Consider the following 72089-nt stretch of genomic DNA (forward strand, 5'->3'; position numbering starts at 1 on the left):
ATGCTATGGATATTTTGGAAGAAACACGGTTGTTGAATGCTAAACTACTTGATACTCTTATGGATTCAAGTGTCAAACTACTAACCAATAAGGGGGACCCTCTATCTAATCCCGGAAGGTATAGGAGATTGGTTGGAAAGTCGAATTATCTCATAATCACCCATCCAGACATCTCTTTTGTAGTTAGTGTGGTAAGCCAATTCTTAAATTCTCCTTGCCAGGAACACATGGATGTTGTTGTCCGGATTCTAAGATACATCAAGTGTGCTCCAGGAAAAGGTCTTGTGTATGAAGACAAAGGACATACTCAGATAATTGGATAATCTGATGCTGATTGAGCAGGGTCACACATTGATATGCTCAAGCTTGAGGGGGAGTATTGATATTTGTATATAGAATAAGAATATTTTCCAGAATATTCCTCAGTATATTCCTTAGTATATTCTAGAATAGGATAGAATCAGTATGTAATTAATACTATTGATTTCTATTTTTCTCTAAATATATCATTTTTCCGCTGTGCTATTCAACACAGTTTATTCAAATGCTTCTTAGTCTTTTGTATCTTGACATGGTATTAGAGCATCATTTAAGATCCGGTAAGACACCTATTATGGTTTCCGCTATCGGGACACCCACCATTTATTTTTCATGCTCCAATTGTCTATTTCTGGACGTGAGGGAGTGTGTTAAGAATCTCATATCGTACTATATATGATCTAAACATGTGTTTATAAGTGAAGATAATCCTTACCCTATAAGCCGGTTTTATAGGGTTGAGTTAGACTCAGCTACATTTCTTAACATATACTATAACTATATAAATATATACAGTATGTTGTATGCTCTAGACATAAATATATTTGTTTTTCGTTAATTAATATTAAAAATGTAATATTTTAGTAGACTAAATAATTAATTCATTTTTATTTTATTTATTAATAATTTTTTAAATTTTCTTAATAAGATATTATTTATTTAGTTTTAATTTCTTTGAAAAGATTCAATTTAATTTCTATGTTAGACCTCTCGGTAGGGGTGTTTACAATGTGGTTTGAGTGGTTTTTACGTTAAAAGTCACCTGAACAGCGAGAGAAAAAACTTGAGGTTTGATTTCATTCAGTTGGCTTTTAAAAATAAAAGGGTTAAATATACTAAACCCCACTATAATATACACTTTTCCCCTGTAATTTTTTTTCCAATCACCCCATTGAAATATAAAAATACTATGTCTTTTTCCAATCACCCCATTGCATGCTTAGGGGGTAATTGAAACAAAAAAAAAATATTACTGGGGAAATTAAATATATATATATATATATATATATATATATATATATATATATATATATATATATATATATATATATATATATATATATATATATATATATATATATATATATATATATATATATATATATATATATATAATGAGGGGGGTAAAGCGAATTTCGCCTAAATTACAGAGGTGAAAAGTGATATTAACCCAAAATAAAAATGAATTAAAATAATGTGATTTGAAATGGTCCGGTTAGTTCAACTTTTTTTACAAAATTTTTTATTGAACCAACAATATAAGGACAAAATAATTTAGTGTTTCGTCATTCATCTATTATTATAAAATAAGTTTATAATTTGATATATTGTATCTTACAATTTTATCATATGTCTAAAGGATAATATACATAAAATTATGAGTAAGTGCGATTGTACTATTCTAATAAAATTATGATTTTTTTTTTAGTTATCAATATTTTATATAAAAGATATAAAAGTAATATAAATTAAACTGTTTTTTTAAATCTTATCTTTACAACGTCAATAAATTAAAAATAAAAACAAAAGTAAATATATAGCAATTCTATTTTAAATAAAAATAATACTAGTATTTATAAATAAATAATATTTTTTAATATATAAAATAATTAAATATCATTCAAAGAATACAATAAAATATATAAAAATACTTGTTAATTTCTCTAATAATTAAAAATATATAATAATTTCTTAAATTTTGTAATTTAATGCATTTTGGTTTGGTTCAATTTAGTTTGCGAAATACAAATCGCAAACTAAAATGAACCGCGTGATTTTATTAAAAAAATGACCGAAACACATTCAAATAAATATTGTTTTTTGCAATTTTCAATTTGATTCGGTTCGATTAAGGGTCTTTTATTGAGTCCGTTCGGTTTTGAATAGCTCTGCCTATCTATAAGTATTCACCTGAGCTTCTCTATATTTTTGCTTTTCCTTTCTCACTTTTTGTTTAGGGAATCTTGAAATGTTTGTCGTGTTGTTTAGTGAACGTGGATGGTGGTGACTTTGTTTATGTGATAATTTGGGAAAGATAAAGATTTGAATTCAATGAAAGTGTTGTCTGATTGGTTCAGACAAAAGAGAGTGTACTATAAAATAGGATTCGGATCCTCTCATGTTCTTTTGGTCATGCCCTCTCTCCTTTTCCAATCTAATGGTTAGATGTTACACAAAGAAAAATTTATGGTACAAATAAGAGAGAGAAAAAGATGAATCAATGGATGAGATTGAAGCATGATAGTACTATAAATTACTAGTATAAATTATGCATGATGATACATCTCATTTATATCTCTGTCTCGTTTTTACTTTTAATAGTAATATTTAACTTTGATACTTCTTTTCTTACTAAAGTGTGTAAGGTCATAGAAGTCACATGTTTAATGCATTTTAGTCTTACTGTTTTACCTAATCTTAGACTATTATTTTCAATAATCATTAATTTTACTTTCTATCATTGCTAAGAAACAAGAGCTTGTAAGTTGTAATAGAAAGAGTTGATATTATTTAAAACATTAACATAAAAGAAGATTATCTTACACACACAAGGCACATAAAACAAAGCTTATGGCACAAAAAAAGTACCTAGCTATCACTTCTTTATTTCAACTAATGTAACCCTCAAAACACTTACATAGAACTAACCACACCCCCCTCAAATGATTCTGTAGAGGTCTCAGCAGTAATATCCAACTCAGATGATTTCTTCTTACTATTAACAAAATTGCATTGTTTTCTAATTTCACCTTTCTTTCCAGTAAGCACACCAATATTTCCCATTCTAATCATCGAATTCGCAAAATTCTGAAAGAAAGCATTTTGGTTATTGGCAAAATTGTTGACAATGCCAATAGTATCAGCACCTGGTGTTGAGAACAATTCTTGATCACTTTGAAGCAAACCCTTCTTAACTTGAAGATTGTTGTAGTAGTTTTTGTCTAATGTATCAGGAGTCGTTGGATCGAAATTGACACGGTTATCTCCAGGTCCGTTCTGAGGACATTGTTTCTGCAATACTTTTAAGTATGCTGGATCAAGAGTTGGATCAGGTTTTCCAGTATTGTTGAAGTTGAATAATCGGTCAGAGAATAAAAAGCAACGTGATCTTCCAAATGAATGAGCACCTGAAATTATTATCAAAGTATATATATTATAAAAGTGTTTAATTTTCACGATTTCAGTAAGTACAAATGTTGTAATTTATCATAAAACAGTTAATAACGGTATCTGTATCGACATACCCGAGAGTGATACTAGATCAAGTGTGGTGAGACCTTGAAGAGCAAAAGCAGATTTCAGTTCAGTTAGACTGGAAGAAGGGCCTGGAAGATTCTGATTAGCAAGGTCTTGATTTGCGGTTAAACTATCTCTTCTTCCTAATGGAACCAACCAACCTGGACCTCCGGTCTGTGAACATAAATTAGTTAATAAAAATGTTATGATTTTTTTTGTGAAAACTTGTTTCTTGAAACTAAAAATTTATATTTACCACAACGGAAGATACTTCAGCAGAAAGTGTAACAATATCAGCACAAGAAACAGTGTTGGGACAAGCTTTTTCTATGGCTGTTTTAATCTGATTTATAACATCTAAACCTCTTAAGGAATTGATATTTGGTCCGGCTTCTTGTTCGGTCACAATAGTAGAAGTTTTGTTCAACAAAACGGATGCATCACAACCCTGTATCAATCAGAAATAACTTATATATAAAAGCACTTATGAGGAAAACCACAGCACAAATATGTGTATGTATACATACTTGAACAAAGCAATCATGAAAGAAGAGCCGGATAAGACTAGCAGGCATTCGGGGATCTTTTTTAGCAACTTTGGATAAGACTTGGGTTACTATAGACTGCAACTTGGGGCAAGTTTTAGCATAAAAATTTGGGTCAAGTTGTGCATCTGAGGAGAAAGTTAATCCTCCAAACACAATTGCAACACAGCACAGAGCTGTGGCTAAGAGACGAAGGGAGTTCATTTTTTTCCCTTACTGATATTAGAGCTATATGTGTTTGAAGTTGGTGCTTGGTTAGACAGAAAATGTGGCTTTATTTATAGGGTCATGACTTGACTATGGGCTTGTGGTTGGCATGTGAATAATACTACTAATGTTATATTGCATCAATAATTAAGACACACTTGTATATTAGTAATCACTTTTTCTAAAATCTATAATCAACTATTCATAATATAATAAATAAGTTACTGCTTTCTAGACTTGTCAACTTTTTTATTAAAACTTTAAATTAAAATAACTTTGGAAGGTGAGTGGGATTTCAAAGCATATGTTGTTTAAGTCTAGTGCGTGTCTCTATTTAGTTAAAAGAAGCAATTAAACAAAAATAACATCTACAAGGTAGCAAAAATGAAAGGCAAAATAAACTTATAACGTATATGGATAATTGATATTGATAGTACATTACACTTGTCTCTTGATAAATTTATAATGATGAGTAATTTATCCTTTTTTTTTTTCAAGGTAACCTAATAATTTTGATCTCTCTATTATTTATTTTTTTTGGATTTTGATCCTCTATTTTAAAATCCGTAATTTTAGTCTCTTTATTATAGTTCTTTTTGAGGATTTTGATCCCCTTGCAAATGTGAAGGTAATTTTTAATCAAATAAAACTCACATTGATAACATGTTCAACAAAAATCTTAAATAAAATTAGTTTTTTAACATTTCACTGTTGAACTGGCACTGACACATCATCAATGTGAGGGTCATATCATTTAAAATTGCCTTCAATTTGTAGGGGGACCAAAATCCTCAAAAAACTAAAATATAGAGACTAAAATTCCAAATTTTAAAATAGGGGAACCAAAACCCAAAAAAAAAATAGGGGGACCAAAATTATAATTAAATCTAAAAAGAAAAATACTGCTAAATTGCAATTTTTCCATCAAGAGAATGGAGTATTGCGGGGAATTCAACACCATTAAGAAGCCCAGTGAGAGGCGAGGCATTAGAGTTCAAAATAATTTCATCGAAATGAATGAATTTGGAGAATTCATATTTGAGATAAATTTAATTGAACTTTTAGCAATGGAGAACAAGTTTACATGGTACGATTCCGCAAGAACCTTTATGCATAGGCTCGGACGCTTTCTAATTTATGACAGCTTAATAAGTAAATGGAGTCTAAAAGGGCAAGTAGTCATAAGTAGAGAACTTCCAGACCATTGTTATATTCTCATCAAAGTCAATCATGTGGAATGGGGTTCCCGAATCCTTCAAATTATTTTTTGCTTGGTTAAAGCATCCATACCTTCTATTGGTGGTTAAGGAGATTTGGAGTTCTTCAAATATTCAAGGAAAAAAGATGTTTATTTTCAAAGAAAAACTCAAGCTTTTGAAATCCATATTAAAATTATGGAACGCATGGGCCTTTGGGAAGATAGACTTAGAGGCTATTGATGCGATTAAAGATTTAAACACGTTGGACATGATGGTAGCTAATGAGGATGCATTGTTAGGGCAGGATCAATATGTAATTATAGTAGAAGCCCGAAAGTTGGTTTGGCAAAAGCTGAAACTTCGGGAATCTCTTATTAGGCAGAAGTCTAGATGTTCTTGGCTAAAAGAGGGTGACCAAAACTCCAAGTTTTTCCATCCAGCAATGAAAGCAAGATTTAGGTGTAATGCTATTGTAGCTTTGAGATCAAGAGACTCGTTGATCTGGAAGATTTTTCCCGAAGAAACATGAAAGAATTATTTGTTTTTAAAGTGTACTTTGAGAAAACCTTTAATTTTGTTTCTTGGAATTAGGGTTGTGTTACTGGGATTAAAGCTTCCTTCTGGTTTAGGTTTCAACTTCCACAAAGCAAAATCTTGGGCTTTAACATTAAGACAAATTTCTTATTGGGTGCATCTAATTTTATATCTTGTGCGATTAGTTCATTCCCTTTTAATTTCTTAGGAATTCCCATAGGGTGTAATCATCGTAGATGAGTATCATGGGATCCAATTCTGTCTAAACTCAGGTCTATACTCTCTACGTGGAAGAGCAAGTTTATTTCTTTGAGAGGTCGAGTGGCACTTTCAAATTTTATTTTGATAATTATTCCACTCTTCTTTTTATCCTTCTAGAAAGTGCCAAAAATAGTAGTCCAGGAAATCACCAAAATTCAGCGTGCTTTCTTGTGGAATGGGGTTGAAAATCAGAGGGGAGTTAATTGGGTCTCGCGGTCTACAATTTACATACCAAAGCTTGAAGGTGGATTGGCTGTTAAAGATTGTGAATCCTTCAATCGGACCCTCTTGAGTAAATGGGAGTGGAAAATCCTCTCGAATAAAGATACATCATGGCTTTCTCTTCTACCATTCAACTATGGTGACATAAAGGGCTTAATTCTTGATCACCGTGGTCAGTAAATTTCAGGAAATCTTCAATCTGGTGGAAGGACTTGCGTATTTCTCTAGGTAGTTGGGGGGAAGATCCTAAGTTCCTAACTAGTTTGGAAATAACATCTGTTGTAAACTTCGTAACAGTCCAAACATCAACTTCTGGAGGAATAACTGGCTTTGGTCTTGAATTTCTAAAGCTTCAATTTCCTAGTATGTGTAGTTTTGTGCAGGTCGATCGAATTAAATTTTGTGAGTTGGGACAATGGTGCAACCATATTGGACCTGGAATTCTGAATTCTTCTCTGACAGGCCTCCAAATTCAGTAGTAAGTGACTGAGAAGCTTTACATAATATACTTATAAATGTCAATATCATCCCTGTTGTTAACGATTCTTTTGTATGGTGGTTCGATGCGGGGGGGATTTTTGTTCGAATCCACATACTCCAAGTTGGACTCTCTAACTCACGCAAGTTCTCTCATTAGTACTAACTTATCTTCTATTTTAAGATGTATGTGGAAATCAAGCTTTCCTTCCAACATCCAAATTTTTCCATTGAGAGTACTGCTCAATAGGCTTCAAACTAGAGATGAATTGGTGAAATATGATATTCTTAGTGGTCCTCACAACGTGGTGTGTCCCCTTTGTTTAGGCCCTTGAGAAAGTCATGCCCATCTCTTTCTTTTGTGTCTCGTGACGTTTAAAGTGTGGCATCAAGTCTTCGACTGGATTGATTTTGGCAAAAGGTTGGACGCTGGTAACATCCTTCATCAGCTCATGGTTATGAATTCCTTTTGAAAGGTATGATCAAGAAAAGTTTAAGGCTTATATTATGGTTTGTTACTGTTTGGTCGATTTGGTTAATCATAAATGATACATTCTTCAACAGTTAGTGCAAAGGTGTATCTGAAATAGTTTTGCTCGTGAAATCTCTCTCTTAGGAATGATTTTGGGCTAGATCTAAGGGGTCTGTAGACTGTGATAGGACTCTAGTATTTCTTGATTCCTTAATTTGTATTCGCTGATTTAATATTGATTTCTTACTTTTAATTGTTTTCATTGTATTAAAGTAGAGTACCTCTTTTAGTCACATTAATACAAATCTTTTACTTATAAAAAAATATCGTAAGAAACTTTGAAGGGTAATTTTTTTTAAGTACTATGTGTTTGACATATATTTTTTAATTATATCATTAAATTGATTAATTAATAAATGAGGACAAAGAATATGCATTGACAGTGTAAAATATTTTTACACTTTCAACCAATCACAGAGTGTATTCTATCAAATCACACTTTTAATTTTAAATTACTAACATAACATGGATGAATGTCTATTAGATGATAGTGTAAATTTAATCTACACTTATTTACATTACACTTCACTACATCAATATATTTTATATTTATAAAATTACTTGGTTTAACGGATATGTACTATCAGTTATTTCCATTAAATTTTTAATATTACAATAGAATTATTCGGAAAATTTTAAATATGAATCCCGAATAAAACAATTATCCACCATCTAGTACAATTAGTCTCACACATAGAAAATCCAAAGACGAGCTAAAAAAATGAATTTTAAGAAAATCCTTACCGACAAGAATTGAAGAACCAAACCATGTGTGAGCTACGCAAAATTAAATCTACTTTATGTCTTATAAAATACCTTACGTAATGTTTAAAGGCAGTAATAATGATTCTACCATAACAAAACACGTTGAACTAGTAATAATGAAACAATATTGAAAATGTGTGATTCCTTTTAAAAGACTACATTTGGAAAATGTTAAAAATATGTCAGAAAAAGGAAAATGAAAATGAAAGCCCTTTACAGATCAACACAAGTTGGGTTCAGAAAATGGAAAGCTGATGGCTGAAAGTGACCATTGAAAAAAAATGAAAACACTTGTTTCCTAAAATAGTTTTCAAAAATTAAATTACCTAATCATTTTTAAATTTTTTTCTCTAAAAACTGTTTTGTAAAATAGATTTACAAAACAGATTTTAAAAACAAAAACTCAAAAATTTCGGTCTTGTGTGGAGTGTGGACCCTATGAAAGCCAACAACTATTGCTGATATTTACATTCACATCTAAAGCAATTCGGTCACAATCACATATTTTAATTATTTAAATTATTTAAATATAATTATTTTCATTTTCTGTAACATTTTTAAAAATTTCTGTAATATATAATTAACAATATTATTAATTTATTATTTAAATATTATTATTTTCTTTTTCTATAACATTTTAAAAAGATTTCTGTACTATATAATTAAAAATATTATTAATAATTAATATAATTTTAAATTTCAAACTTTGTCTACAAATGCAACAAATAGAAAGCAAGTACGTGGGGAAATAGTAGGATTATACTGAAGACTAAATGGTCAATAATATCTTGCCAAATCCCCACTAGGATTTGTTGTTGATAACATCGCGTATAGTCTTAATTTACCCGACATTTATGTTGTTACCTGCCTTTTCATTTTATGGTGGGAATATTTTATATAGTGGTTTACTTTGACAAAGAATCACATGGAGTTTGCTATTATTAATGTCATTGGAATACTATTAATAAATTTTAAATCAAATAATTAATTGTTATACTACAAATGGTACGTCTTGCATTATACTATAGAGAAATATGTGGCTTCCAACTTGGCTTAATCCATATATAGATAATTTTTCTACTTATAAAATTTTGTTTGTTAGCTATTTTCTCTTGGTGATTTCTATTTATTATTAATTTATTCAAGTGGCCTTACTTTTTAGTACAGCCTCCTAACAAGACTCTAGGTATTCCTTTTATCTTTGTACTGTTTGGGCACTCCTAGTGCCATATTTTAATATAATCCTATTGTTTATCGAAAAAAAAAAAAAGACTCTAGGTATTGAAGAATATTGATCCCTTTTATTTTTCTAATCAATTTATTTCTCATAAAAATTGATGAAGAATGAAGCAACAACTAGTGAAATTTAAATAGTAAAAATTGAAAATAAATGGTCTAAAATCTCTTTGGTGCAATTATTTTATTTTTTTAAGCAAGGATGTTGGATTAAAAGAGTATTAGGAGTACTTTTTATCATTACTACAAAAAAAAATTTAGAGAAAATTTGAAAAAAAAATTTTAAATCCTTACCAAACTCATAAAAATTACAATTGAAGAAATCTATATATATCCTACTATTTTTACTATTTTACAATATATTTAATTTTAGTTTGGCTTAATTACAACTTTGGTCTTCCTATTTAGCATTTTTCTTCCTCTCATTTTAAAAACTATTATTTTAATCCTTTTTTAAGTTTTTTTTTTTTTGAATTTTGGTCCTCCTTCAAATTTGGAAATATTTTTTAATGAGGTGACGCTACTTTTGCTTATGTGTGATTATCAACTCAATATTTAATTTTTTTTAATTACTTATCATTTTTAGAAAGAATTAAACTTAATATGAAAAACTTTTGTACGTTGTGTTTTTTGTGATGATTTTGGCGATCTTCTATCCATTCTCTTCTTCTTTGTCGTATGGCGGATGAAGTGTGGAGGGATATTGCTACATGGATTGAATTGTTGGAATATAAAGCGGAGGATTTTAAAGAGAGTTTTTGGAAATGGCACTCGTTTTGCAATAGGAAGAAAGTTAAAAGAGGTAAGTTAGGGTGTGTCTGGTTGGCAACTCTTTGGGCGTTGTGGTTGTATAGGAATAAAATTATTTTCAAGAATTTTGGTTGGAATTCTCAGGATGTCGGTTGGGATTTTAAAGTGTTGGTCTGGAGATAGGCTTTTATTGGAAATATTGCTCATGCCAATTATAACTTTTATGAGTTTGATAAAAACTCTTTTTTTCCTTAAGTTAATTGGTGGATAATTTTTCCCGCGGTTTCGACCGTCTCTTTATAATCTTATTGTGAACTTTCATTTTATTAATATATCTTGATAAAAAATAAAAAATAGAAAAAATGGATATTTTTACCTTAACTAAAAAAGAAAAATTATTTACAGGAATTTAAAACAGACTTAAACTTAAGAAAAATGCTATTTGTACACCAAAGTGTACTCCTATACTGTATGTACGGACTGTACTATTCACCGTCCGTATATGAACAGTGCAATATTATATTAATATTTTTTTTTACGTTTTTTTTTATTTTTTTTAAATGTTATTTTTTTTTATGTTTTTTAAAAATATATTTGACAATACTTGCGAATTTACCTACGAATTTGACAATACCTGCGGATTTACTTACGAATTTAGGCAAATCCGCAGGTAATGTCAAATGCAGGTAAATCCGGAAGTAAATCTGCAGGTATTGTCAAATATTTTTTTTAAAAACATAAAAAAAATATTTAAATAAAAATTAAAAAGAATTAAAAAAAAACGTAAAAAAAAATATATATATATATATATATATATATATTAATATAATATTGCATTGTTCGTGTACGGACGGTGAATAGTACTGTCCGTACATACAGTGTAAAATACGGTGTAAATACTTGGGGTGTAAGAATAGCATTGCTCTAAACTTAAATATCCTATAGTAATTTATATAGGATACTACGGATATTCCTAGGCATTAGAATAGGGTTTGAAGTTTGTATTCCACTACCTTATCTTGTTCTCACTAAGATCAGCATGCTGCATTCATACATACATCATAATTTTTATCCATGACGCACTATCTACACTTAATCAAACCTTTGAAAATTTTAATTGGCTAAGCAAGAAGACAAAAATAAATAGTTATAAGAGTTGTTAAACTGCTATGACATATAGTATAATAGAACTTAATTTAATAATTTCCCGCTCAAATAGCTCGTTCTCTTTTCCTTTCAAGATCTCATCGCAAATAGCCCGTTCTCTTGTCCTTTATAGATCCCATCTATTGTATCTCTTTTAAAGTTTGTATGGTGTTGAGAAAAGTTAGAAAAGAGAGAATGAAATGAGAAAGAAGTTGATAAGAGAGAAATACATGAGAAATATGATGGATTTGTAGTATTGTTTGTAACCAGATAAATAAATGAGAAATATGAAAGAGAGAAGTAGAATGATTGAATTAATTGACAAGAATGTCCGTTCATGGGTAATAAATTTACTTGGTTTAATTTGGATGGGAGTGTTTGTAGTAGGTTGGATCGTTTTTTTATTTCCGATTCTTTACTTGATCTTTGTAAAGTTATGGGAATTATGGTGGATAAGAGGTCGTTGTTGGATCATTGTCCTATTTGGTTAGCCGGTAATTTTGTGGATTAGAACCTGAAACCGTTTAGGTTGTTTAAGTGTTGGTTCGACAATGAGGAGTTTCTTTCTTTTGTGGAGAAGGAGTGGAACAGGGGCGGAGCCAAGGCCCAGCTAGCCCGGGCAGGCGCCTAGGCTGAACCCCTATTTTCATTGTACTTCCCCCAATTTAATAGTCGATTTTTAAACAAAATCAGGGGCAAACTTAAGGACAAAATTAGTAAAAATAGGGTGTGAAAATTAAAATAGGTGAATAATCAATGGTGTAAAGTTTTTGCCGAGGCTGCATAAAATTCCTGGCTCCGCCACTGGAGTGGAAGGAGTGGAAGGCGTTGTATATTCGTGACAAACCGGAATTTATTCTCAAGGAGAAGCTTCAAATTCTTAAAGCTAAGTTGAAGTTGTGAAATAGGGAGGTTTTTGGTGTGCTTGATTTGAATGTTGATAAAGCCGTGAGTACTCTTAATGAACTGAATTTGTTTGTGGCTAATGCGGGGAGGAGGGATGCTTGGTGTGACAATTTGTGTTCTAATAGAATGAAGGCTTCGAAGGATGTGTGGGTGGCAATGTTAAGTAGAGAAAGTATTTTACACCAAAAATTAAGAAGTCGGTGGGTTCAACTTGGGGATGCTAATTCTAAATATTTTCATTCGTTTATGAGGAACAATATTGTAAGCTTAAATTCAGAAGTTGGTATTTTATCGGATGTTGAAGCTATATCAAAGGTGAGATGTTTTGTCATTTTAAAAATAGGTTTTCCGAGCCTTGTTTGCTTAGACCAGTTTTGTTTTTAATGAGTTATCCGTTGAGGAAAGTCATCTTCTTGAGGTGCCTTTTTCATTGGAGGAAATCAAGATAGTGATTGTGATAAAAGCCCGGGTCCTGACGGTTTTCTTTTGGGGTTTTTTAAGAAATCGTGGTGCTTTGTCAAAGATGAGTTGTTAAGGTTTGTGCAAGAGTTTTATGATCGTACTCTTCACTACGCCAAAAAGGACCTAAGAAAGCGCTTTTTTGGGCCTTTAAAAGCGCTGTCGTAGGTGGCGCTGCTATAGATTTTAGCAGCGCTTTTGTTTAGGCAAAAGCGCTGCCTTAGGTACCTTAGCCAATGCTTTTTCCTAAAAAGCGCTTTCTAAAGTAGGCCTTTAGCAGCGCTTTTTACTAAAAAGCGCTTTCTAAAGTAAGCCTTTAGCAACGCTTTTTTCTAGAAAAGTGCTTTCTAAATAATGTTTTTTATGCTTTCTGTAGGCAGCATTTTTTCAAAGAAAAGCGTTGCTAAAGGCCTACTTTAGAAAGCATTTTTTAGGGAAAAGCGTTGCCTTATGTATACTTTAGGCAACGCATTTCCAGAAAAAGCGCTTTCTAAAGTGTCTACAGGCAGCATTTTTGGGTCTATATTTTGGTTTAAACCTGGAATAATAGCTCGGTCAATAAATAACCTGTAAACCTGAAATATTCAATTGTAATCCCATAAACCTGTTATATACAATTATAATCCATTGTAATCCAAAATATATGCCTTTATAATTCCATTACATTATATACCATTGTAATCCAAAATATATGCCTTTATAATGCCATTACATTATATACCATTATAATCCAAAATATATGTACACCATTATAATTCAATTCACATATTTCTAACAGAACCAAATCAGCTTTAACAATAACAAAGTCATCCCTAACAATAACTAAATCAACCTTAACTAAAGCATCCATAACAAAATCAACCCTAACAAAATTAGCCCTAGCAACAACTAAATCAGCCCTACTTAATAAAATCTGTCAGAAATCGCCAAAATCCAACGAGCGGATGGTCCCGGTCCTGCAAGGTATGAACATAATAACACGGTCAATAATGTATTCACAGAATAATGTATTCATAACCCTTTTCACACAATAATGTATTTAAACCTTATATGATTCTTTGCGCAATAAAATATTGACACAATTCATCTTTGATTTCTTCCAACTGAAGTTTCGTGTAATGAGCACACTTAACTTCATCGAAGTACTACATATAACAAAAACATAATATGCATGATTTAGTTAAAAGTAATAAATTATAAGAAATATCCGATAAATAATATAACAAATCCTAAGTTATAAATCCATACCGTGATTGGAATCTCTATTCGATTCATTTGAAGGATTTCTTTGATAAACCGCATAATGAAGTATCCGCAATCTATATCGTTTCGCTGTTGAGCACACTACATAGAAAAACAAATAAGAATGTATAGTTGTCTTGTTTTATCAAGTAGCATAACTATTATAAGCAAAATTGTGAAAAATAATGTACCTGCACTTTGATCCAAGTAATGTTGCTTGATTTAGTCTGTGATACTCAAGCTTCTCTTTGACTTCGAAATACTTGTATTGCTCTAACAAAATAAAAACATAGATTTAGAACAATCTCACAGAAATAATTAAATATATAAATATATAAATATACACGAATATTTAGAACAATCTCACTTACGTATCAACCATTAACTTCATATCCGGATACATTTCAAGATCACACAAAGTAATAACTATTTCTTTTTGCAATGTTGGTAAGATCGCAGGATCGATCACCTTACTGCAAATTGACTTGAAGAAAAAACACAGTTTAGTTATTGCGCTTCTTACTTTTTCTGGCAGAATAAAACGTATACCTATTGGTAGAAAACGTTCCATTATAACATGGCAATCATGCGTCTTTAAACTCTTTAACTTGAGGTTTTTCATAGACACAAGTCTTCTAATATCTGATGAGTAGCCTTCTAGAACTTTAACTTCACCGAGAAACTTACACAAATTTTTTTTCTCCTTTCTAGATAGAGTATAAACAGTAGGTGATAGATATGTTCGTCTTCCTTTCTTCACGGGTCCCAATTCAGTTCTCATTCCCATGTTTACTATGTCCTCCCTTACTTTAACGCCATCCTTATACTTTCCTTGTATATTTAGTAACTTACCAATAACATTGTCAAATACATTTTTTTTCAATATGCATAACATCGAGAAAATGTCTTACATACAATGACTTCCTATATGGAAGTTAAAAAAAAACGACCTCTTCTTTCACCCACTCTTGACAAGTGTATGTGCAAAAGGCTTGCCAAACTGAGTACTCACATCTTTCACCTTTTCAAAAATTTGATCACCTGTCAATATAGGTGGAACTCTACGTTCTTCTGCCTTTCCATTGAATGCCTTTCTCCACCCACGGTAGTGATTATTAGAATTTAAGAATCTACGATGACCGAGAAAGACATTCTTCTAACAAAGGTCCAATCGTGTCGTATCGGTTCCATCTTCACAAACAGGACACGATTTTTTACCTTTATTGTTGTACCCTGATAGATTTCCGTATGCTGGAAAGCCATTAATTGTTCCAAACAAAATCGCCCTCAACTTGAAACTTTATTTCCTATACCCATCATAAAGCTCCACACCGTTCTCCCACAAAAAATTTAAATATTTGATTAAGGGTATCAAGTATACGTCTATGTCATTCGCTGGTTGTTTAGGCCCAAAAATTAACATAGATAACATCATGTACTTACGCTTCATATATAGCCACAGAGGTAGGTTATAGATCATAAGAATCACAGGTCATGTGCTATGCGAGATACTTTGAATACCGTGTGGGTTCATTCCATCACTAGACAATGCCAAGCGAAGGTTTCTTGCTTCTTTTCCAAATTCAGGATACTCATTATCAATTTCCATCCACTGTGGTGAATCTTCCGGATGTCGTAACTTTCCATCAATAATTCTTTCATCTGCATGCCAAGTCAGGTGTCTTGAATCAGTTTCACTACGATACATGCGTCTAAATCTCAGAATTATAGGAAAGTAACATAAGACTTTTGCTGGAGACAACTTTTTCTTATATCGAGAGACACCGCATTTAGGACACTCATTTAACGATGCATACTCATTTCGAAAGAAAATGCAATCGTTTGGACAGGCATGTATCTTATCATAGCTCATGCCAATAGAGCACAACATCTTTTTACCTCATATGTTCGATTGGGAAGAACATTATCCTCTGGTAGCATATCTTTCATAAGGGCTGATAACTCTGTGAAACTTTTATCCGACCATCCATTGCCCGCCTTTAAGTTGTACAACTTTAATACCACAGACAATCTTGTAAATTTTGAACAACCATTATAGAACGGTTTCGTTACATCGCTTACCAACCTCTCAAACATTTTGGGATAATCCTAAAGATCTTCTTCAAGTGCTTCTGCAATCTCTTCGACTCGATCATAATTATATGTATCTGTGCCATTGCCGTTTGAAGCATAGGTCGTATTATCCCCCGATTCAACATTCCCGTTACTTTTCTCACCATGCAAATTCCAACATGTATAACTTCTATCAATTCCATGCCTCTTTAAATGTGATGCCAACTGAACCGCGTCAACCCGACACTCATAACAGCAACCCAAGCAAGGACATGTCATTCGACTGGAGTCTTTGGCGTACACAACAACAAACTCAACAAATTCCGATACTCCATCCTCGTACTCTTTTGACAATCGATTGGCAAACATCCATTTTTTATCCATGGGTTTACTTCTAAGTAAGCTAAACAAAAACACTAATTAGTCACGCAACTATAGTAAAAGAATAACTAATTACCTTTAGAGAAATTCAGAAACTTCTGAAACCACACACCGTAAGATAATCTGATGTCTCTAGTGACGTTCTCTTAAAAAATCTTTAATATTCCCTGAAAAACAAAGTTTAGAACAATTAGCCTTTACCAAACCGTACAACTTCAAATTCAATTTACCAAATTGTTTTAGATTTGAAATAAGAATTAGAATTGTTATTCTGTATTTTAGACTTGGATATTTGCTCTCCATTTTGGAATTTGATATATTATGGAAAAAGACACTTTTTTTAAGAACTGTAGTACTTATATTTGAAATTGTAATGGAAAAATAATAACACCAACATATACTTCTTGAAAAGTTATGTTATATGTTTATATCAATATAAATTGGTATCAATATATAAATGTTTTGGTATAAGTCTTATTAGTCTATGACAGCAAGTCTTAAAAATTAGAATTGTAATGAAAACAAGAATCTTCTATTAATTTATTCAATCTTTCTGTTGGCATTGGTCCTATTAAGTCCATGTGAAAAAGTTCCAACACTTTGGAGGTAGTCTGATGTTGTAACATTGGGTGTGACATTATGGTTTTTTTCTTTAATTCACACTAATTACAGACTTTCTTTTCTTCAATTTTGAGCCATGGAATTCCTCTAATGACTCCTTTAAGTCTGATGTCCTTCATTCTTTTGAATTGAAGGTGTGCAAGTTTCTGGTGTCATAGTTTTAGTTCATCCTTATTGGTTGTTGAACATGTGCAAGTTATTTGAGATTCCCACAAATAACAATTGTCTTTAGACCTTATACTCTTCATAAGAACAACATCTTTCTCATCTTTGACAGAGCATTCTAATTTGGAGAAATTTACCAACAACCCTTGATCACATAGCTGACTGATGTTAATAAGATTAACTGATAGTCCTTTCACAAGAAGAACATCTTCTAACTTTGGAGATCCATCACCCATCAATTTTCCTACTCCCTTGATTTCACCTTTAAAGCCATCACCAAATCTGAAAGCACCTGAGGGGTGATACATAATATCTACCAGTAATTTGCGAATGCCTATCATGTATTTAGAGCATCCATTGTCAAAATACCAGACTTTTCTTTTTGTTCTTATCAAGGTGGTATGAGCTATTAGGTTGACATCTCTTTCTTTGACACTTCTCTTTTTGCTGACTTGACCAGCCTTAGAATGAGCTGAAGACTTTTATCTCCAAGAAATTTATAACAAAAAGGCTTAATGTGACCATACTCACAACAATAATGACATATCCAAGTTGAGGTGTTGAAATTTGAAGCTTCATTAAGTCTGTCAAAATGGTGAAACATGTGGCAAGTGTTGAATCGAATGTCAATTGGAACGGGGCCAGAAGTGATTTCTTCCGTTCAAAGAGAGGCATTTGACAAGTGGACCCCATTTCGTCGTATCTCTTTATTTTGTGTATGGATAAACCCTCTCATATAATTGAGAAAGAGGTAATGGACAATAAGTGGCATACGATGCAAATGGGGAAGCATTGTCTAAGAATTCCTCATCTCATGTTCGCGGATGATTTATTACTTTTTGGAGAAGCATCAGAGAACTAGATGAATTGTATTATAAAGACCCTCCATAAGTTTTGTAGCAAGGTCAAGAGGTCCGTCCTGATAAGTCTAGTATGCTTTTTTCCAAGAATGTTATTAGAGTGTGGAGATGAAACTACTCCAAATTTCTGGTTCAAGGAAATAAAATTATTTGGGAAGTATCTTGGTGTGCCTCTTAGTGGGAACACTCTAAAGAAAATGGATTATCAGTAGTTGGCAGAACAAGTCTCTTCTAGTCTTGCAAGTTGGAAAACTAACATTTTATCTTTTGCAGACAGAGTTACTTTGGAGAGAAGTGTTATCGAAGCAATACCCACCTATTCTATAATGGCAAATTTGTTGCTGAAAGTGTGTATAGATGACATTTATCAACTGCAACAAAAACTCATATGGGGGATACATGGGGTGAGAAGAAGTTGCACGTGGTGAAATGGGAAACTCTAACTTAGTCCAGGAATTCAGGTGCTCTAAGGCTGCAGAACATTGAAGTGGTGAATAAGGTGTGTTTGTTGAAAATGAGTTGGAAGTTGTTTAACAACTCAAATTAGCTTTGGTGTTTCAGGTGCTCTAGGTCCAGGAATTTGTAGTTTTTTTTCAAGTACTGTATTATACTAGGGGTATTCAAAAATATGGTTAACTGAATTGTATACTAGAACTGAATTGTTTTGCACTATTAAAAAACTGAACCACTTAAATGGTTAATGAACTGAACCATTTAATTTAAACAATTCAATTTCAGTTTAAAACCGGTTTAGAACCAGTTTCGTTTTATAAACTGGTTCGAAAATATTTGTTTTTTCCTAAAACCAAAAATAATAATTTAGCACAAAAAAAAATTTAAAAATATTTATTTTCCTGAAAATTTAAAAAATCTAAAAATAACTTTTTCCTAAAAAATGAAAAGATATTTATTTCCTGAAAACTAAAAAAATCTAAAAATTATTTTTTTCTAAAAAATTAAAAAAAAATCCGTAAAAATATATTCACTGTATGTAATATTTTTATGATTCAATAAATTATGTTTACTTAAAACTTTAAATCCATTTAAATATTTTAAAAATATGAAATAAAATTATGAAGTATAAATTTTATCAATAGTTTATATTAAAATATGAAATAAAATAGAAGGTTACTACAAAGAATGGTTACCTTTTGAACCCATAATAAATTTTAATTATTTAGTTAAAAAAGAAAAAACAATGTATAGTTGTACATATCACTAGCTGTTCACGTATGCCTTAATGTTCAGTGCATAGGTTGATAAAATAAAAAACAAATATTCTTAAGATAAGTTTTGAACAGGGGACTCTTAGTTTGTTTCAAAACGAAAACCATACCATAAATACAGAGGCACCGGAGCGCATAAAGTATAATAAAGCATAGGGCAATTCAGATAAAAACCAAATGATTTATACTATATATATATATATATATATATATATATATATATATATATATATATATATATATATATATATATATATATATATATATATATATAAAAGAGAGGGAGATAAATTAAAAAAAAACAATTTATAAAATAAATTTGACTTTTAAATATAAACTGGTTTTAAACCAGTTTATAGTTAGAAATTGATTGTAAACCATTTTATAGATACAATCTGGTTCAAAACCAATTTAAAACTGAATTGAAACTGCTTTAACAGATAATTGGTTTTTTATTAAAGTGGTTTTTAAAAACTGAAGTGAACCACAAATTTAGTTCATTTCAGTGCAGTTCTTGAACCACGAACACCCCTATATTATACTATGCAGATTTGAGAGTTGTTAAACATAAAGGAGAAAGAAAAACATGTGGTGTTTGCTAAAGCAAGACTACAATTTTTACTGAGAATGTAGTGGTTATTTTGTTTGTTGCTGAAGCAAGACTACAATTTTTACTGAGAATGTAGTGGCTATTTTGTTTGTTTATAATTTAATTACTAAAATATTTTCATAAACATTTATTAGAGAAGTTGGATCAAATAATTTCTCAATATAAAAGAGTTTAAGAAAGACTTTCCACTTTTGTTAATATTAGATTTAGGGTGAAGAGTTAATTTTTTCTCCATTTCACAATTTTTTTTTCTTCTTTATGTATGATTATTTAATATAATTAAATCTGTTTATTTTTAAAAAAATAAATCATTTTACATTTTACATTTATATTTTAAATTTTACATTTATATTTGATATTATCTAAGTGTTATTGCATTAAGACTCGTTCATGTGTTATCACATTAACAAATATTTTGTTGTTATTTTTTTTATTTTATGATTATTATTTGAAGATTCTAAATTACTACCTATTTTTTTAGTTTTTTATACAATATCATAATTCAATTACCCGTGCGGTAGCACAAGTCTCTGACTAGTTTATTAGAGAAGTTGGATCAAATAATTTCTCAATATAAAAGAGTTTAACGGGGTAAGAAAGACTTTCCACTTTTGTTAATATTAGATTTAGGGTGAAGAGTTACTTTAATAGCATAAATGCTTTTTTTTTTTTTTCTTCTTTTGCCTTTGTTTAAGGATTGGTCAAACTTTTTTTTTTTTAGAAACTGAGATGGTAGTGACTTGGTTTATGAGAGTTGACTATAAAATAAGAATATATGTATAGGAATATAAATTATCCATGCTGATGCACTTATGACTCTGCCTTTTTCTTTTTTTTTTTTAATACTCAAACATTTATTTTCTTACTAAATGTGTTGGGTCATATAAGCTACATGTTTAATGTAAACACTATGAAACTTTTACCCGCAAAACTCTCCCTTAGGTCAAATTGAATTACCATTTTAGTCTCACTTTTTTTTACCTAATGTGAGACTATTATTTTCAATAAGTAAATAATTATCATGCTAATCATAACTTTATTTTCTATCAATGCTAAGACACAAGAGCTTGTAAGTTGTAATAGAAAGAGTGGATATTATTTAAAACATTACATAAAAAAGAAGATTATCTTACACACACAAGGCACATAACACAAAGCTTATGGCACAAATGTACCTAGCTTATCCCTTCTTTATTCCAATTTCCAACTAAAAGAACCCTCAAAACACTTACATAGAACTAACCACACCCCCCTCAATTGATTCTGTAGAGGTCACAGTAGTAATATCCAACTCAGATAATTTCTTCTTCGGATTAACAAAATTGCATTGTTTTCTAATTTCACCTTTCTTTCCCGTAAGCACACCAATATTTCCCATTTTAATCATCGAATTCACAAAATTCTGAAAGAAAGCATTCTGGTTATTGGCAAAATTGTTGACAATGCCAATAGTATCTGCACCTGGTGTCGAGAACAATTCTTGATCACTTTGAAGCAGACCCTTCTTAACTTGAAGATTGTTGTAGTAGTTTTTGTCCAATATATCAGGAGTTGTTGGATCAAAATTGACACGGTTCGTTCCAGGTCCGTTCTGAGGACACTGCTTTTGTAATACTTTTAAGTAAACTGGATCAAGAGTTGGATCAGGTTTGCCAGTGCTGCTGAAGTTGTACAATCGATCACTGAATAAAACGCAGCGCGATCTTCCGAATGTGTGAGCACCTGAGAGTGATACTAGATCAAGCGTGGTGAGACCTTGATTAGCGAAAGCCGATTTCAGTTGAGGTAAACTGAATGATGGACCTGGAAGATTTTGATTAGCGAGAGTTTGATTTGCGGTTAAACTATCTCTTCTTCCCAATGGAACCAACCAACCTGGACCTCCTGTCTGTGAACATAAATTTGTTAGTAAAATTATTAAGATTTTATGTGAAAACTCGTTTGTAACTACAAAAAAAAAAATTAGACAAAGATGTTTACCAAAACGGAAGATATTGCAGCAGAAAGTGTAAGAATATCAGCACAAGAAACTTTGTTTGGACAAGCACTTTCCACAGCTGTTTTGATCTGATTTATAACATCTATACCTCTCAAGGAGTTGATATTTGGGAAGGCATCTTGTTCAGTCACAACGGTATCAGTTTTGTTCAACAAAACTGATGCATCACAGCCCTGTTGTACAAAAATAGTTCAAGGTTAATTTATCTTTTATTATAAAAATAACTTATATATATAAACACTTATGAGGACAAATATGTGTATGCATACATACTTGAACAAAGCAATCATGAAAGTGGAGCCTGATGAGACTAGCAGGCATTCGGGCATCTGTCTGAGCAACTTTGAATAAGATTTGATATACAATAGACTGCAATTGGGGACAAGTTTGACTATAAAAAAATGGATCAAGTTGTGCATTTGAGGGGAAGGTTAATCCTCCAAACACAATTGCAACACAGCACAGAGCTGTGCCTATGAGACGAAGGGAGTTCATATTTTTTCTTCCCTTGCTGATAATAGAGCTATATGTGTTTGAAGTTGGTGTGCTTGAATATGCAGAAAAAATGTGGCTTTATTTATAGGGTAATGACATGACTATGGGCGGCTTGTGGTTGGCATGTGAAGAATACTAATGTATTATATGTTATCAATTTAAATCACACTTGCAATTTAGTTATCATTTTTCAAAGATCAATATATCAAGTATTCAAAAGATAATAATTAAATTAGTGCTCTCTAGACTTTGCTACTTTTTCTTTTTTATTTTTTAACTTCAAAATAAGGTGAGTGGGAGTTCAAAGCATGTGTTGTAAAAGTCTAGTGCATATATATCTTTGTTGAAAGAAGTATTTAAACAAAAATGATTTCAATATCCCATTAAATATCTAAAAGTTATTAATACTTGTGTGGTAAAAAAGCCCTAGATAGAGGATAATTTACTATTAAATTTCTAGTATTTAATAAAACTATTTAATTGACATGATAAATATGTAATTGTATAAAAATATTTTTTTTAATTTAATATTTATTAATTTGATTGAAATAAAAATGGTAAAATTTAGAGAAAAAAGTATAAGTTATAATTGTACTAGTAAAATTTTATTGTACCATAAAAGGCGGTCCATGATGAGAAAGCGAGCAAAGTGTCTTGAAATTGTACTCGATCGTCTGATTGAGTTTCGTTGCCCTGAAGTTAGGTCTGAACGCCAGATCCGATGTGTGATCCATTTTCTTATAAACATGGACTATGAGGTGTCCATGTAATATTAGCCAAAGGAAGAATAACTCTTCCACTACTCACATATTCCTAGTCATGTAATAGTGGAAGTCACCTCTTGACTTTCAAGCTCAAGTCCAAGAGGTCATCTATAAATAACTCAACTCATAATCGAGGAAGGATCCAATCTCATTTGGAGGCAGATATACCACATATATACTGATTCTCACTCCTAACGTGAGCTAGCTCTAAACCCTACAACAAATTCTATAAGCCTCTCACAACTCTTAATCATTAAGGTTTGTCATGTATTATACTTTTAGCAAGTACAATTGGCGCCCACTATGTGTTGCGGTAAAACTAACATGAGTCTCAAGTTCAATCTAAACGAAATTAACATACATGAAGACGATGTTAAGGGCAACGACGGGGGCAGGAAAACCATCGAGGATCCGTGAAAAGGATTATAAATTGAGTTAGCGAAGCATAACGAATGCGAAAATAACTTAACTATCATGTAAACAGTTAAAGGATATCAAGTCGCCCATAAATAGGCAAGATGTATCACACTTCACCACGAGTATCAAAATACAAGTTGACAAAACTAATCTTAAAAGTATGAATTTATCAAGTGAGATCATCATGAAAACCAAGCGAATAGACATATGCAAGTTTATGATTTAAGTAATTATTTTCACTGTTGGATAAGGTGAGCTAGTGTCTCCGCCATTTATAATTTCTTTAAGAACTCTTTAACTTTTCTCTTAATAATAAGGTGGCAATATTTTTCCTATGTGGGTAGGGTTTTTGATGAGGCGACCCATCTTTGTCTTGTTTCGGGTTTTGTAAGGTCACATGTTGTAAAAGACTGGTGAAACCTTGAAGTAACTGTTGGATCTTCAAAGAGGGATCCTTTCCGCCCTTAAAGGTGAGAAAAAAAGTTGGACTTCCACTGGAAGATCATTGCCTCCGTATGAGGTGAATATAAATGATGGACATTTACACTATTACCAATAATAGATTTCATGACAACGCTTTCACCTCACATCAACAAAAATCGAGGAATAATTCCAGGACGCGCCATGATTTTTTTATTTAAAAATACCATATATTCCCTCTGATTTTGAATATAACCGAGGGGAAAAGCAATTCATGACATGTTTCGAATCCCAACAAAACAGTTTACGTGTTTATTTATTTAAAAATTATGTCTTTCTTTTTATTTTATTTTTATTTGTTAATTAATAGATCTATTCCTTCAATTTCTTTAATAATCGAGGGGTTAGATAATCAGATTTTACTATAAAAGCACTCGCTCATTAAATTTTACCCTAAATCTAGCCGCTCCAAACTCGTATACATCATTCTTAGGAATGGATTGCAAAACTGGAAAAAATCTTTAAGGTTCTGTGATGTATGTTGTTCTTCTAACACCAACCTTAAACAAAATATTTTTCCAGCTCTTGCAATCCATTTCACATAATAATCTTGTTGTTGTGTGTCCTCCTCTCTTTTAAGGCCATTGTAATATTTTGGAATAACTTTCCTATATTGTAAATCAAAGAAAACACTCCAAGATTTATTGTTTTCCTCGATTGACAACAATGAGAAATTTATTCCTAAACATATTGTAAATTGCAAGCAATGTGTGAATATTGCAGCACATAAAGAAAATGGTGACTGGTAAAAAAATTGAAAAAAGAAACATTACATGTTAATTTCAATTTTTTACCATTCACCATTTTTTCTGTAATTAATATATTAACTCGGTTTTTTTATAAAACCGAGGGGAAAGTCCCAATTTTATTTTTTAATTCAAAAATGAAATAATCCTTTTCATCGGTTTTATAAAAGAACCAATGGGTATGGTTACTCAGTTAACTAACAACGAATCTATGTCCTATGTTCATAAAGTAACAACACGCAAGATATTGCCAACACATCAATCCATAAGAAACCCTATATATCCAATTAGAAAGCAAACACCACCACTATATATCTTGGACGCTATCTTTTGAAACTCAAACATTGATAATGAGAGCATTTGCCCTGAAAACAATGATAACGAAAGCTTGGAACACATCTTTGGGATGAATTGCAAGTGTAGAATAAAATTGTTTCAAGGTTGGAGTTCTTACATAATATCTCTTTTTACTGAAATTTCATGTTATGTATCTAACATTTTTTCATGTTATATCAGAAAATGGATGTGTTCAATGAACTTGAGAAGCAACAACAAAATTTGAATTTATTCAAAGTGACGACGATGAATCAAATTTGTCAAAATTTTTTACTTGTAGATTAAAACCAAAACAATGTAACGTTAGAAACTTTGAATTTAATATTCTATGTTAATTATTTTGTGTAAACAATGTAATTTAATATTTATTATAAACAATGTCATTTAATATTTATTGTAAACAATGTAATTTGTAGTTTAAAAAAAATTCCCCTCAGTTTTTGACAAAAATCGAGAACTATGTAGTAGTAGTTTTGAAAATATATAAATATGTTGTTTTTGGGGATCGAACCCATGATCATTTCAAATATCTCCTCGGTTAATATGAAACTGATGTAATTAGAAACTTTGAATTTGATATTTTGTGTTAATTATTCTGTGTAAATAATGTTTTTTTTTGTGTAAGCAAGATATTATATAATAGAGAACTAAGGGTTCTCAAACCTGATTACACGAAGACGGGAAAGAACCCGGAACAAAAGAAAAATTACACACCAATTACAAAAGCATTACGAGAGAAAAAGAATCGGATCCTTACTAAACTCGTAAAAGGAATAATTGGAATGTGTAATTTTTCCGCAAAAAGACCACTTCCAAACAAGAAGCTTAATGCTCCAAACAATGTCGTTAACGTTCCAACCCTCCTCCCGGAAACACACACCATTCCTTGTAATCCATATAGTCCAAGTTGTAGCCAACCAAACAACATCTACCTTGCTAACTATTAACTTTTGTGTACAAAAGAACCTATGCCAATTCATAAAATTAGACAAGCACTCATCCTCCATAGAACCCACTTTACCAACCCAAAAAGCTATTTCTTTCTAAATATTCTTCACCACTACACAACCAAAAAAGGAATGGTTTATATTCTCTACATCCACTCCACAAAAAAAGCACTTTAAATTATCTACGGGAAAAGGAATACCTCTCAAGACCAAAAGATTCTTGGTAGGTAATCTATCAAGGAGGAGTCTCCAACCGAAAGCCTTAATTTTGAAAGGCACCTCAACTTTCCAAACAAGCCGAAAAGCATCATCAAATTTGTTGGGTGGTCCATGCGGAATAAAGTCGTTACCGTAGAAAGCATAACAAGAAGCCACAGAAAAATCCAAACCGTTATTACTCACCCATGAAACCGTGTCCTTACCCTCCTTAAAACCACCATAATTTCCCAACAAAAGACAAAAAGAAAGGAAGTGACGCCTCACCTCGATTTCCCACCATACTAAATAATGTAATTTAATATTTATTATAAACAATGCCATTTAATATTTAGTGTAAGCAATGTAATTTGTATTTAAAAAAAATTCCCCTGATTTTTTGACAAAAATCGAGAAGTATGTGGCAGTAGTTTTGAAAATATATAAATATGTTGTTGTTGGGGATCAAACTCATGACTATTTCAACTATCTCCCCTCGGTTACTATGAAACTGATGTAATTAGAAATTTTGAATTTGATATTTTGTGTTAATTATTCTATGTAAATAATGTAATTTAATATTTAGTATAAACAATGTAATTTAATATTTAGTGTAAACAATGTAATTTGTATTAAAAAAAACTGTTTTCCCTTGATTTTTTACATAAGCCGAGAAGTATATGTGGCGGTGGTTTTGAAAATATATAAATATGTTGTTGCTGGGGGGTTTTCATGATGCCCTTTTTTTTACCTCGCTTGTGTAATCAAGGTAATACATTATTTGTGTCCGAGGTGAAATGAAGTTATTTGTAGTAATATTACTAAATGATCTTTTTTGTCCTACGAGGCGAATACGTTGCTAAACCGTCACAAAAGAATCCTTGACGGCGTAATAGGCTGTTCATTCAATGCTGATAGTATAACATCACAAATAAATTTATCTAGAATTTTAACTGGGATATATATATATATATATATATATATATATATATATATACACACACATTAGATACTTTTAAAATTATAAAATAAGTTCATGTTTGAAACATAAAAATACATTTTATTATAACAATGTGAACTTCCATACATCTAAAGTTACATAACATAAAATTAAACTAAGACAAAATCTTAAACATAATCAAAAAGACATACCTGTAATTTGGAAAAAAATTATGAAAAGCTCTTCTAGCTTCAATCATTGTGAAACCTTTCTTACCCTTGTCCACCTGTCTATATGAAAAAAAATGTGAGAAATGAGACCTACTTGTCTCAGTGAGTTTCTTACTACAACCATTGTTATTAGTAAGCTATAGAAGCTTACTTGTCAGATGATTAATAAAAAATACTACTCTAACCTAAATTATAAGCAAAAAAGACAACTTTCACGCTTAATAAAAGTGATAGTCAAGTTTTGTAAAAAAAAAAAAAGTGATAGTCAAATGTATTTAATTTTATTGATTCCATAAAATATAACTAACATAATACTTATCTACCCTTAATTAAATGTCATTCACTAACAATATTTACTAATTAATGCTAGAATACTTTTGGAATAGAGACATTAAATGTGCATAAATTTTTTGACATTTGTTTATATTTAAGGAAAAATATTTAAAAGACTTATGCTTATAAATAAGGCTGGAGGGAGTACATATTTCGAATAATTTACACACAAAATAAACAAATAATATCTTGTATCACACGATTAAAATGATCTTGTTCATTTTATCCTTCAAAGTATATTATTGAGGTGAACATTCTTAAGAAGCCTATTTATCCGATCGATAGCAACTTCATGGCATGTTCTTTTCATAATTTACAACCTATCTATGCGGTAATGCATGAAGCACAAATATATGATGTTATCAATGCTGATTTCGGGTCCAAAACAACCAAGGAACGACATAGATGTTTATCTAACTTCATTGATTAAAGGTCTAAGAGTTTTATGGGTGATAGGTGTTGATGTTGATGATCTCGGTTGCACTATTACACATGGCTTGCTCTTTCCATCTTCATTGGCACACAAATTTTCTCTATCAGTCTATAGTATCTTAGATTAGACAAGCGATCTAGATGGTCGCATGTCTACTTCTGGCCTTTGTATCTTCTTCAGACTCAAACTTGTGTAGTGGAGGTTCAGGAAGCAACCTCTTGTTGCTATATCAAGCACTGAGGAAGAGTATCGTGCTTTGGCTCAAATCACTTTAAAGTTTATATGGTTGGAATCACAACTGACTAAACATGCAATGCCTTTCTTTCCTCCTACATTTCTCTGTGATAATCTTAGTGCAGTGCTTTTGTCACACAATCCAATATTTCATGTCAAAAAGAAATATATTAAGCTCGACATACATTTAGTGATATATATATATATATATATATATATATATATATATATATATATATATATATATATATATATATATATATATATATATAGATAGATAGAGAGAGAGAGAGAGAGTCATAGCCAAAAAGTTGAAGATCTAGCATGTCCTTACTAGTGTGCAAGTTGCAGACACTCTCATTAAGCCTTTTGGTACGACTTAACCTTTGCACGAAACTTAAAGTCGCTCACTACATCCCTTCTTGAATTTGTGGGCATGGAGTGGAGGGTATTAGAAGTGTCGCACAAATTGCACCATTTTATGTTATATATATATATATATATATATATATATATATATATATATATATATATATATATATATATATATATATATATATATATATATATATATATATATATATATATATATATATATATAGGGTTAAATAAGTTTTTAGTCCCTATAAATATGTCACTTTTCACTTTTAGTCCTTACAAAAAATTTCGTCGAATTTTGGTCCTTATAAAATTTTCCGTCATAAATTTTGGCCCCTCCCGTTAGATTGCTCTAACGAAGGCTTACGTGGAATGCCACACTTCTCGCCACGTCAGACAAAGATAGAATTAAAAAAAAAGAGACAGATTGCAGGGGTTTTAAACCTGCTTTAAATACCCTTTTTTGCTTGATATAGATACAATACAATGAAGTTCCATTTAATATAGAATATTTATAGCTCTTTTTAAATCTTAATATTGCTTGATATATCACTATAACAAGAAATTTGTAAAGACCATTACATGTCATTAGTTTAGAATATCAGTATAGAAGGTCTATACAAATACAAATAAATTAATGTTTAACAAATCATTCAAATTTGCAAATAAATATATTATTATGATAATCATTTGTAATTTTGTTTTGAAGATATTCAAATTATATTAAATTTCTCTCATTAATGAAAAAAAAATATTGAAGTGTGAAAAATTATATTAATTTTACTATAATTATTTTTATTTTTACTTCGACAATATTAAAAAGAAATAATTTTAATTAATTTTTTATTCTCATTTGTCCCTATATATTTTTATAATAATATAATGATTATGATTTTTAATTAAAATATAAAAATTAAAACATACTAATTGAATTGTGGCAAAAAATTATTTTTATATAAGGATTAAAAATTGGATTTAATGGAAATACACCGACAGTGTAAAGCAGTTTTACACTGTCGGTACAATCATAATTGTTAATTTTTATAGATATTTGACTTTTTATTTGAATCACATAAAAAGTATTTGTTTTTAAGGGTTGTGATGCATTGACCGTGTAAAATATTTTACACTGACAGTGCACTACCTTTAAGCTCTTAAAAATTTAATGTGTAAAAAACTATAGTTAATGTATTATTATTATTTTAATATTGATGTTGGCTATTAAAAAAAAAAACCACTAATTTTATTCTTTTACTATAAATATTTGTCATGAATATAACTTTTATAAAAAAAATAATTTATATATTATAATCATTTTTTATTTTTTGAAGATAAAAAAATAAATTACCGTATTAATTAATGACAAATAGTTCTCCCGAATATAAATTGCATGCTCCAACATCAACCTTCGACGATAATTTTCGAAAAAATAAGATGAAAATAGTAAAGTATAAAAAATTATAATAGGTGTATTATTGTTCTTTATTTTTTTGTTGTCAAATTTAAACAAAATACTAATTTACGTAAGTGACATGTATTTCTGCTAAATATAGTTTTTTATAATAAGTATAATTTATTTATTATCATTTATTTTATTAAATAGAAAAAATTAATTTGATTAATTGATAAAAGATAAATAATTGTCCCACCCATAAATTATATAATATTTTTTATTGATTTATTTGTCAAGTTTATAATTTTTATAAAAAAATTATTAGGAGTACTAATTTATATTAATTTTATAAAAATTATACAAAAAAATATTAAGTTAAATTAATTAATGAATCTAAATATATATAGCTGGACCAATACTAAATAAATAAAATAAACAAAAAAAAATAAGAAAGGTGACTAAGACTTTAATAATTTGATTAATTGATAAAAGATAAATAATTGTCCCACTCATAATTTATACTTTATTGGCCATGTTTATAATAATTATAAAAATTATTATGAATACTAATTTATTATAATTTTGTTAGAAATTGTAAAAACAATTATTGTTTATTAAGTTATTTAAAGAGGGTTTAAAACCTCCGCAATCTGTCTCTTTTTTTTAGTGTTGACTACTGACGTGGTGTGCCACGTAAGCCTCAGTTAGAGTAATCTAACGGGAGGGATCAAAATTTGTGACGGAAAATTTTGTGAGATCAAAATTCAATGAAATTTTTTGTAGGGACTATAAGTGAAAAGTGTCATATTTATAGGGACCACTAACATATTTAACCCTATATATATATATATATATATATATATATATATATATATATATATATATATATATATATATATATATATATATATATATGTTTGTATGTGATTGTGCAACACAGTACAGTAGCTTTACACAAGTCTAAAAAGAGTGTGTAGTAAAGAAACATGGGCGGCGTCTACGATGAGTGATTTTAATAGATCTCTCACATAAGTATTTTTTTTTTACATTTTCAACAATAAGCGGTGGTTTTAAACCGCCGCAAATTCGTTACGTTCATTTTGTGACAGTTTCAAATAGTCACAAAACTTTTACTGTTTGATGACTATTTCAAACTCACAAATCTTTTACTATTCATATTGTGACGGATTAAAACCACTGCTAAATAAATTCTGAAATTTTGTGACGATTTAACATCGTAGCTAAATGATTGAATAGTTAAAAAACACGCTAGATTTCACGTGAGAGACCTATCACGGTCTATTACAGTAGACATAGCGAGAAACATGAATGCATTAGAGTTCTATAAATACGTGTACCATGACTTTGTAATAGATCAACTCATTAATCATAATCTAATGAAGTTTACAATTCTATCAGTAATGCATGTAGTTAAAAATATACAATTATTTTTTTAATGACGAAGTGTACAAAAATGTAACACGTTAAGGATGGATTAAAAGTATTTTAGCTAGTGATCCAGTCTTTTGTGGACCCTACAAAAGGCAACAACTATTGCTGATATTGCATTGACATCTAAAGCAATTTGGTCACAAATCACAATCTAAGGCAATTTGCTGATATTGCATTGACATCTAAGGCAACAACTTGGTTTAAAGATAGACCTATGCATTTTAAGTAAAAAAATCATACTTATAAAAGTTGAACAAAAAATAGTAAATTTCAGTAAAAATGGCAATGTCTTTACTATACACCAAAAATAAAATGCATTATTTTCTAATATTCACTTCTTTTATATTTTATAAATATCAAAAAAATCAATAATTTAATATTTTTTAATCCTCTTCGCCACCTCTCTTGTGTTCATCTTCATCACTTATTTTTAATTTTTATATTTTCTCTCGTCTCACTTACAAAATACAATATTAGAAAGTTGTTAAGGAATGGTGATTGACATCCTAATTTATTATTTTGATATTATTATTTTCTCTTAATTTTTTTTTGTGTAATATATAATTAAAAAAAATTGTTAATAAATTTATAATTAATAGTAGTAATATTTTATATTTCAATTTTGTGTACATGTGACCAATGAAAAGCAACTACGTGGAGATATGTAGGATTATATATCGACAAGTAAATGGTCAAAGTCTTGCCAAACATGTGTATTTGTTGGTAACATCGTATATAGTCTTAATTTACCCGACAGTTACGTTGTTAACTTCCCTTTCATGTTATAGTGGGAGTATTTTATTTAGTGTTACTTTGACAGAATCTCATATAGTGGCTATTATTATTGTTACTTTGAAAGGAAAAAAAAAAGGATAAATTATTCATTATACCGATAGAGCCACTTATAAATAAACAAATATAATTTATTATCATTATTTCTTATATTATTTTATATATTATTAAAAAAAATTACAATTGAAATCATATTTTTTAATTAAAATAAATTCTTTAAGAAAAATAAGAAAATAAAAAACATATAAAATTTATTATATTTTATTGAATGGTTTACTTTGACAAAATCTCATGGAGCTGTTATTATTATTGTTTGCTTATAGTACTATTAATAAATTTTAGATTAGAGAATTAATTGTTATATACGTGTTGCATTAAAGTATATATGTGACTTCCAACTTGGCTTTATATATATATATATATATATATATATATATATATATATATATATATATATATATATATATATATATATATATATATATATATATATATATATATATATATATATATATATATATATATATATATATATATATATATATATATATATATATATGGGGACGACTCAAGTGAGAACACTTGGTTATTATGAGAAATGAGAACAATGAATCACGACCATTAAATTTGATTTTAATGGACTGGATTGGTTTCTCTTTCTAAGATCCTTAATATTTAATGGACTGGATCCTAGAAAGAGAAACCAATCCAGTCCATTAAAATCAAATTTAATGTCCGTGATTCATTGTTCTCATTTCTCATAATAACCAAGTGTTCTCACTTGAGTCGTCCCCTATATATATATATATATATATATATATATATATATATATATATATATATATATATATATATATATATATATATATATATATATATATATATATATATATATATATATATATATACTAGTGAGTTTACCCGTGCGAGGCACGGGACAAAATTTCTTAAATTAAAAAATATTTTATGATTATTTATAATTTATAAATAAAGTTATAGTAACATTAAAATTTGTTGAATAATTTACTATTTTTATTAATTGAAAATAACATTAAATAAAATTGTACATTAACCTTTAATAACAAAATTAAATAACAAAGAGTTATTAAGATATTAATAAAATTTTATTTATTTTCAAATACTCTATAAATAAAATGCACATAAAAAATAAAAAATGAGTCCTGAACAAATTAAATAACATTTAAATATTAAATACAAAATATTTCAAAAAAAAGTGATCAATAGGTAGTCATCAATAGAAAAGAAAATATATATTAATAGTTGATTTATTATAAAAAAAGCACAACTTTGTCAATAAACAAAAAATTTAAAATAGAAATAGTACATTTACATGAAATAAAAGCGAAAAGTGAATATTAATGTGAGCAAAAGTATGAAAATTTAAAGCTATAACTTCAGCAAATCAAAAGTTTAAGATTATCAAAAATTTCTTCAAAATTGAATAAATTATCACAACTCAAAATTATGGATATTATCTTGATAATGACACTTAAATCTACTTTATTAGTTTTTATTTTTCTTTTATTCTGTTTCTATCTTAGAGTAACTCAAAACTTATTTTTCAGCAATATTTTACATTTTAGAAGAAAATCCTACAAAAGGGAAAATGACGTTCAGGGTTCTAAAAATTATGATTATTATTTTTTATTATTTTTTTAAAAGGAATAGAAAAAAGACCTAATCTAAAAGTATTATGGTTTATTTATTAATCAAAAATTAAAACTTATTAACAAAATAAATTAAATGAATAGAAAATAAATAAAACAATATTAAGAATATATAATTTCGGATGTTTACAAAAATCTTACACCATTCATATCTTAAAAAAAATGTTTGTTAAAAAAATATTTGATAATTTATTTTAGAAAATTATTATCAACTATGATAAAATATAAATTTCATTTTATCTATTAACCATAAGAAAAATACACCAAAACTCCTTCCAAATGCACCCTTAAACATTCATAAATTAACAGCCTATTATATATAATATTTTATATTACATCTAATCTTTAACATTCATTATTGTAGATATTCGTAAAAAATAAAAAAATTAGATTTAAGAATGACGAAAGAGCGAACGAAAGAAAAGAGAGAGAAAAATCATTTTTTATTAATTACTTAGTTTATATTTTTAATAGCATTTACTTATTTCTTCTTAATTTTAATTAATTTTATTTGGCAATTAATTAATTGTTGTATTGTGAGTTGTGTATCATAAATGCAATAATACATGTATTGTTAGTTGTGTACCATAATTGCGATGCATTGTAAATAGTTTTTGCCTTTTGAATTCTTCAAGTTAATTGTAATGTAATTTATAGTGACTCAATTAAATGGTGGCTTAATAAATGTCATAATAATTTTAATTTTAATTTAAATAAAATATATAATAAAATTAATTTGAGAAAATTTTGTTTTGTTTCTGAAAAAGGTTAATCAATTCAAAGACAAAGATTATAGGTAGAATCAATGCTAAGATCCGATTAATATTGTTCAAGTTTACGTCGATTAATAACAAATTATTTTGTGTTTTTCCATAATTACCCAAATCAATTTTTTATTAATTATTTAGTATTTCTTTTTAATAACATTTAATTCTTCTTAAATGAAAGAATTTAATTCTTCTTGAATGAGAGAATAAGAATAATGATCAAGTATATTTTTTAAAAAAAAAACACCTTATCTAAAAACACATATAATACTAATTCACTAAAGGATAAATCAATATAAAAAGAAAAGATTAATTCCCACATATGAATTTAGTAAAATTTAATTAAATTAAACAACTTAGATAAATCAACATAGAAATGAAAATAAGTACTACATAGTAAGATGCAATATTTGAAGTAGTAATCAAGGATTTCAACCCAAATAGTGCATGCATGGGCTTTAGGCAATGTTAAAAATCATTAGTTTGTAATATTTGAGTCAGGTACATGAAAAGTCATTTCATCCACCTTCCTGATACAAAATTCGCAAAATAAAAAATGGTTAGTAAAAAGAAAACTACCTAAATATACACAACCAAACTAAAATGAATTAGCATATATTTTAATTGTAATTCATGACTTCTTTCTAACATTCTCTTGGCTTCCCATATGTTTTAAACACTACCAGTGTTTAAAAACCACAATTCTGAGATTCAATCCTTAGAGTTAAAACAAAATCATGTTAGAGTCATTATGTTCTTTTCTGCCAGAAGTTTTCCATAAACTTGTTTAGAAAATACCAGAATGAAATCGTAAGTGGAGACTTAAATTTTTTTATTTATTTTCCATAGAACAAAATCAAAACATTTTTCATATCAATACATCCTTTTTCCATTTTCCTGAAATAAGGTCACTGAAGGAAGTAACTTCGACAACTTTTTCATGAATTGAATGTTTGTTGTTTGTATCACCAACAGTGGTTCAATTTCTCTGGAAAAATTCAAAAGAAATTTATGTTGGGAAGGTTTGAAGACAACATCGTTTAGTAGAACTTGGAAGTTTGATATAGTGACAGTGTGTCGTTTACAGCTAATTGTGAATTGTAAGTCTTGCAATAAAACGGATGAACAACCACATGGATATCAGTCCCTTATAAAATTGGAAATCAATCAAAAACATTATAACATTCAAGAAACACATAAAACCAAAAACATAAAACAAAACACATTCAAACTAACGGGGACATTATGCAATATTTGAACTCACTTCTTTATCAACCACAATCATCTCAAAGTGCTCCTTAGTGTTGGATATGACATTCCACTTATGGTGAACTGTAACGGCGAGCTTCCAGAGTTCTTTATGGTCGAAATTGTCTTTGACACACTCAAATGGTCTCACCATTGCAAGCAGGAAGAAAACTTAATATTCTGCAATCAGTTAACAAAAAACGAAATCAAATATGAATTGAATTTTAGAAATAAGAAGAAATTGAAAGAAAAGAGTAAAGAACAAACATATATAACTGAGAGATGGGTACACAAAATTACATGAAATTTAGAAAGAAAAAAAAAACAAATCAGAGAGGAGAAAATCATATCAAACCTGTACATATGTTGTTTCTTCTTCTTCTTTTAGTACTCTTGACATTTTTATCTACTCCCATTTTAATAGCATTGTACACCAATCTTGCTTGTTGAGAGAAAAAAACACCACATGTTACTGATTTAGTCCTCCCTCGCTAACTGTGATATAACAGCAAATAAAACCAAATCTCATGTCAATTACATGTTGAAACCAGATCTGTTACAGGTAAAAAAATGCAGAATATTTTAGAAGATAATTAACTCAGCAAATAAAAAAGAAAAGCAGTCAAACATACCAAATGAAAATGATGTTTTCAGATCCAATATTCTATTGCAAGAGATTTTTTTCAAACTAAGAAACTCAAACTTTAACAAAGATAACGGAAACGGAGATAACATCATAAATGCAAACATGAAAACAAATAAGATCCTTGCTCGTCTATGCACCTGCTGTAACCATCACTAACATCGACACCGATTCAAGCAACACAACGCCAATGCATAGCCTCCACGATACCACCAAGATCCATAGAGATCCTCCCTCATTCACAACTGTAACCGCATAGTCTCACACTCCGGCAAGGATCCCGCCGCGAGCAGCTCCCAACCGATGAGCACCATCCATCCGCCGTCACCATCAGCAACATCTTCGGATTTGCTTCGTTACCCTTTTTGTTTAGTTGATTGTTTTTATTCTGATGTGAATTTGTGTGGTGTTTGATTTAAACCGTTGAAGCTTGTATGAATTCTTGAAAGAGGAAGAAATAAATTTGAGAAAAGTTTGAATAGAGAGAAAGAGAGAGCATCGAGAGATGAGAAGTTTGGATTTTTTTCTTCTTTTCTAGCATTAAGCTAAGATAAATGAATGGTTCACATGGAAAATATGCTAAATGACTTTCTATTTTCCAATGAGTATTAAGTTGCAATTTCAAATTCCCAAAATTGAATAATCATACAAATAAATATAATTAAAAAATATATAAAAAATAAAATTTTAAAATATAATGAAATAATTAGAAGTTACTATAAATAGATTGGAAAAAATTACTATAAAGCATAAGAGAGTGACACTTGGCAAACTTGCCAAAATACTCCTTTTGCTTTATTATTTTAAATAGATATAGGACGACTCAAGTGAGAACACTTGGTTATTACGAGAAATGAGATAAATGAATCCGGTCCATTAAAATCAACAAAATCAAAATTTAATGGATTGGATTAGTTTCTCTTTCTATGATCCTTAATAACCATTAGATTGAAAAAGGAATGGTTGAGATTAAATTGTGATCTTTAATAAATCACGTGTCATTAAGAAGAAAGCTAAATTAATAATTAAATTTTAAAAAATATCTTTTAATCTCAACCATTAAATATAAATCCTTGTTATTACATTCTCACATTCTCATATAACTTACTCATTCTCATATGATATGTTCAAAAAATATATATATATATATATATATATATATATATATATATATATATATATATATATATATATATATATATATATATATATATATATATATATATATATATATATATATATATATATATATATTAAATAACATAAATGATAAAAACACAACTTTGTATACTCAATTTTCTGTAAGATTTCACCCTTTCTATTTAGGAATACAAAGGCTTTCTATATTGGCACTGTAGGTCATATTCTTGTGGTGTGATTTAATCTTCAACATAGGCTTTCTCAAGTCTCTCAGTAGTTTCAAATAGATTTTCACTCCGCTCTAATTGATTCACACTAACAGATTTTCACTAACCTTCAGTAACAGTTACAAACCTCTCTAATTGGCTCTAACATTTGTTCCAAAAAACCATAAACCTTCAATCCATACCATAACAATGCATCACATATACTACTGTACCAGTCCTACGCCATACATAATTTAATCCTACCCTGCGCTAACAAATTTTTAAAAAAACTGACTTCGTTCATGACTATTTCCACAGTTCATTCAAACTCAATTCAACTCAGAAATCCAGACCAAGTCATGTACATCTCATTCAGTCCCTACAATCCATACATAACCATTGAGTCTTTTAGTTGATATATCTTTCAGCCTGCATCCATCTTATGCACACACTTATTACTGTGACATAACATACATAACCATTGAGTCTTTTAGTTGATATATCTTTCAGTCTGCATCCAAACATCTGATCATAAATTTTGCAAACTCTCATGCCAAGTTCAATACCAATTTTTATTTTTCAAACAGCTTCTTCAACCATCGACACGTCACGACACTGCTCATGTAAAATTAACAACTATGGTATTTTAGGTTGTACTAACAACTTACTTTCTGAAACAGATTTAGGATCAAATATGTCATGAAGATCACTACGGTATAGAATCACCAAGTCTTGTCTGCATATATAACAAAACAATTAGTTTGAACATTAATGGAGTTCAATATCATTTTGAAGAAAAGATAAATTTGGAAACTGAGAGAATAGAAAGATCATGACCTATACGCTCATGTGATATCGCACAGCAAAAAGCTTTTTCATCTTCGAATCTGCGGTAAATCAATGAGTAAAAGTACTACATCAGATAACTACATCAGAATATTCTTTTAGAGTCGCACTACAATACATGTGTGGAGCTTCATTCACACCTGCAAATCAAAGGGAAAAAGGTTAAACATATATATTTCAGCTAGTTTTAAGCCAAGAGATATTGCCTCAGCGGTGTGGTAAAAATTATTTACTAAATATGTTCATTTCACTTCAATAGTTTAGGTGAAATAAATTATTTCCCTTATAACAGGGACTGTACCAAGGAACTTGTTTTTTAAGGAGCTTTCATCGAACAGTTACAAACCTAAAACCAAAAAAATTACCTTATAAACAACCTCCCCTTATTTCTGTCGATGCGTACACGTGCTTGATGCTCATTTTTTAAGGGGAGAAAAACACAAGAAAGAAGGGGTTTGAATTGTGTTCTTAGAAATTTCTTTTTAGTTTGAGAACACTTCTTCATTTGGTTACTTATCTTTCTCATTATATTTAAGAATGTATTTCGAAAGCATAAGTGTAAACCTTTCTGATGAGTATTTGTGTGGAAGCTCTTGATTACTTGAAATGCTAGAAGGTAAAGAACACATTCATTTTATCCTGGTTTGTTTGCAACTCAAACTACTCCAGTCCACCCGCCAAGGTGATTTCGCCTCTCTCAACCGAGGACTTAATCCACTATAATCAAAACTGATTACAAATGCACAACCAACTGTCGTGACTAACAATACAATACACAAGCCAACTGCAAGTGACTAACACTAGATAATAAACCGTTCAGGGATCTCCACGAGATATAACGTTTATTTACCTAGAAACCTCCAAGAGTCTAGCAGGAACTCTTGGCCCTCTTAAGTATCCATATCAGAAGGATACTTAAGGACACCAATTCTAACATGAATTAAGTTTCTAGAGAATTACAGGAGTGCTTCTAATCAAGTAGATTTTCTCTTCCTCAGTTTAGTTTTTCTTTACATAGGCACATAGTAGTGTATTTTTACACTCTTGTTAAATCATCACATATTAGCCTCTCATGTGTATTTTTCGTGCTTGCTATATTGCTATATTTCCACACCATCAAGTTCAAAGTTTGCTCTTTAAATAGACTTGGTATAATACCGTTGGAGCATATTTGTTAAAGCATATTTGTTAAATAGCATTTAATGCTTTGCCTCGATTGAATCATGAAATACATATTTCCAAGGCAAATCTTATCTTTAGTGATAATTACTGTTGGTGGCGTGTTTTCTTCATTTTCATTCTTCCAAGATGTAGCCAAGATAGATATCATCATTTGTCTTTACTTCGAGCACTGTGATTGTATGCATGTGACTTGGTTGGAACATTTTACTATGTTCTTAGATGTTTCTTGTTTGTTTTACTGATGGCCTTTGAGGATTCATGCAGCTGATGTTTCTGATCTATTACTTTGAGCCTGTCTGAACCTTTTCTGATCTTTTGCATTCTTCAGCCTACATAACTTTTGCTTCTGATCAATCGCGTCAGAACATCTGACTCAACAACTTCTGAATATAAATAACTTCTAACAGAATATTTCTGATATAACTATCATCCTTGTTTCTTTAGACGAATATCAACATTGTTCTGAGCATGTGGTTTCGTATCCTAAATAGAATGATTCTGATGCATGTCGAATAATACATATAAGATATCCTCTGCACATTCAACAAAATCATTAGTAATAAGATTGTTACTAAAATATGTGTTTGTTATCATCAAAATAAGATTCTGAACATAGATCTCAATCTTGTTCTAACAATCTCTCCCTTTTTGATGATGACAAAACATTTAAGTTCTGATCAGAAATTTTGTATATAAGAAGACAATCTCCCCCTGAGATGTATAATCTTTCCTTGAAATGTATAGTCTCCCCCTGAAATAAATACTTAAAAGAAAAATTTAGAAGATAACTTCCCTGAGTATATTTTTCTTTTCAGCGTATCTCTTCAGAAGATTTGCTTGTATTTCTTTTCAGAGCACTTTTTTAGAAGATCTATATGATTCTTTTTCGGAACATTATTTTCATATGATTTTCCTGCAGCTTTCAGAAAAAGAGAATGGTACAACAATTCTTTGTACATTTGTCAGTAACTAATTCTCCCCCTTTTTGTCATAATCAAAAAAGTGTAGTTAAGTCAATCATGATGCTTAGTAGAGATAGAAATGTATCCAGGCAGGTTAAAAAATAAATGTAGTTTATGTCAAAATGATTTCTATTAAAAGGATCAGAATGACATAATTTTCTTCGTTCAAAATGTATAACCAAGTTGATTAGAATGAAAATATCTTAAGCATACGTAAATATAAGTACGAGAGCATAACTTCATTTAAAAAGGCAGGTTTACAAAAAAATAGCAAGTGGAAAGACATAAAGAAAATTAATCTTCAAGTTCTTCAATCTTGTTCGCACGGATGTCATACCCCAAAATTTACCCGATATAATTTACATCTATTGATTCATTAAGGGTGTTAAAAATTAAGAGCCATAGGGTTTAATATATCTATTATTAAACTCGATCTCTTATAAAATTCCCTTATAAATCGGTTAAAATAAAATGGAGGTGTGAGTAGCAAGTATTTGGGAGGCAATTTGCTTTGGGCCATTTTGTTTTATTCATTTAATCATTTTTATTATCTTTTTATTATTGCTCATAATATTATTACTATTAATTTGATTATTACTAACTGTTATTATTAGGATTATTTTTAGGCCCATTAGGTGTAAGAAAAAAAACCTAAATTGACTCATATGAATATGTTTTGTAAACAAAGAAGAGGGGGGGGGAGGCCGATTTATTCCAACAATTTCACTAATCCTGATGGCTCCCAGATACGTACATACACAGGGAACATCTCCACGTTCGTTTAGAAAATTTACACTAACATTGTGAATATTTCAACCAAACATCCATAATTCTAAACCTGAACATATATCATGTAAAATAATTACTAACTTTGCTTTCAAAACACAGTGACCTCATCGAATTTTTTTTCGTTTCTTTTTATAAACTTTTTACTAACAGCACAAGCACAGGTTTTTCTAAGTTTTGCATAAGGACCAATTCAGAAAAAATTGAAAGGAAAAAGCTAATCGGTTTTGGGGAGGGAAGCTGGTTCACGAATTCTTGTTGATTCTAACATACCCCTGGAGTCTCTCTGAAGCAATACCAATCGCTACTAATGACCAAGGCGTCCAGAATCACGGCATAAGGCTTACGGTTTTGGTGAATTTTTTGTGTATCGATTCTCATAACTCTTGCATGATTGGTATAATTTGTTTGCATATATAGGTTCACAATGATGCTACGAAGCTCTCGGGATAGATTAATTAAAGTTTGAGTGCAGGTACACGGAAACACCATTGCTAGGTCGTCGGAGCTTCAAATTGGGATCTCCCATTCTAGGTTGAATTAGACGAAGATGGTGGTACTACTGTACTCAGGGAGTAATTTCGGGTTAGGCCATGGTTTTCTTTGCGATTTATTGAGTATGTGTGCCGATTCGCATTCTTGCAGGGGCTATGGATGTTTCACGTATTTGCAGAAAAAAGGAAACAGCCACGCGAGGAAGACGAACGTAAGGGCGCTGTTTTTTTTAAAATTGTTCACGTCATTTGAGTGTTTAAGTAGGATCCGTGTTCATTCAATATCACCAAGCGAAATTGGTCTAGTGGCGAAGTGATGAGTCCTAAGGTTTGATGCGCAGAGGCATCGGTTCGAGCCCCACCTGCGCCATATATTTTCTTTGTTTTTCTTCTTCTTGATTCTCTTTGCAGATTCAGATTCAGCGCAGCGTCTCCATATGAGGTTATCATACATCCTCGGTGTTCCACCACTGGATGAGCGGATCACCAGGTCTAACGGCAGCAAGGAAGATGGTGTACCATGGGACTCCAGAGGTCATCCACACAGGATCCAAGCCAGGTTCCTATACAATTTATTTATTTGTTTTAGCTATTTTAAATGACAATTATTTATACATAATTTAATTAATTTATTTTTAATTAAGGTTAGATATAATTAGGATATAATTATTCATGATTATTCTCTCGATTATTTTCCCCGATTATTCGACTTAACTATTTAATTAATTAATATTAAATCATAAAAAACCCTATAAAGGTTTATTCGTCCCTTAGGGTTCGCCCAATCCCATTGCCCATTTGGCGGGACATTAACCTTCGATTAATTCTCTCCTCGACCCGACTAAAGCTATTAGTCGCATTAGACGAAGGATAAAACAACAAAACGTTAACATTAATTCTCTTCTTGACTCGACTAAATTTATTAGTCGCATTAGACGAGAGATAAAAATAATAAAAACAATCAATTCTAACTTCCCCTTTAAATGGATAAATGGCGGATGAATATCTATTTCATCCCGCCTTCGAATTAGTCGACTCTCTATGTCGTACTGATCAAATATCTGAATAAAGCAATAAAATTACAAATTAAAACACATTCAATTTGCTGCCCGCGACGATCAATCTATCGATCTGAGTAACCAGCAATGCCCCATAATCCGTTAGCTATACTGACCAAATCTATTGGTCACCGCATCTAACGGTGCCATATTAAATCAGGGTTGTACGCCCAAAAACTTAAAACACTAAACCACGATACCACGGATTTATATCCCTTCAAATACTGCGATGTTCAGAACTACGACAAGGTAATTCAAAATACCTTCGAACTTCGTATTTCAACAACTGCGATAAGGCCACTCAAAAAGCCTTTGAAACAACTTCAAACACCTTCATAATCAATTCTAAGGCGTACAATCCTGTGTCCGAACTACGTTGACTCTGATTCTCCATAAGGAGATACGTAGGCACTTGGATAACCAAGGCGAGTCCCCCTCCTCCAAACTCAAATCAGGTTCATATCTTACTATTCACCCTTTTCATTTCTTTAGCTATTAAATCCTAATATTTTAGTCATAAACCTTTGCCTTAGATTCAAAGCCAATAGGAAAGGGTTGAGGGTGCCTAACACCTTCCCTCAACCTGATTATAATAACTTACCCCGATCTCTAAACTGCGTAGGGTTTCCTATTCGCCCTTCAGAATAGGTGGCGACTCTAAGTCTTAATTTTTAGGGCAGGTTGCTACAGCTGGCGACTCTGCTGGGGAATACTTACAATGTTGAATTATTATGCTCCTAAGGCTTGGCAGAGTTTAGGTTTTAGTCAATGGTGTAGGTTTTGGCGAAATTTTTAGGGTTTGGCTAATTTGCCAAAATTAGGGTTTATTTATTTTTATATAAATATTTAATTTTTTTTATTTCATTTATTTATAATTGCACCTTTTACATCAATTAAATAAATACCTGTTTATTCAAATAATATTTGTTGTGTATTGTATTATTTAAATTGCAAGCGGCCGGAGTTCAAGGTTAGTCTTAAATATTTAAATTTTATTTATTTATTTATTTACTTGCGATTTCATTTATTTGCAACAATTCACTTATTTTCCGTAACTTAATTAAATATTCGAATATTTGTTATTTTTACCACATTCTGTTGGGTTATATATTTGCTGTCAAACCTAAGCGTGGAAATTATGTTTAAGACCAGAGGGGAATTACATCGCCTACGAGTCTTATCATAATTCCACTCAGAGTGGGTTGAACATCCGGAAACGTCTGATACGAAGCTTGACTTTGTTGAGGGCAGGACTTGGTGTTTAGCTGATCTCTTTGGGAACCTACCCCTAAAACTCGAACCTCATGGATAAAATGAGTTGTTCTAAAATCCAAAGAGACAAAAAGTCTCGGCGGCTACGAACGACCCCATGAGACCTTCTAGAACATATCAATGGGAAGGGTAGGCACCCTAAGCCGTTACGTCGAACCTATGAACCTAGGGCTTATGTGCTTACGTACTTGTTATTATATATGCATTTTATATACTGCGAATGTTTGGCAATTTTATTTTTGCAGGTGTTCCTATGCGTTCCCTGGCCTGCAGGGACCCTATTTCTAAGACCATGTCCTTCCCACGAAGGACACCTCCATTTACGCACGTTGATTGGCTTCTCGACAGCCATGAGACTTAGTGACTGTCATGAACAGTCGCCTCGCGCCTGCATTTATGCACCCCCTAGCCTGTAGGGATTTTCTTTTCATATCTCTGTATACTTACAACTACGTGTCCTTCCCACGAAGGACATCTTCGTTTACGCACATCAATTGGCCTCTCGATGGCCATGCGATTCAGTGACTGTCTTGAACGGTCACCACGTGCTTTCATCCACGCATCCCCTAGCCTGTAGGGATTCTAATTCCAAAAGATTGCATCCTTCGTTCGAAGGACATCTGTCTATGCACATCAATTGGCCTCTCGATGGCCATGCGATTTAGTAACTGTCTTGAACTGTCACCCCGTGCTTATTCCTACGTACTCCCTAGCCTGTAGGGATTCTTCTTTTATGTCCTTGTGTTTTCCCAATAACTTCGTCCTTCCCTGAAGGACATCCTCATTAAGTACACGTCGATTGGCCTCTCGATGGCTATGCGATCTAGTGGCTGTCTTGAACGGTCACCACGTACACACCCCCTAGCCTGTAGGGATGTCCTTTCTACATCTTCGTATTTTTACAACTGCGCGTCCTTGCCATGAAGGACATCCTCATTAGTGCACGTTGATTGGCCTCGCGATGGCCATGAGAGTTGGTAACTGTCTTGAACGGTCAACCCGTGCTTACTCCCGCGCACCTCCCAACTGGTGTAGGTTTTGGATTTCTATCTATACATCCTTCATCCCTAGCCTGTAGGGATTTCTCTTCGTCAAATATCGTCCTTAGATAGGTTGTGTTCCGCATAGAGAACCTTCCCACGAGGGACAACTTCGTAAGTACACGTTGAACGGCCTCTCGATGGCCATGAGACTTGGGGATTGTCTTGAACGGTCACCAGCCGCTACCTTCCACATACCCCTTAATCTAAGGGATTTCCATTGGCGTGTCATAACATCTATCTTGCAAGGAGTTCACGAGGGTCTAATGTCGCCTCCAAGGCTATCCATAGGATTACACGTCACACGTCTGCATTGCATACATGGAGCTATAATACAAGGAGTCTCTCGTATACGCATGCATTCGCATTTCTATGCGTTCATACATTTGCATTTCCATGCATTCATACATTTGCACTTACATTTACATCTTCGCCCGCACCCGCACTTACCATGCTAGCCGGTTTCCCGAGACTCGCAAAAAGGAATCAAAAGGATCGTAGACTATGGAGAAAGGAGGATAAAATATCGAGAATGATCTTGGTCTGACTAAAGGAAAAAAAAATGTCTTTCACCATGCCAGCCGAATGTCCACGCCTTATCGTAACAGGTTTATACAACGAAGGTTATCATCGAGCAAAGATTAGTTCAACAAAAGAGTTCCCTCATAGATACACTCAAGGCGTATCTAGTCATAAAGGGGTTCGTCTTAGAACATATCAAATTTACAAGGACGCTCTACGATAACCTGGGGAATGTATTAGTCCAATTGGGGCAATGCATAACTACGATGGAGGGAAGGCAACATATGCTAATTCCACACCAAGGGGCAAAAGGGTCATAGGTTCTCTCCATCAATCTACAAACTCTGGAGGTTATGAATGGTGTGATACTATCCTTAGGAAAAGCAAAAGAGGTTCAGTCAAAGGAAACTCATGAAGTTCCGACACGACGAAAACCCACCGCTTACACTTTATTCCCGACAGGTTTGACATGTCCAAGGAGAATTCGAGGTTATCCTTCACTTCTACAAGTTCATCAACTAAGGAGTGAAACCAGGTCAATGGATCTACAAGGGAGATTGTCCCTAGGATCAATATGTGTTTATCATGTCAGAATTTCAATCCCTTACGATCGCTAAGTGTCACTCAGGATAAAAGTTGTACCTTCGGATTATCAATTCTAATGGGATGACCATGCAGGTTTTGGAGTCAATTCATTCACTCGCGCACTTCTATGCTATTTTCAATTTAAAATATATGGTTATTAACAAACTTGAGGGAGAATGACGAATACAAATAACTAAGTCCAGCTAGACATATGCTTTCAAGGTAAGACCGAACCGAGGATGTACAGGCATTGTTTCAATTCCCAAACAGCGGAGGTATAAGGATGTTAATCCCTCGTCACCCCCTCGAGCCAGGAGTTGGAGCTTGTTTCTACTTTTCAAATAAACCTTGATTTCAACTAGGGGCAGGGTAGATTTCAATTAATTCAATGGTGTATTTTAGTTGTCAAGAGAATCAGTAAATCCAAGCAAAGGATTCAAGCAAAGGTTCGAGCATAAGGTTCAAGCGCATCTTCTTCCTCGTATTCATCCAAGAATGAGGAAGTAAGGGAGATAACAATAACATTCACAATAATCTTCTTCCTCATTACGTCATTCAAGATCAAGGAAGTATCAAAGGTGAAGATTACAAATCAAAGTCAACATAACAGTCACAACATTCAATATCCAAGGATCAAAAGGAGCATTCCAAAAGAAAAAGGAGAAAAAGCGCCCGCTAAGTCAAAATGAAAAAAAACGACTTAGGCAAAAATTAGGGCATCCCGATGGATCAAATCCAAAAGAATTGGTTCATGCAAAATAAGGGATAAAAACAAAGGCGAAATACAAAGGATAATCTTGTGACTGCTAACTCATCAAAGCTTCACATCAATGCTTGGATCTCTACAACATTTTTCATCAATGCTTGGATCTATACTAAGACTTCTGCTCAACAATGAAACCAAAACGATTCTCTTGCAAACAAAGCGCAATCATTGGATTAGGCGAATTTTTAGGATCTGGAGAACATCAAGGAGAAAGGGGTGGGATAAATAAAATTTTGAGCCTTATATCCATTGTTTCTTAAAACATGAACCAGGCCAAGTTACAACATTTAAAAGTCCTAATTGAGGCAAGGTTAACCACGAAAGCATATTAAGCAGGATTTCGTTATACTGACTCCTAGGTTTGTTAAAACTATTTCTAACCATTGCGTTTCTTCAAACGTTCATTTCTAATCATCTAGTCCTAATTCATAACGGACTACGATTTCAAAACTTGCATACGCATCACATTGGAGTTACTTCTCGAGGATACAACATCATCTACGAATATACACTTAGCATTTAAGGAGATATTAAAAATGGTTAATCAAAGGTGATTATTAAAGACTCTGGAATAAGGAAACCACATCTAGGGGGTTCTCCTAAACAGGGGCAAAATTTCAAGGATCGCAGGGGCATGCAATCAAACATCCTATTGACTAGGGGCATTCTTCCTAAGGTTCAATCGACTTGGGGCACACCTCGAAGCAACCTCAAACACGGGCATGTCAAACATGAGAAGAATTCAAATTCAAAGGGATAGAACACTATGGATAGCCCTCCATATCCTGGAGATCAAGGGCATACCCTTCAATCTAAACGTCGCAGCATCTAACAAGGTTATTTCTCGGGGCATCTCCTTCATGGCGTGGAGATCATAGGCATCTTTTCCACTAAACAATAGGGCATTGGATATCAAATCCATAAGGTGAACAATTTAAAGGTTAAAGACACGGAGAACCTCAGAGGTTAAAGGCGTGGAGAACCTCAAAGGTTAAAGGTATGGAGAATTTACAAGGGTTAAAGGTGTTAAGAGCCTCGAAAAAGTTAAAGGTGCGAATTGCAAAAGCTCAAAGACGTGGAGAACTTCAAGACTCAAAAGCATGGAGTAATTCAAAAGCCCAAACTGGGGCAAGGCGCACAACTAAAGGAAAAGGCGTTCTCATACTTTACAACATCGAACAAATCCCTCTCCTAACTAGGATCTTCAAAAAACAGGTATCGGGGAATCACGCTAGCATCACACCCCACCTACAACTCCAGCAAGATATATACGCTCTTGGTTACCAATAACCTATCATTGGAGCATCATGCAAATGCATATAAATCACGCATTACATACACAAATCATGCATTACATACGTGGGTTGATACATTACACCACATCTTTTCAGGTAGTTTTCTCTAAGACAAATCCCACGATCATTTCTAGGAACCTTTTCAGGTAGTCTTCTTTAAGACATTCTTTTTCTAAGCACCTCTTCAGGTAGTCTTATAGAAGACATCATTTCGTTCCACTCATTATGTCAATCAACATATGCATGAGCATAAGCATTATCCCATACATCAAAACATTCAATTCAAAACTCTGGTGCTAAAGCATATCGTCCACCTGCTTCCGGTAACCTTACCGATGACAATGACCTTACTGAGATTTATTTTCCAATCACCTGATTGATGTTTTCCGGTAACCTTACCGATGCCACTAACCTTACTGAGATTTATTTTCCAATCACCTGATTGATGTTTTCCGGTAACCTTACCGATGCCAGTAACCTTACTGAGATATCCTTTCCAATCACCTGAATGATGCTTCCTGGTAACCTTACCGATGATAGCAACCTTGCTGTTCATTTCACGCATCAACATACATACATACGCACTAGCATATGCATATCATCTAGTGCATTCACATACTACAAAAGTCTAGTTTCCGACCCACGTGTCGTGAGTTTCCAACCCTCGTGTTGTGATAGGTGTATTTTTCCGACCCACGCGTCGTAAGTTTCCAACCCTCGTGTTGCGATAGATGTGTATTCCGACCCTCGAGTCGTGAGTGTCTAAACATATCGTTTCCTTGCCGACCCTCGAGTCGCGAGCATCATCTTCATACATCTACAGGATACCGTCAAGGATTTTATACGGATAAAATTGCTGGCGCTATAGCAAGTGAATCTCTTTCACGCAGGTAAGTTTGCTAGAACTATAGCAAATGGTTCCTCTTATGCAGGTACGCTTGTCAGAATCATGGCAGGCAATTCCTTTGGTGCAGGTAAGTTTGCTGGAACTATAGCAAATAATTCCTATTGGTGCAGGTAACTTGTCCGAACCAGGGCAAGGAACTCCTATTGGTGCAGGTGAGTTTGCGATAACCCTCACAAATGATCCTATTGGTGCAGGTGAGTTTGCGATAACCCTCGCAAATGATCCTAATGGTGCAGGTGAGTTTGCGATAACCCTCGCAAATGATCCTAATGGTGCAGGTGAGTTTGCGATAACCCTCGCAAATGATCCAAATGGTGCAGGCGAGCTTGTCAGAACTATGACAAGTAATCCTATTGGTGCAGGTGAGCTTGCTAGAAACTATAGCAAGTGATCCTATTGGGGTTCAAAAAAGAAAACTACGGAAACTTACTAGAGCTATAGTAAGTGGGGTTCACAAACTACGAAAGCTCGCTAGCGCTATAGCAAGTGATCCTTTTGGGTTTATCACGTTAGTCCCTCGGCAGTGATCTTCTCCAAGACGACAAGGGGGTTTACAAAAGGTTACCTCAAATCCAGTTCCCGTCTGGTAGTCAGTTCCCGTCTGACTGTTATCTCAAATCCAGTTCCTGTCTGGTAGTCAGTTCCCGTCTGACTGTTACATCAAAATCCAGTTCCCGTTTGGTAGTCAGTTCCCGCCTGACTGTTACATCATTTCCTAATTCCTATTCCAAACTGATTTCCAAATCCTATTTCAAATCCTATTTCAAATCCTATTCCAATTCAAAACTATAACTTATTGCGTTAGTCCCTGAGCAGCAGTAAGTTATGTCTTATCACGTTAGTCCCTTGGCAGTGATATGGCGCTACGTTTCTTTGGTACGTTAGTCCCCTGGCAGTAACCAAAATCTATTCATCACGTTAGTCCCTTGGCAGTGTTCTCCTTTCAAAACTTCTTGCGGATTTGTATTACGTTAGTCCCTTGGCAGTGATACAGAATTACGTCTCCTCGCAAATAGGGATTTATTTTCCCTGTTTTTCAAACAGTTCTTCAATTGGATTTATCACGTTAGTCCCTTGGCAGTGATCTCCTTCAAATCATCTCGCTGATTAGTATCACATTAGTCCCCTGGCAGTAATATAAAGCTACATCTCTTTGCGAATAGGGATTTATTTTCCCTAACCACAAGGTTTCTCAAACAAATTCTTCAATTGGGTTTATCACGTTAGTCCCTCGGCAGTGATCCTCTCCAAAACATCATCAATAACACGCAAAGGTTTTATCTTTCTGTTCAGAATTACTAATATACTTCAACTGACAATCATGCATCATTCAACTAACATACCTCATTCATACATAGTGCATACACATACATGGCTCTCATTTATTTTGGGAAGCTCACTGCATCATACATCGCATGCATCATAGCATTGCATAAAATTCAGGTTGCCTTTTTAGGCCGTGCTACAATCAAAGCAAGTGGTTCCTTTCGAAAGCATCTACTTCACATTTCAAAAGAGAAGGGTATTTACCTTGGGTGGCATCTTTAAGCCCATCTTCCACAGAACTTCTTCCCAACGAAAGCAAATTTCAGGGCATTCTCAGTGTTCAATCATCTTCTACCTTTAGACCACGATAGGCAGACGTGCCTATCTGACTCTTCAGGTTTAAGAAGATTGAACAGGGGCAGCTGTCATACCCCAAAATTTACCCGATATAATTTACATCTGTTGATTCATTAAGGGTGTTAAAAATTAAGAGCCATAGGGTTTAATATATCTATTATTAAACTCGATCTCTTATAAAATTCCCTTATAAATCGGTTAAAATAAAATGGAGGTGTGAGTAGCAAGTATTTGGGAGGCAATTTGCTTTGGGCCATTTTGTTTTATTCATTTAATCATTTTTATTATCTTTTTTATTATTGCTCATAATATTATTACTATTAATTTGATTATTACTAACTGTTATTATTAGGATTATTTTTAGGCCCATTAGGTGTAAGAAAAAAAACCTAAATTGACTCATATAAATATGTTTTGTAAACAAAGAAGAGGGGGGGGGGGGGGAGGCCGATTTATTCCAACAATTTCACTAATCCTGATGGCTCCCAGATACGTACATACACAGGGAACATCTCCACGTTCGTTTAGAAAATTTACACTAACACTGTGAATATTTCAACCAAACATCCATAATTCTAAACCTGAACATATATCATGTAAAATAATTACTAACTTTGCTTTCAAAACACAGTGACCTCATCGAATTTTTTTTCGTTTCTTTTTATAAACTTTTTACTAACAGCACAAGCACAGGTTTTTCTAAGTTTTGCATAAGGACCAATTCAGAAAAAATTGAAAGGAAAAAGCTAATCGGTTTTGGGGAGGGAAGCTGGTTCACGAATTCTTGTTGATTCTAACATACCCCTGGAGTCTCTCTGAAGCAATACCAATCGCTACTAATGACCAAGGCGTCCAGAATCACGGCATAAGGCTCACGGTTTTGGTGAATTTTTTGTGTATCGATTCTCATAACCCTTGCATGATTGGTATAATTTGTTTGCATATATAGGTTCACAATGATGCTACGAAGCTCTCGGGATAGATTAATTAAAGTTTGAGTGCAGGTACACGGAAACACCATTGCTAGGTCGTCGGAGCTTCAAATTGGGATCTCCCATTCTAGGTTGAATTAGACGAAGATGGTGGTACTACTGTACTCAAGGAGTAATTTCGGGTTAGGCCATGGTTTTCTTTGCGATTTATTGAGTATGTGTGCCGATTCGCATTCTTGTAGGGGCTATGGATGTTTCACGTATTTGCAGAAAAAAGGAAACAGCCACGCGAGGAAGACGAACGTAAGGGCGCTATTTTTTTTAAAATTGTTCACGTCATTTGAGTGTTTAAGTAGGATCCGTGTTCATTCAATATCACCAAGCGAAATTGGTCTAGTGGCGAAGTGATCAGTCCTAAGGTTTGATGCGCAGAGGCGTCGGTTCGAGCCCCACCTGCGCCATATATTTTCTTTGTTTTTCTTCTTCTTGATTCTCTTTGCAGATTCAGATTCAGCGCAGCGTCTCCATATGAGGTTATCATACATCCTCGGTGTTCCACCACTGGATGAGCGGATCACCATATCTAACGGCAGCAAGGAAGATGGTGTACCATGGGACTCCAGAGGTCATCCACACAGGATCCAAGCCAGGTTCCTATACAATTTATTTATTTGTTTTAGCTATTTTAAATGACAATTATTTATACATAATTTAATTAATTTATTTTTAATTAAGGTTAGAAATAATTAGGATATAATTATTCATGATTATTCTCTCGATTATTTTCCCCGATTATTCGACTTAACTATTTAATTAATTAATATTAAATCATAAAAAACCCTATAAAGGTTTATTCGTCCCTTAGGGTTCGCCCAATCCCATTGCCCATTTGGCGGGACTTTAACCTTCGATTAATTCTCTCCTCGATCCGACTAAAGCTATTAGTCGCATTAGACGAAGGATAAAACAACAAAATGTTAACATTAATTCTCTTCTCGACCCGACTAAATCTATTAGTCGCATTAGACGAGAGATAAAAATAATAAAAACAATCAATTCTAACTTCCCCTTTAAACGGATAAATGGCGGATGAATATCTATTTCATCCCGCCTTCGAATTAGTCGACTCTCTATGTCGTACTGATCAAATATCTGAATAAAGCAATAAAATTACAAATTAAAACACATTCAATTTGCTGCCCGCGACGATCAATCTATCGATCTGAGTAACCAGCAATGCCCCATAATCCGTTAGCTATACTGACCAAATCTATTGGTCACCGCATCTAACGGTGCCATATTAAATCAGGGTTGTACGCCCAAAAACTTAAAACACTAAACCACGATACCACGAATTTACATCCCTTCAAATACTGCGATGTTCAGAACTACGACAAGGTAATTCAAAATACCTTCGAACTTCGTATTTCAACAACTGCGATAAGGCCACTCAAAAAGCCTTTGAAACAACTTCAAACACCTTCATAATCAATTCTAAGGCGTACAATCCTGTGCCCGAACTACGTTGACTCTGATTCTCCATAAGGAGATACGTAGGCACTTGGATAACCAAGGCGAGTCCCCCTCCTCCAAACTCAAATCAGGTTCATATCTTACTATTCACCCTTTTCATTTCTTAAGCTATTAAATCCTAATATTTTAGTCATAGACCTTTGCCTTAGATTCAAAGCCAATAGGAAATGGTTGAGGGTGCCTAACACCTTCCCTCAACCTGATTATAATAACTTACCCCGATCTCTAAACTGCGTAGGGTTTCCTATTCGCCCTTCAGAATAGGTGGCGACTCTAAGTCTTAATTTTTAGGGCAGGTTGCTACAACGGGCACACTTTTCGGTAGTAAGTGCATACTCAGGCCCCACTTTTCCAATTAATTTCTAGATTCCATCGTTCATAATTATTTTAGACAGGATTCTTCCATACAGAATGTGAGAATGTGTCTAATTTCTGGATATCTCAATGGAGTGCCTCAGGTGGTTGAATATTGTTTTAGGAAGGTCAACCCTATGGTGGTGTGTCAAAAGAAACACGAAAACTCTGTCATCGTGGGTCATGACATTCCTTACTGGAGTTCTAGGACGAAGATTGGTTAAGGAGAATTTGAACCAAATTTTGGGATATGGGAGGAGGTTTTCAGGATTATTTGGTTCGTAAGGAACAGAGCTATTAAACAGGATTTTGAAGGATCTTACCAATTTTAAGTCAGATTAAAAATCATAAATGGTGACTCCAGATGAGATACAACCTGTGGCTTTGACAATCGACGAGATGGTAACAACAATGGGAAGTTTGAAGATTTCAGAGAGAATGGTATTTCCATCATCACTGCTTTTAGCAAATTTCCAGAATTCTTTGACCAACACAGGAAGAACAGGACCCCGAAGCATTGAGTAGTAATTTGACTAGTTTTGGGTTTGTGAGCTCCATATTATTTCCTTTGCATCATCTTTGAGAGACACAAGATTAGGATCCTTCTCAGAGATAATTTTCAGATAGTTCACATCTCCAAGATAAGTCATGGCTGACATGATTTTGACAGAGAAGAAGGTTTGGATGCAAGGACGAAAATGATTTCGGTGATATTTGGCAGTAAAAAAAATTAGAGGAGTTTTAATGATAAGAGGATATTTTTGTGACCTAGATAGGTTATGATAGTCTAAGTCAAGAAAAAAATACTGATGTCTAATTGAAATAACTGACACCAGCCTAAGAGACTAGCCATTTCCTATTATCCTAGGAGAACATGCAAGAATAGGCAGTAGAGTTTTAGTGTTTGATTTATTCAAGATAAATAAACAACAACAAAAATTCAAATAAACCATCTCAGAATTACAACACATGCAAGTGTGATGAAAACATGTTAATTTGATACATTTATTATCCCATAAAGATGTCACCCTTAGTTTTCAATAACATATTTCCAAGATAGTGTTCTATTCCATATTCTGCTATCCTCTCTTTGATAAGTTCCACGATTCCTTCTTGAAAGAAGATTTCTGACAGCACTCTTCCGAAAGGAATGTAAGACTTAGTGCGAATTCTGGGTTCAGAAATGGAATTCCATAGATGAATGAACATAGATTGTGGCATATTTATACGCATGTCATTCATCAGAAAGTAGATGAACGTTTGATCACCATATCTTAGGAGGTCTTGGTTTTCCCTTCTGGGAAGGAAATTTGATATAACAAGTTTAAACCAAGTCTTTGGAATGGTCAGGAGATTCTCAAGATTAATAGGATTATATCCTAATGAAACATCATGAAGAGTGCTCAACATATCAGGCATAACGAAATGAATCTCAAAGGAGTTAACAGTGATTCCAAGGTTCTCACATCCAGTCGCAAGAACAAAAGAAAAATAGTCAATAGAAATAGGAATATCAAATATGAAGGATCAGATGGAGTTATCCTCAGTGTTAAGATATGCATTTTTCCAGAAGTCTTTAACAAGATTTTCATAGATAGGTTTCTTGAGCATGGAAAGGTATCTTGTCCATTTTTGAAAGAATGTTACTTTAGAGAGGCTGCAAGCAAAACTACTTTCAAGAGATAGAATTTTAACTTGATTTTCTATGACTATCTCAAGGAGATTTTCATTTCCTAGAAAGGTTAGTGGAGGCATGATGAGAAAAGAAAAATTGCTGGAAAGAAATGACATACAGACTTATATTTATCAGAGCAATCGAAGCACACAAGAGAGTTAATGAGATGGTTGTGACCAATTTTTTTTAGAGAGATAAGGAGAGACTGTGTATGGAGGCAAGAGCTAGGAATAGAGTGGGCAGCAATGCAGACTGTCTAGCTAGGCCGTAATAAGAATATCTTAGGTTGAATTATACATTATATAAAAAAACTCTTAATCAGCAAGATTATAAATAAGAAAAAATTTAGAAAGATCTGACCGTTTTGGAGATACATTTTTCTTCCTATCTTCTCTGAGAAGAGACTCAATTTGCATGTTGTGATTCTGTCTGTTCTTTCCTTGCAGCTTCAGAACTTTTATGAGACATCTTCTTTGGATGAAATAATAGTTACATCGCTTGAGAATTTCCCTTATCAACACATATGTTTTTCTTTCTGATGTCTTGAGCATCCTTAAGATTTCTTTTTGATCCACAAGCTCCTTTTGTGATATTTAGATAATGTCCTTAGAGTTTTTTGAGCAAGAATTCTTTTGTGATATTTCCTAATCCCGGAGTGTCTTTGTTCTTCACAGTTTCTGATAACACTGAGAGTGAGAGTATGGATTTGTTTTCTACTCAGTGTGGTTTTTCTCCTTCTGAATCTCTCTACACGGTTAAGTAGTTGCTAAGTAGAAGTTAGTTAATTAATAGTATGATCCTTTATAAATGAAGTAACACATATTTGTAATACCCTCAATTCCATTTCAATAACACTTCTCTCTCTCAATTGCTCTTTATTCTTTTCTATTTTCCTCGATTTGCAAATAACTTGTAATTCAAGTTAACCAACAAATACTTGATTTATAAAATTTAGAAAAGTGATTACTAATTTACAAGTGTGTCTTAAGTATTATTGTAATATAACATTAGTATTCTTCACATGGCATCGACAAGCTACCCATAGTCATGTCATGACCCTATAAATAAGACACATTTTCTGCAGACTCAAGCACAAACTTCAAACACATAAAGCTCTAATATCAGTAAGGGAAAAAAATGAACCCCCTTCGTTTCTTAGCTACAGCTTTGTGCTGTGCTGCAATTGTGTTTGGAGGATTAACCTTCCCCTCAAATGCACAACTTGATCCATTTTTTTACATTCAAACTTGTCCCCAATTGCATTTTATTGTATATGAAATCTTATTCAACGTTGCTCAGACAGATGCCCGAATGCCTGCTAGTCTCATCAGGCTCCACTTTCATGACTGCTTTGTTCAAGTATGTATCCATACATATATTTCTCTCATAAGTGCTTTTATACATAAGTTATTTTTGTATCAAAAGATTAAATAAACTTAACTTATTTTTGTATAACAGGGTTGTGATGCATCCGTTTTGTTGAACACAACTGATACCATTGTGACTGAACAAGATGCCTTCCCAAATATCAATTCCTTGAGAGGTTTAGATGTTATAAATCAGATTAAAACTGCAGTAGAACGTTCTTGTCCAGACACAGTTTCTTGTGCTGATATTCTTACACTTTCTGCTGGAATATCTTCTGTTTTGGTAAATATCCTTATCTAACTATTTTCAGTTTCAACAAATGAGTTTTCACATAAACTCATAACATTTTTATTAACTAATTTATGTTCACAGACCGGAGGTCCAGGTTGGTTGGTTCCATTGGGAAGAAGAGATAGTTTAACCGCAAACCAAACCCTTGCTAATCAAAATCTTCCAGGTCCATCTTTCAGTTTACCTCAACTGAAATCTGCTTTTGCTAATCAAGGTCTCACCACACTTGATCTAGTATCACTCTCAGGGGCTCACACATTTGGAAGATCACGTTGCGGTTTATTCAGTGATCGATTGTACAACTTCAACAGTACCGGCAAACCTGATCCAACTCTCGATCCAGCTTACTTAAAAGTATTGCAAAAACAATGTCCTCAGGACGGACCTGGAACTAACCGTGTCAACTTGGATCCAACGACTCCTGATACATTGGACAAAAACTTCTACAACAATCTTCAAGTTAAAAAGGGTTTGCTTCAAAGTGACCAAGAATTGTTCTCAACACCAGGTGCAGATACCATTAGCATTGTCAACAAATTTGCAAATAACGAAAATGCTTTCTTTAAGAATTTTAGGAAGTCAATGATTAAAATGGGAAATATTGGTGTGCTTACTGGAAAGAAAGGTGAAATTAGAAAACAGTGCAATTTTATTAATAAGAAGAAGAAATCATCTGAGTTGGATATTACTAATGGGGATTTGGTTAGTTCAATGTAAGTGTTTTGAGGGTTATGTTATTAGTTGAAATAAAGAAGCCATAGCTAGGTGGTGTACATTTGTGTGTCGTAAGCTTTGTGTGTGTGAGATAATCTTCTTTTATTTGATGTTTTAAATAATATTCACTCTTTCTATTACAAGCTCTCTGTATTTATTTGTTCCTTCAGTAAAGTTATATTGGGTACATATTTATTGTGGAATATTTTGGTATCTTTGAATTTGGATAGACAACCATTTTATTCAATGATAAGTTATCTTTTAATTTTATATATTTAAAAAATTAATAATTTATATTAATTTACAGTAAAGCTACCGAAGAAATATTAAATATATAAGAGAAATAATTCATCCTCTGGTTGTTTTAAGGTTTTGGGGAAATACCATACAATTACAATGGGAAAATACTAATTTTAAAATGAGCCTTGGGTGTTACCAAAAAACTTATAAAGAAAAATTCGACTCTAACTAACAATTAAAGGGCCTAACATATTAGGGCAAGGCTGCGAATTGGGAAGGCAAAAAAAATTACAACGTGAGAGCTCAATTTCTCATTTCAAGAGTAACTTTAACAATTAAATTAAATAAGCTTTTACATTATTCTGATTCTCATTTTCACACTCAAGTTAAGAAAGTATGAAATTAAATAAGCTTACTATATTTCGATTGTCATTATCACACTTAAATTATGGTCTATTTTGATAACGAATCAGCAATAATTAATAATTGATGAGATGATGCAGAAGAGTCTTTATGTAATGGAGTAGATTTAATACAATAGTGCAAAGATGGATATGCAAATTAAACTAACACTCAAATGGTTCAAATTAGTAAGAGAACGAGAAATGAAGTGAATTACGAATTAAAAATTTCATGTGAGATGTTTTATATGTGAAGAGTAGTTAGAGACATTCTCTATAATTTCAAGTGAAATGACGAAGGTCTTCCGATAATATTTCACAGTAGGTTGTGTCCCTTAAATTATGTGTATTTTGGTGGTTTTCACCTCCATTTTAATGTTATTTTGTCATTAAAAAGTATTATGTGTTAATGATTATATTTGTCTGATCACAAGTATAAATTCAAATTGTTTTATCTCTTACAAATGATTAAATAATTTTCATAATAGCTAAAACACTTATAATCCTAAATTCAAATTGTTTTATCTCTTACAAATGATTAAATAATTTTCATAATAGCTAAAACACTTATAATCCTTCCCAAACTTGTTAAGTCTCGTTCATTTCATCATTAAAAGATAATAAGTATAGTTTCTCAACTACATGTACTGTTAGGATGCCAAGTCAAGAATTCTAATAAAACCATAAAAAAATTTAAAATTGATAAAAATTATAAAATTATCTACAAAAATAAAGACATTTTTCATTCATTTGATAATCCTAATCTTTATGAGGGAAAGTAGAAAATGACAACCAATTGGATTTAAATGCTTCAAGCACATTCAGAGTCTTTTTGCATCTGAGTATGAGTATTGACTAACTTTTGAATCTATAGATCTTCAAAGGTTGACCTCTTTAGAGTCTGTACTTTCAGAGATTGACTTTCTTTCGACTCTAGTATTTAGAAGTTGAGCACTTTAGAGTTTGATCATTAAATTCAGATCCTTCAAATTCTGGTTCTTTCAACTCCTCATTAATGTTCAATCTTGATGTCAGAACATAATTTCTATTACAAATTTTAGTCTATGGTCTGTCACACTTGAACAAACATTATTAAATTGTTCTTTAAATATTTTGTTATCATTAAAACCTTAGAAATATGGTACAAACCAATTTTATTCCAATAGGTTTTTGTCCCCCTCTTTCTTATTTCTTCTTATTTATATGTTTCTTCTTTTATTTATATATATATATATATATATATATATATAAAAGGGATCACATGACATAATTCTCTACCGCATATTTGTATTGTAAAATTTATCATTGGATTGAAAGTTATTACTATATAGATCATGTTTATAAAATTTAACATCAATCGAAAATCATTTGACATGTCAATGAGATGCATAAAAATTAACATGTAACAAAATTTAATGAAAACTGTTCATTTTTTATAATTCTCTTTAACATATCAAATTATTTTGATTGATGTAAAATTTTATGAACAAGATATATATGATAATAGCTTTTAATCCAACGGTTGATTTTATTATACAGATATGCAATAGAGAATTATAGGAGGTGTCATATTATTAAGTTTAACACTTTATTATTATTTGTTCTTGATATATATATATATATATATATATATATATATATATATATATATATATATATATATATATAATATATCAAGTATGAGGGTTTTTAAATAAAATTAGATTGATCAAGAGAGAAAAATAATAGTTATATTAATATTTTAATAAATAATTTAAATTTTTTTATTGATTAATCCAATTGTTAGAATTCAAGGATGTAGGACAAGTTAGAGATATCCAAGTATCTTTCCGGTAAAAGAAACCATCACCATAACAACTTTTTTCAATTTTTATATACATATTTGAATATGATATGAGGTGCAATAGATGGGATTTTGAAAGGTCAAGAGAACGAGCTATTTGCACGGAAAATTATGTGTCAGTTTAATTAACAACTCTTATAACCATTTTTCTTTGTCTTCTAGCTAGACTTTTAATTATCTAATTAAAAAATTTCGAAGGTTGATTAAGGGTAGATCGTGCGTCATGGATAAGATATTATATGATGTATGTATGAATACAGCATGCTGATGAGAACAAGATAAGGCAGTAGAATACAAACTTCAAACCCTATTCCGATGCTTAGAATATCCGTAATGTCTTATATAAATTACTATCAAGTATATGTTATTTAAGTTTAAATCTATTTGAAACTCCTGCAAATAATTTATTTGAATGACGCTTAAGATATTAATTTTAAATCATATGATTATTATTAAAAGTTCTCCGTTTTTATAATAACTAAAGTTTTTATTTGATATCTTCCCATATATATATATATATATATATATATATATATATATATATATATATATATATATATATATATATATATATATATATATTATATTACTTATAATTTTTTTTGCAAAACTAAAAAACTAAATATATATTTTCAAAGCATAAGAAATATATTTAAATTTATTGTTGTTTGAAAGAATATAATCCCACGTGTAAATTTTGTGAAGATATTATCAATATACAAATAACTAATTGCAACAAAGAAATTTTGAACCGTTTACTTTCAATGTTTTCTATTTTAAAATTCACTAGTTGTTGCCACATTGTTCTTCAATATCTTAATTAAAATTTTAAAACAAATATAAATTTAAAATATGAAAACTGAAAATTTTTCAAAAGTAAACTTAACCTTATTCATAATTTTTTTCTCCTAAACTATTTCTTAAAATTAATTTATAAAATAATTTTTAAAAAACTAAAAACTAAAATTTATTTGAACTAGTATTTAATCTCTACAATTATTGCAAGCATAACCTTAAATATAAATTATATTTAGTGCCTGAAAAATAATCATCCAGATGTGCTAACCAAGTAATCATGTCCGGTGTTAAATAATGACTAGTTTGAATAGCGGCTAATTTATACAACGACTAATTTGAATAATAGTTAGTTCGACTTTGAAAATCCATAATCTGCCAACCACCAAATCGGTTCAAATTTTGTTCTCCCTGCAAAAACAATGCCCGTTATGATGCAAAGCTTAAGCCGTAATCAGATAATTAGTTCAATGGAAAAGGCCAGTAGAAACAAATGTCCCTTAAAAGCCTATCACATATGACTATTGTTCAAGATATGAAACCATTCATAAGACTCTGCTGAATACTTTAGTTATTAAGATTCAGGAATACTTTTATATATCTAACCAAGTATTTAGACCAGGGAATGCAACCAAACTAAAAGTAAAATATCTTTCCTACTCCTACTAATCCTACGGGTATGACACTAATATAAGAAGATATTGTTAAAATATATGAGAATTATATAATCAAACCAATATTCATGAAATGTTTTCTTAGATTATCACTAAGAATCTGTTTCCATATTTTCTTATTTTCATGATTTGTTTCCCTATTTAATTAGATTAAAATTGTAGTATTAGTAAGTTCTGTCAATAATAATAACATAAAGCACATCAATCACATTGCTAGCACTATGATTTTCTTATTTTGGACACTGCTTTCTCCTCACTTCATACCAAAAAGGAACCCAATATCATCAACACAATATATTTAATTTCAGGACTGATGACATGGCGTTCACTAAAACCATAAGCTCGAGAGTAAAAAAATGAAGGGGTGAGAGAAGAGATAATATATCGCAATAACTCGAGCGGGATAAATTGTTTTTTTACCTGTTCAAGTACTTCCCTTGACCCATGTAACAATGAAGCACTTGAACAATGATAAAGAGAAAAGATGAACTGGATGGAGAAAATTTAAATAAAAAAATTATTATTTTACAGGGCAGTGACAAAAGTTATATACGTAGGCATAAGACTTTATATTATTTTTAAATAATAAAAAGAAAATTTCTTCACCCACCTCCTAACCTTCTTGCCCACCCCCGGTGAATTTACCACACTACCCCTTGTTTCGGAAGTTCATTTCCGAAAAGGTACTTTTTTTGTTAAAAAATGTGTTTTCGAAAATGTATCTCCGAAAACGTGTTTTTTTTAATATAAAATATTGATTTCGGAGAAATAAAGTTACTTTTCAGAAAATGTGGTGTTTTCGGAAGTTCATCTCCGAACGCACCCCCTTTGGAGGAATTCGGAAATGAACTTCCGAAATATTCCAAGACCAAATTGGTCTTGGAATGTTTCGGATATACACTTCCGAAATAATTAATAATTATTAAAAAAATTAAAATCAAGGTGAATCATTACAATTAATAAGTATAAAATCAAGGTGAATCAATAAAATGAAGGTGAATCAATAAAATCAAGGTGAATCAAAACATCCTAAACTATTTAAAAGTTAAAAATTATTTTACTAACTTATATAAATCAAAAACATTTTAGTCCCATAAGTAAATTTTGAATTATATAGAATTAAATATAAAATTTATTCATTAAATAAAATTAAGACAAAATCTTTTTTTAATTTTTTTAAACTAAAGAAAAAATTATCTCATTTTTAATTATGAATCAGAATAGAAACATATAAATATATAATAAGAATTATTAATTTTGTAAGTGAAATATATAAATATATAATATATAAATATATAATAATTAATATATAAATATATAAATATATAATAATTATTATAAATTAAAACACTCATTTTTTTAATTTTTATAATTATTATATAAATATATAAATATATTTATAATTAATATATAATAATTATTATATAAATATATAAATATATAATAATTTTTATAAATATATAATAATTATTATAATTATTATATAAATATATAAATTAAAACACTCAATTTTTTTTAATTTTTTTGGTAAATACATAATGATTATTATAAATATATAAATATATAAATAAAAAATTATAACTCATTTTGTAAGTGAAATTATTTTAATTTTTTTAATTAAAATTATTTTAAATTTTAAAATATGAATCAGAATAAAAATATATAATAATTATTATTCATAACTAATAAATTATATCAAAATATATAATTATTATTATTTATTACTCATAAATTATATCAAATTTATAATATATAAATTAATTCATATCCTAAAATTAATTTTTGGATTTTTTAGATTTTTTTTTTTTTCGGAGATGCATCTCCGAATTAATTAAAATCCCAATTTTTGGGATTTTTTCGGAAATGCACTTCCGAAGTCTGAAAAAATTTAGAAAAAAAAATATTTCGGAAATGCATTTTCGAAGCAGGGGTAAAATGGGATTTTCGCTGGGGGTGACCCCCATAGGGAGGTGGGTAAAGAAAAAACCTAATAAAAATTTTGATCTCTCCAATTTTTCTGCAAACAATCAATTTTAATATTTTATAGAGATAATACAAAAGATTCTAATAGAATACTATCGATGTATTGTGTGCTAATATCTTCCTTTTGTATAATTAACCTCGTACATTTAATTTCTTTATTGATTCATTTTTAGCCTTGCTTCTTGCTTTGCATGTTTATTGTGGGTTTTGTTCGATATTTTCTCTTGGAAACAATAAAGTTCGGTGGTGAACTCTTGTTTTGCGAGTCAAGTTAATCAATAGTTGGTCTCCGGTTTTTCACCATGACACCATCCATGGAGGCGATCCATTCGATGGATCTTTAAGTGTGATCCATGTCGCCCCTCGAGGCGATCCATTCGTTGGATCCTTGTTGCCCATAGAGGTGATCCATTTGTTGGATCCTCAAGTGAGATCCTTGTCGCCCATAGAGGTGATCCATTTGTGAGATCCTTAAGTGGGATCCTTGCCAACTATAAAGGAAATCCATTCGCCAGATCCTTACGTGGCATCCATGCCTCCCATCGACACGATCCACTTGTTGGATCCTTGCCGCCCATAAAGGCGATTTATTCATTGGATCCTTAAGTGGGATCTTTGCCGCCCATAGAGGGGATTTATTCGATGGATCCTTAAGTGGGATCCATGTCGCCCATCGAGGCGATCCATTTGTTGGATCCTTCCCGCCCATAGAGGCGATCCATTCGCTAGATCATTACGTGGGTTCCTTGCCGCCCATAGAGACAATTTATTCGCTGGATCCTCAAGTGGGATTCTTCCCTCCTATAGAGGGGATTCATTCGTTGGATCTTTAAGTGGGATCCTTACAGCCCATAGAGGCGATCCATTCGCTGGATCCTTAAGTGGAATCTTTGCCGCCCATAGAGGGAATCCATTCGATAGATCCTTGAGTGGGATCCTTGCCGCCAATAGAGGAGATCCATTCGCTGAATCCTTAAGTGGGATTCTTGTCGCCCAAATAGGAGATCCATTCGTTGGATCCTTAAGTGGGATCCTTGTTGCTTTTAAAGGCGATCCATTTGCTGGATCTTTAAGTGGGATCCTTGCCGCTCATAAAGGCGATACGCTTGCTGGATCCTTAAGTGGGATTCTTCTCGCATATAGAGGTGATTCATTTGCTGGATCTTTAACTAGGATCCTTACAGCCCATAGAGGCGATCCATTCGTTGGATCCTTGAGTGGAATCCTTGCCACCCATAGAGGGGATCCATTCGATAGATCCTTGAGTGGGATCCTTGCCGCCAATAGAGGAGATCCATTCACCGGATCCTTAAGTGGGATTCTTGTCACCCAAATAGGCGATCCATTCGTTGGATCCTTAAGTGGGATCCTTGTTGTTCGTAGAGGCGATCCATTTGTTGGATCTTTAAGTGGGATCCTTGCCGCTCATAAAGGTGATACATTCGCTGGATCTTTAAGTGGGATCCTTGCCGCTCATAAAGGCGATACATTTGTTGAATCCTTAAGTGGGATCCTTGTGGCTCATAGAGGGGATGCATGATTTTTATTGCTTGGGAAGACATAAAGTCTTATGCCTACATATGGAAGTATACATGATTTAACATCAATAAAAAAAATCATATGATATATTAAAGAAGATGATCAAAATTAACGGTTTTATTGAAATTTTGATTGACGTTAGTTTTTATGCATCCCATTGACATGTCAAATGATTTTTCGATTGATGTTAGATTTTATATACATGATCTACATGATAATAGCTTTCAATCAGATAGTGAATTTTGTTACATGGATATACGGTAAAGAGTTATCGGAAGTGTCATGTTACTAAATTTGACACTTTAATGTCATTTGATCTTGACACATGCACACTCACATGCACACGTGTGTGTGTGTGTGTGTGTGTATATATATATATATAAGTTTATAGATGTATTTCAATACTACTCCATATGGATCATAGAAGAACATATTTGTGCACCAAAGTTTCAACATTACTCCTACTTTCTTTTCATCTTGGTTACATATGAAGACTTGGTTTTATTAATGTTTGCTGCTAACTTTCTGCATTGTATTACAATGTAATGCCACAAATGAAGAGGAACTTTTCACAATTCTAAATGAAATATCGCTTTATCCTGTGACATGGATCCATGTATATCCTCCTACTTTTTTGCTATATAATCACACAAGGTTTTGTCTTTTAGCGCAACAATCTAATAGTGTTAAAAATATTGGTTCTTATTGGTTTTACTTATATCTAAACGTTAGATTTTTCATAGCGTTTTTAGACGTATCCTTCTTAAAGTTGTTTCGTGTCATCGGTGGATCTGCACACTCAATATTCCTACCAGCTAATAATAGTTTCTTGCATGATAATATTGAAATTCTGGTATGACAGACTCGGATGTCATTTACGATGTCAAGACATCTGATCTGTTATTAATGTAGTAGAGGCAGAATAGAAAGATCCCTCATTTATTAATTACTCCTAAACCGGAGTCAATGAGACCTGGGATCACACATGTTCAGTAAATATAACCAGATTGTAACATTTATATGGTTTTGTTCAGGAACAGCTAACACTTCTGAACCTGATGTTATAAACGATGTCATAACATTCACAACTGAACAAACAATGTAAAAGATAAATAACACAGTTAATTGTTAACCTAGTTCGGTCTAACTACCTACTCTGGGGGCTACCAAGCCAGGAAGAAGATTTCACTATCAGTAGTACTATTTTATGTAAACAACCTCTGGTTTACAGATAAACAACCTATGGTTTACAGATAAACAACCTATGGTTTACCTAGTCACTACCCAATGCAATCTTTATCTTAGAACTCCATCCAAGACAAGAGAATCTCTGCTCACTCCCTAGTGATACCTAACTGTTACAACCCTGCAACAGCTATTTACACAATTAACAATGCACAATAACTTGATCTTGCTTCACAGTTTCGATCAAGAATACAATACTAAACTCTTACCTACAGGTTTCGAGTGAGGACAATCACTTCTCTTACCTACAGGTTTCGAGAAGGAGATGGCAGCCATACCACAACCTGGGTGGTCTACCTATAGAAACCCTATTAACTACATCATTTCTAAACAAGGTTTTCTATATAAAACTAGGTTACAAAGATTCCTATTTATAACCTGATCCCAATTGGACTTGGGCTTACAAATCGCAGCACTCCTTGTTGTTACAAATATGCAGAAATATTCTGCTACAAATAAGGTCTTTTAATCATGAGTTTCCTAATTTATCTCCTAAATTAGAAACTGCTGAATCTTCAATCTTCTGATCTGATTCTTCCTGAATCTTCAATATTCTGATCTGATTCTTCAAATATTCTTTTGACCTTTACATTTGCGCCACATAGGATTAAAAAATATTCTTCGAATATTCTGTATCTGTTGAGTACAAACTGAATCTTCCTTCCAGTTCTGCAGGCGCGATGTCATGAGTTGATGTCACGACATTCCATATAACATTTTGCTTGTACCTGTTTTGTTCATTTTATATTTGCAAGATTCACAATTAAACCTTTTGCTGCTATTATATGTTTTAGCCAAAAATTAGACAATAATACAGAACAGACAGTCTTGGTCTTTGGTCAGAACAGACAGCCAAAAATGAGACAATAATACAGAACAAACAGCCAAAAATGAGATGCTATTATATAGCCAGTGGAGATTATAGGAAATAACGATGGTCTTTGGTCTTGTTCAATGGTCAAACGGTTAATTAGGAAACAGTTCCAAAAGCAATTACTCTTTCTAAAGCAGTTTTTGACTGTTTTTCTGATAGGAGTTATCTTGAAATACCAGTGCATGGATAGTCATTGATTGTAATTTACACTGACCACTGATGTGTAGATAAACTTCAAGTTAGATTTCCTTGTTTGACTTAGAATATTCAATGTCTTTAAACATGTCATGACATCCTGTCAGACATTGTCACTTTTCTTTCCTTTAAGCACATAGCTCAAGATTCTGTAAAAGATTGAGACAGAGCATCTTTTGGACCAATTAACAGACTCCCTACTTACTCACTAGTCATAGACATAGACTTCTGTTGTTTTGAACACCTTGAGTCTGTTAGACACAAAACTACCTCATTAGTGTTGAGAAGGAATCGTGGTTACTAGTTGCACATGGTTAGCTTGAACCATTCACAAATAACTGACAAAAGTATCACATTTTCTTCATGATATTAAAGTATTTTTAACCAAGAAACTTTTCTTGACAAAAGAAGTTACTCCCCCTATCTAAGATAGTTTGAGCTTCCCCAAAGGAATAAGCTTGAAATTATGAATGGAAAATATAAGACTCATCTTCATATCTTCAAGAGCCACACCCTCTGTTCAACAATCCTGTTGAACACACTCACTATAGCAAATTTGTTCCTTACAATAAATACTTACACCAGAAGTAGAATGTCATAACATTGTGTCTGACATTTGTACTACCAGTATTCTCCATAAGTTTCATCTCTTTCTTCAACAGATCCTTGCCTAACTTATCTCCTCCAGAAACGATCAACTGATGACCTCTTGATACTAGAAGCACACACATAGAGGTTGCCACAATATCAACAAACAAAACTGCCACTCCTTGAACTTTGTTGAGCATAACCTTACTATGTTTGAATCAGATCATGGTCTGCTTAAGAAAATTTGAAATCCTTCTTGATATGGTGTTTTTCAATTTCACACATTGATTAACATGCTCATTATTCAGAAGTGATTCTTCTTTATCCTTAGTTGTGTTGATCCGATCATAGAACTTTTGTCTTAATAGTCATCTTCACTAAGTGAAGTCTTCATCATGAAAGTAATTATGTATTGCCAGAACACATTACTTACATCCATATCAAAATCTGCCCATTCTAATCCACATTATGCCTGAACTGCCACTTTAGACAATAATGTTGCTTTTTCAAACTTCTCATGTATATTCCAGTCCTTCTTCCAGGAAATACATACCTTGTGATGTTGACATCACTCGAGACACAAGTTCATCTGAAATCAAACAAACTCTGACTATCCATAGAGATAACACTTCTCTATAGAAGACTTGGAACACAAGAAGCAATTTATGTTCACGACACGAAACAAGACTCTTTATTCTTTACCAAACAATTGTAAAGAATAATCTCAGACTTAGCAACATCTGAACACTACCCTTAAACGCTATGATTGACTCAAGTAGACAATCATAACCTAGACTCTAGACACTTCTCATATCCGAAAGAAGAACATGAAGGACTAAAACAAGACTCAAACAAAATGAAAAGACTCTATAAACTTGAGCAATTTAAACAACATACCAAGACTTTAACCAAAGTCTTTATCAAGAAATGTTATCTAAAGACGAACTGCACCAGGTGAACTTGTGCATAGGTTGGATCATGCTAAGCTGTAAGTCTTTTGAGGGAGGATGACGAAAACGATACCGCAACTTCATACAGTGTGCTTTTAAACAGACTATGCTGATGATGTACATGCATTGTTTCAATTCCTAAACAGTGGAGATATAAGGATGTTAATCCCTCGTCAACCCCTTTGAGCCTAAGGTGTAGGAGTTTTCTTTCACGTGCAAATTGAAACCCTTTAATCATAACCTTGGGCAGGGTAGTTACTCAGTTAACTCAATTATACTAGTTGTTGTTTACATAAATAATGGTGGGTTCCCGTGACCATTAAGTCAGGCATTCAATATCCACCAAAAAGAAAAAAGTAGTTAAGTCAAAAACTATAAAGGAGACTTATCAAAAATCAAAACATCCCGCTGACTGTAACCTCAAAATAAACAGTTCAGGCAAAAGTTAGGGATAACAAAATCAATGTCAAAAAGAGGTTGCTGGAAATCCTCGACAAAAGAAAATATATATTACAAGAAGGATGACTGCATGTCCAAATAAACTGCCGGTGCTGAAACCATCATCAAATGTCAATGTTACGACTTCAAAGCTCTGCTAAGACGCAAACACAAAGTTAACTGAGCATAGGATCGAAGAATATCACAAAGATTGGGATGGGTACAAATAAATTTTAAGCCATTATCCTTTGTTTCTTAAACCGTGAACCAAGCCACGTTACAACCCTTGAAAGTCCTAACTAAAGCATGGTTAGTTCGAAAGCCTACTGTCACCAAAAGGGTGTCATGACTCCTTAAGATTTGCCATAAATGCTGAGTTGATATCCTGTTTTTACAAACATCACGTTTTTATAAACATCGCGCTTTTACATCTCCTGTTTTAATGGTTTTCAAAAACTCAGGACAGACATATGCATTGCATCTCATGAATTCATTATCAAACATATTTTGCTACATAATTTCGAATGTTAGCATCAGGAAGAATTTACACAGGGTACAACTAATGACTGAAAGTTATCCCGACAGACAAAACCACTTCAGAAGCAATGTCTCTTATGTATACAAGGGGCATGAAACAGTTTATCCAGTCGATCCGGGGCAATCAGGTCAAGATTCCGAGAATCTCTCAAGAATGCCAAACAATCAGGGGCATGCATCCAAGTGGGTCTGAAGCTACTTCCCAATTGACATGGGGCATTGTCCTAAGTCTATGATTACTGGGGGCATGTCATCCATAATACACATCTCATAAATTCCTCGCAAGGCGAATCTCTTCAAATTCCCTAAATAGCTGGGGCAAAGCTATGCAAGGTATGTTTGACACTTCGATCAATATTTACTGGTGTTTTCCAATCAATACGAGTCCAGGAATGGCAAGTGATATAATCACTAGGGGCAACGTTCAAGACATCCATGCCTTCCCACAACTCTGGCTTTGCAAGATCATATCCCCACAGTGTAATCCTTAAGAAGATATCTTCGATTGTTCTCGTCCTAACAGAGCCTTAGTTCCTCCACGGAGTTTACATCTTCGACATTGCCGGTTCCCCGACACTTTTCTCTTCTCCAAACAAGGTTATTCATCTCTCTTATCCCTAGTCAATCCTTCAAATGGCTCTCATCCCCAAGCAGAAGCCAAAAATCCCCAGCTGAGCATCCTCGAGCATGAAGTGGGAGTTCCTACTAAAACAAAAGACTTATACTCTGTATTCTTCATAATAGTCAAGGATTTACTTTCCTCCAGACACTGCTACAATCTTATATCATTATTATCAAACATTTTGCATTCATAAATCATACGCCTCATGGCACACACATAACATATATACGCCTCATGGCATATGCATACAATTTCATTCATTTCAAAAATAAATAATACATGCATCACGACATTGCATACAATTAATAATGCTTTTTCAGTCTATTCCTACAAACCAAATGAATAGTATCTTCTAGATATAGTGCAGAGATAATCAAGTCAACGATTTAATTTTGACGCTCATTCAAGATTGAGATTTAGTTCTGACACTTAATTTTGGATATCTTCCAAAGATAGTTCAGAGATAATCAAGACCGAGATTTAGTTCTGACACTTAATTTTGGATATCTTCCAAAGATAGTTCAGAGATAACCAAGACCAAGATTTAATTCTGATACTTAGTTCTGGGTATTCTCCAGAGATAGTTCAGAAATAATCAAGACAGAGATTTAATTCTGATACTTAGTTCTGGGTATTCTCTAGAGATAGTTCAGAAATAATCAAGACAATGATTTAATTATGATACTTAGTTATGGGTATTCTCTAGAAATAGTTCAGAGATAATTAAAGACC

At 32.1% G+C, this 72089-nt stretch overlaps 3 protein-coding genes across 3 annotated transcripts; 1 reads left to right on the plus strand and 2 right to left on the minus strand.

The window, feature by feature from the left end:
- Positions 1–2804: 2804 nt before the first annotated feature.
- LOC131622420 (peroxidase E5-like) lies at positions 2805–4383 on the minus strand. The gene is made up of 4 exons (XM_058893450.1): positions 4083–4383; positions 3812–4003; positions 3564–3729; positions 2805–3446 (listed from the first exon to the last, which is right to left on the minus strand). The coding sequence occupies exons 1-4, from the start codon at positions 4302–4304 to the stop codon at positions 2953–2955; spliced, it is 1074 nt and encodes a 357-aa protein (XP_058749433.1). The 5' UTR covers positions 4305–4383; the 3' UTR covers positions 2805–2952.
- Positions 4384–21013: 16630 nt separating this feature from the next.
- On the minus strand, positions 21014–22567 carry LOC131622421 (peroxidase E5-like). Its single transcript, XM_058893451.1, has 3 exons — positions 22245–22567; positions 21953–22144; positions 21014–21860 (listed from the first exon to the last, which is right to left on the minus strand). Exons 1-3 carry the CDS (start codon positions 22464–22466, stop codon positions 21201–21203), a joined length of 1074 nt encoding a protein of 357 aa, XP_058749434.1. The 5' UTR covers positions 22467–22567; the 3' UTR covers positions 21014–21200.
- Positions 22568–57179: 34612 nt separating this feature from the next.
- LOC131622422 (peroxidase E5-like) lies at positions 57180–58612 on the plus strand. Its single transcript, XM_058893452.1, has 3 exons — positions 57180–57419; positions 57519–57710; positions 57801–58612. The coding sequence occupies exons 1-3, from the start codon at positions 57198–57200 to the stop codon at positions 58434–58436; spliced, it is 1050 nt and encodes a 349-aa protein (XP_058749435.1). The 5' UTR covers positions 57180–57197; the 3' UTR covers positions 58437–58612.
- Positions 58613–72089: the final 13477 nt, after the last annotated feature.

Source organism: Vicia villosa, unplaced genomic scaffold (assembly GCF_029867415.1).
Source record: "Vicia villosa cultivar HV-30 ecotype Madison, WI unplaced genomic scaffold, Vvil1.0 ctg.000030F_1_1, whole genome shotgun sequence".
NCBI classification, from domain to species: domain Eukaryota; kingdom Viridiplantae; phylum Streptophyta; class Magnoliopsida; order Fabales; family Fabaceae; genus Vicia; species Vicia villosa.

What these genes read in the sequence shown, in the direction of transcription:
- LOC131622420 (XM_058893450.1), bottom strand. Translation starts at nt 4,304, where the DNA reads ATGAACTCCCTTCGTCTCTTAGCCACAGCTCTGTGCTGTGTTGCAATT. An exon ending in TTCATGATTGCTTTGTTCAA is followed by an intron (nt 4,004 to 4,082) that starts GTATGTATACAT and finishes TGATTGATACAG; the next exon opens with GGTTGTGATGCATCCGTTTT. An exon ending in CTGAAGTATCTTCCGTTGTG is followed by an intron (nt 3,730 to 3,811) that starts GTAAATATAAAT and finishes TTATGTTCACAG; the next exon opens with ACCGGAGGTCCAGGTTGGTT.
- LOC131622421 (XM_058893451.1), bottom strand. Translation starts at nt 22,466, where the DNA reads ATGAACTCCCTTCGTCTCATAGGCACAGCTCTGTGCTGTGTTGCAATT. An exon ending in TTCATGATTGCTTTGTTCAA is followed by an intron (nt 22,145 to 22,244) that starts GTATGTATGCAT and finishes TTTGTACAACAG; the next exon opens with GGCTGTGATGCATCAGTTTT. An exon ending in CTGCAATATCTTCCGTTTTG is followed by an intron (nt 21,861 to 21,952) that starts GTAAACATCTTT and finishes TTATGTTCACAG; the next exon opens with ACAGGAGGTCCAGGTTGGTT.
- LOC131622422 (XM_058893452.1), top strand. Translation starts at nt 57,198, where the DNA reads ATGAACCCCCTTCGTTTCTTAGCTACAGCTTTGTGCTGTGCTGCAATT. An exon ending in TTCATGACTGCTTTGTTCAA is followed by an intron (nt 57,420 to 57,518) that starts GTATGTATCCAT and finishes TTTGTATAACAG; the next exon opens with GGTTGTGATGCATCCGTTTT. An exon ending in CTGGAATATCTTCTGTTTTG is followed by an intron (nt 57,711 to 57,800) that starts GTAAATATCCTT and finishes TTATGTTCACAG; the next exon opens with ACCGGAGGTCCAGGTTGGTT.